General features: G+C 42.1%; 6 protein-coding genes across 8 annotated transcripts in view; 1 reads left to right on the top strand and 5 right to left on the bottom strand.

Annotated features, from left to right (window-relative positions):
* The window catches only part of impg2a (interphotoreceptor matrix proteoglycan 2a), a 14,232-nt gene extending 6,239 nt beyond the window's left edge, over positions 1–7,993 (bottom strand). The window contains exons 1-6 of the mRNA XM_030787525.1: positions 7,987–7,993; positions 7,467–7,595; positions 3,940–4,124; positions 2,823–2,987; positions 2,590–2,648; positions 1–28 (exon numbers count right to left, since the gene is read on the bottom strand). The exon at positions 1–28 is cut by the window's left edge and continues 166 nt beyond it. Coding sequence (XP_030643385.1) covers positions 1–28; positions 2,590–2,648; positions 2,823–2,987; positions 3,940–4,124; positions 7,467–7,595; positions 7,987–7,993 — 573 coding nt within the window. The remainder of the gene's footprint in view (positions 29–2,589; positions 2,649–2,822; positions 2,988–3,939; positions 4,125–7,466; positions 7,596–7,986) is intronic.
* A 2,520-nt stretch (positions 7,994–10,513) lies between these two features.
* LOC115822532 (sentrin-specific protease 7) lies at positions 10,514–31,894 on the bottom strand. Of its 3 annotated transcripts, none has more exons than XM_030786424.1 (21): positions 31,783–31,894; positions 31,127–31,252; positions 30,911–30,994; positions 30,677–30,771; positions 21,532–22,135; positions 20,576–20,984; positions 20,083–20,255; positions 18,879–18,986; positions 16,106–16,139; positions 15,528–15,734; positions 14,836–15,056; positions 14,490–14,614; positions 14,059–14,175; positions 13,169–13,288; positions 12,778–12,870; positions 12,308–12,483; positions 12,164–12,198; positions 11,903–11,946; positions 11,606–11,674; positions 11,149–11,299; positions 10,514–10,718 (listed from the first exon to the last, which is right to left on the bottom strand). In XM_030786424.1, exons 2-21 carry the CDS (start codon positions 31,241–31,243, stop codon positions 10,539–10,541), a joined length of 3,162 nt encoding a protein of 1,053 aa, XP_030642284.1. In that variant the 5' UTR covers positions 31,244–31,252; positions 31,783–31,894; the 3' UTR covers positions 10,514–10,538. The 3 variants fall into 3 exon arrangements, with proteins under 3 accessions (XP_030642284.1, XP_030642283.1, XP_030642285.1); XM_030786423.1 differs by having other exon boundaries at positions 31,127–31,249; XM_030786425.1 differs by lacking the exons at positions 30,677–30,771; positions 30,911–30,994; positions 31,127–31,252; positions 31,783–31,894 and adding an exon at positions 22,308–22,357.
* Positions 31,895–34,995: 3,101 nt separating this feature from the next.
* LOC115822555 (cyclic AMP receptor-like protein A) lies at positions 34,996–44,167 on the bottom strand. The gene is made up of 13 exons (XM_030786454.1): positions 44,076–44,167; positions 42,596–42,648; positions 42,418–42,472; positions 42,183–42,239; positions 41,981–42,041; positions 41,747–41,834; positions 41,503–41,592; positions 41,355–41,393; positions 39,858–39,936; positions 38,821–38,868; positions 38,414–38,496; positions 37,794–37,935; positions 34,996–35,196 (listed from the first exon to the last, which is right to left on the bottom strand). The coding sequence occupies exons 1-13, from the start codon at positions 44,154–44,156 to the stop codon at positions 35,050–35,052; spliced, it is 1,023 nt and encodes a 340-aa protein (XP_030642314.1). The 5' UTR covers positions 44,157–44,167; the 3' UTR covers positions 34,996–35,049.
* Positions 44,168–48,489: 4,322 nt separating this feature from the next.
* On the bottom strand, positions 48,490–48,951 carry mid1ip1a (MID1 interacting protein 1a). Its single transcript, XM_030786467.1, has one exon. The coding sequence runs from the start codon at positions 48,949–48,951 to the stop codon at positions 48,490–48,492; it is 462 nt and encodes a 153-aa protein (XP_030642327.1).
* A 3,568-nt stretch (positions 48,952–52,519) lies between these two features.
* Positions 52,520–57,233, bottom strand: otc (ornithine transcarbamylase). The gene is made up of 10 exons (XM_030786452.1): positions 57,129–57,233; positions 56,761–56,902; positions 56,519–56,600; positions 56,212–56,299; positions 55,698–55,851; positions 55,365–55,487; positions 55,178–55,231; positions 54,887–55,036; positions 54,442–54,579; positions 52,520–53,320 (listed from the first exon to the last, which is right to left on the bottom strand). Exons 1-10 carry the CDS (start codon positions 57,197–57,199, stop codon positions 53,264–53,266), a joined length of 1,059 nt encoding a protein of 352 aa, XP_030642312.1. The 5' UTR covers positions 57,200–57,233; the 3' UTR covers positions 52,520–53,263.
* Positions 57,234–57,894: 661 nt separating this feature from the next.
* rpgra (retinitis pigmentosa GTPase regulator a) lies at positions 57,895–70,528 on the top strand. Its single transcript, XM_030787524.1, has 15 exons — positions 57,895–57,925; positions 58,546–58,671; positions 58,842–58,934; positions 59,215–59,277; positions 60,359–60,517; positions 60,772–60,921; positions 61,884–62,039; positions 62,130–62,285; positions 62,376–62,500; positions 62,827–63,072; positions 63,652–63,847; positions 65,226–65,299; positions 69,146–69,392; positions 69,876–70,231; positions 70,346–70,528. The coding sequence occupies exons 1-15, from the start codon at positions 57,895–57,897 to the stop codon at positions 70,526–70,528; spliced, it is 2,361 nt and encodes a 786-aa protein (XP_030643384.1).
* Positions 70,529–71,019: the final 491 nt, after the last annotated feature.

The raw sequence follows: 71,019 nt of genomic DNA, 5'->3' as shown, positions 1-71,019 counted from the left end.
TACGAAACGCACCAACACTGCATCCACCCTGCACAGAAAAGGGGACTAGAGATGTTTAATCAGTCAGTTCATCGGCCCACTGTCATTAATCCATCCTTCCATCTATTCATGGACACAAAATCCTCCCCTCTGAAAGAGTGAGAGTTATAAAATATTTAAAAAATATTTCAAAACAACCATCTATCCATCGACCTGTCCATCTACAATATCAGTCGAACACATGCCCTGGAGAGAAAGCAAGAATATTTCTTTACAACATCCAAGACACCCACACTGCATCCATTCTCACCCATTTATCCATCCACCCAGGTGAATTAAAACATCTAAACTAGAAGGAGAGTATACATTTGATCATTCATGAGTTTATCCCCCTGTGAGAGGACATGTCAGGATTGTCCTAGTGATATGACTCTGAGGATAATCCAATCCCACCAGGCAGCACCAACACAACACACCTGCAAGTCCACTTACTCTGTCCTAACAGTAATTAACACACAGGCACAACTCTTGCCTAATTATCAGATCTGGAGAAAAACTTTATCCACAGGAAAATAGTCAGTTGGACACCAACTACTTATAGAAACATAGACAGATGGGTAGACAGACAGACACACAGGACAGACAGACAGACAGACAGACAGACAGACAGACAGACAGATAGACAGATAGACAGACAGACAGACAGACAGACAGACAGACAGACAGACAGATAGATAGATAGATAGATAGATAGATAGATAGATAGACAGACAGACAGACAGACAGACAGACAGACAGATAGATAGATAGATAGATAGATAGATAGATAGATAGATAGATAGATATATTCAAACGTACCCTGGGATGTCTCTTTGTGGCCTGTGTAGGAAAAGGGGGAAAAAATAGTTTATATGTGAATCCCTCTGATTGTGTTTGCATACTGCCCTCAAATGTACTGTTTTAAAATATAGGACGTAGACATATGGAAAATGATAAATGCACTTTGTCTAGGCTTGGGTGGTGCTGCTTTTTTCTTAAGGGGAAACAGGCCAGTAACCATGGATTGTGCGTTTGATTCTTGAGAAAGAGAGATCTCTGCTGATGCAAAGAAAGATCTCTGTTGATGCGCTCTTGAGTAAGACAGTCCTAGCTCCATACCCAAATTCTCAGACATATTCCTTTCTTGTAATACCTTGCACTATCAAGGAGCAGAGTGGCGCAGCGGAAGCGTGCTGGGCCCATAACCCAGAGGTCGATGGATCGAAACCATCCTCTGCTAACCCAGTTTTGACTCTTGTGTGTAGTGTGCTGCCAGGACGAATTCCTACACATTGATGCAGTTGTTCCCAACCTTTTTTGGCTGGTGACCCCACTTTGATGTCACAAAACTCTAGCAACCCCAATCATTCACAACATAGACATGTTTTGATTTGTATGGACTACTTACAAATACTATGAAATATTGCGTTACGAGTAAAAGTTCATTTTACACCTTTTATTCATCTTACCCTAGTTAATGAGACACACGGTTCTGCACATTGCGCTGCAACCTGTCAAAGTTCAGCCTCACACAAGTATGTGCTTCCAAAAGGAACCAAGACTTCTGACACACACAGTGCGATCTCTGGGTACTCCTCCCTCACTCCAAACCAGAATTCCTCCACAGCCACTATCAATCCCTGATGTGTTCTGTCACATGACAGTAACTTTCACGTTTGTTTGGTTTCATGCTCTCACTGGATAGTATGTATCCACATAGGAGGCATTTAGGCTATTCCTTGTTGTTTTCCATTACACTGGTAAGTCTGTGCTGCAGGAATGCTTCATCATATTTTCGCATTCTTTTTGATGGATGTTTCTCAGGTGCACTTACAGATGTCGTGAGGGGCGCAGCTGGGTGAAGAAACCTCTCCATTTTTACAATGTTTCCTAATTTATGTTCTAATTGATTTGATTTTCTGTCCTAATTCATTTGTTTTGCTAACTTTGTGCTCCCGCTTCGATTTGATTTGAACGTTATGTAGCTTGGGCAAGCATGGTTACATCAGTTAGACAGGCCGCCAAGGTCATTAACAAGTTTATTTTAAGTCAATTTTTATGCAGGAGGATACGATTAGTTGGTTAATTGCGCTTAACCTTATTTTAAAATTAATTGCATATATATATATATTTTTGTACGGATCAGTTGTAAGATATTTCAGGTGACCCCATCTGGGGTTGAGACCCCAAGGTTGGGAGATGCTGCATACCATTGCAATACTGTAGCCAAATCTTACTGCTGAATTCCTTTTTTATGTCTTAATATGCTTGCCCATGCATCAAATTCTGAAAACAACACATTTAAAAAAGGAAATGTATTCAGGTTGAAAGCCATGTGTAATGCAAGTATTTTGAGAGTGTTTAGATAAGGGATTGAAGAGTGAATGATCTTAATATAGAAGCTGATGTGTTTTTGTGATCATGATGCATAGGAAAAGATCCAATTATCCTGATCCAGGTTGCCATATGCAAAGTGTTTCACTAATCCATTGCTCTTCAATCGATGGCACGCAAGCAGGCTTATCACTATACACACTCAACCTCTGCTCTGTAAAGCACTCCCTTACTCACCTATATTCCAGCACAGACACACTCTTGAATTCTGTGAGCTTCTCTAGTGAGGCAGCAATCTGCAAACACCAGAAATACAAACATCAAAGTGTGTGCGTGTGTATGTGGGTGTGTGTGTACACATGCATATACTTAACATTCAGATTGTTTAGCAGAGGTAGACTGATAAGCGTGTTTGTGTGTGTGTTTGTGTTTGTGTTTGTGTGTGTGTGTGTGTGTGTGTGGTTACTTACCTTCTCTGTGAACTCCTGTGTGAGTATGTGATGTTGGCTGCTAGTTGGGTCTAAGAGCTCATTGCTCCAGCTTTCTCCTGTCAGTAACACACTAAGTTCGACCCTCTTCTCCACCACTGGCTGCATTGTTAGAGTGATTGCCTCCATCTCTATCTCATTAGTTATCTAAAATTAAATGGCATCACAAAAAATCAATGAAATAAAAAAATGAAAGCCAAGTTAAAACACACCATCCAATTACCACATTTATTACCACTTAATTCTACACTCTGTAGTTATTACTGACCCTGTTGTCTAATCCAGTTGCTGTGACATCAGTGGGTGTTTCCAAGGTAACCTTGGAAATACTTTCTGAAATGGTCAGGTCTGGGCTCACAGTGAGGACAGCTTTTGTCACGACCTCTGACACATCTAAGATCAGTGAATAGAAATGATGTGGTTACATTACTAAAGAGATGATTGTATGTGTCACTTAACAGCCTGCAGATATGAGGCATTCCAAAACTACCCACATCCCACATATATGCACAATACAAATGAACACAGTCACAAAGAGGTGTCACAGCTATGCTCAAAGCCAAACACACAGGCACAAACACACACGCACAGACAGAAATAAAGGACAAACCTGAAGGAACACTGCCCTGTGCTGTGGGTGTTGCATCGGTCTGAGAGCTATAGAAATATAACAGACAATAAGATTACTTGATTTTATCATAACTTTATCCGATCAGAGCACTCACATGAGCTTCCTCAAATACAGAGCTGTCCTTCACTCCCTTAAACACTGCTCTGTTAAAGTGTAAAAGAGGACAGGATGGATCGTACCTGCACACATGTCCCTTCGCTGGCTCACTGTAATGGAGGAGAGAGAGAATGAGCTTAGTAGTAGTAGTTATGACTGGCAGACTGACATAAGGTTATAGGATTGGTATGGGGGTGGGGTAGGTTGGAGGTAGCAGACATAGAATCATTACCTTCTGAAGCCAGTCTGTTCCAACCTCTAAATGTGAGAGAGAAAAAAAGAGGCTGGCATGAACATACACACTCACACTACACACAAGCCAGCACATGCATACCCTGTACAGTACAGTATGCATAACTAATTATCATATGCTTGTCTCTTTCTGCTTACTTTGTGAACGAGGGCAATGTGCTCTTCTGATTGGCTGAAGGTGGTGCCAATCTGCTGCATGCTGACAGTGCCACTCTGGCATTGGGTCATCCAGCTTTGGTACTCCTCTTGATCTGGGAGGCGATCCCAAAAAACTTTAAATGCCTCCCACACTGTCTCCTGACACACTGCAACGAAACACCAAAAATCACACTCAACACTAAAGTAATCCAAAGCAGTGCAAACACTAATTTAACCTAAATCAATACAAATACCACACAGACCCAAACAACATAAAACACTGGAGTGGAAGTGTTCAGCAGAACAGTGGACTGTCTCTTCTCCACATCAAAAGACTGTTTCATTAGCTGACATCATCATAGTCCCAGTCTGTCTTTTATCCCTTCGCCTTGTTGGAATGCAAGAATTTGGTGTTACGATCACTGTGTACACAGTTTTTCTTTTTTCAAACTTTTGCATTTTGCTGAATTCATTTGAAAGTTGCGTCTAACTTTTCAAAATGTTATATGTTTTAGTCAACTTTCCAACACACTACATGTATAGTCCGTTAATTAGTTATTACCCGCGTGATCATATCTAACTTTCAAGCACTCGATTATTTCTTTCTTGAAGTAAAAATAAATAGCTGCTTGGACATGGACTGTTCTTGTTTAGTTCTCTTGTTAAGGATTACAGTTAAAACGGTTTCATATAGCTATCTGAACTCTATGAGGAGCCTAATGCAGCTGTCACGAATTTGGCACTCCAGTATCCAGTAACTTCTCACATTAACTAAGACAATAATTTGCATAGTTGAAGTAAGTTATGCAAGATCCCTGCTTCAGCTGGCCCCTGTCTGCTCAGTGGAACAGCTGTGTGGAGAGCCAAGGACTGTGCCTTGGTTCACTTGGGCAGTGGAACGGGAGGCGTCTGGCCCAGGTCAGAACTGCTTTCCCATCAGTACCCTGCAGAACCTTACGTCACAGCTAATGATAATATTACATTTTTATCCATGCCACAAGTCTGATATCACTGAAACGATAAATTGAATTTTGTTATTTGGAGTCGGGTTGAATTTAGAAATTTTGCAGCAAGCTGAACCTTCAATCGCTCTCACTTTCAGATTTTGGTATGAGTTGGCAGAAAGTGGGTAAATTAGTAAAAACTCTACAACACTAAACTAAACCAAATCATGTTAAATATTAAACTTGCCTAAGTCAACACAAACACTACATAAACCCAAATTACAAACACTAACTCACATCACAAGGAATACTGAACCAAACCAACTCATTGCCGTAAATAGGCCTGTAACTAATAGCTGCTGTTTCCCATTATACTTGAATGACTGTACTGGCAGATCACTAGCCTACTAACAATATTTCAAGATATATTCAAATTTTTTCAATCAATTTTATAATCTGTCCAAAATTAAAAAGGCAACATCCTGACAAGGTTTAATTTAATTTATACTGAGCCCATCTTAAACTATTACAAAGTCAAGGGTGTCTGATCTCCATTTCCCATGGTTACAAGCAAAAATCCCAGTCTTGATGTCAGAAATATAAAACAGGAGAAGTTAAAATTGAATTCATCTTTGAACTTAAGGGTTTGTCTCAGCCGTTTTAAATGTTCCTTTTTTGTTGTCTCAACTACTTTGTGTCTGCAGGAGCAGAGAACATGAGATGAAAACCAGCTTTCATCCATAGCCCCATGATTCTCCGTCGGGTCTTCCCTGCACTGGATGTCACTGTTTCAGTTTGTTAATTCAGTTTTCTGGTGAGGGGCTGTATCAAGTGATTGTATCAGAACTTTTGTACAATATAATGATTTAATAAATCTGATTTCTAGAGGAACCTGTAATAAAAGCAGATAATCTAAAACACTGTCAGAGATCAAATTTATTGACTGATATTCTCAGAACTTTTTCTCTTATAGTGTAACATGTTATTAATAGTTTTTTTAATCATCTGTGTGGTGGTTTATTTTTAACTAATAGTAGTGTCATTTTAGTTTAAGTATAAAGTACCTTTAAGGACATGTACACTCCACGTGCTCACCTGTAAATGCCAACTCAGCTTACTTCACTGAGGGCTGTTCCAAGTCTACAAAGTGACTGAGGTGTGTGTGTGGAAGTGGCACTAGGAGAACCTAAGTAGTTGTCTTTGCTTTGTGTTTCCATGGCACGTTAGTGACAGAAGCCGTGTGTATAAACACTTACAAGTGAAAATACCCCCAAAAAAGCAAAAATTCACATGTGATGGACACACACAACTACAAGTAACTGATCAGGAACAAAACTATCAAGAGCCTGATTTTCTTTACGCGACTACACAATAGTTAGCTTGTGCTGTTAATCTTTTTTTCAATAACATAAGCAAATGTTAATCTAGAGTTTGCCACATAACGCATAGCCTTTGAAGTGTATCTAGCTACAATAAATATAAACATGTACATACCAAAATGAAATGTTTTCCAAGTAAAATTAAACCTGGCAATCGACGTCTTTAGCAACCTGCTCAGTTGTATCCACTTTAGTGGAAACCAGTTGTACCAATGCCAACTAGAAAGCAACACAAAGGCTCTGAAAGCCTCACACCCTTATCTATCTGTTGAATAAATCTGGGAGGCACCACCAAGAGCTTCAAACAATTATTAAACACTTAGTGGAAGTAAAGTGGAAATACTTTGGAGAACATTTAACTGCGGGAGACCTCCAATGTCTCTTGACATGCCATTATTTAATGCTTACATCTGCACAGTCATATCCATTTGTTATTATTTCTGACACTTTTCTTTCCCGAGCCAGAGTGTCATCAGACACAGTCAGCTACAGTTAAGGTAACTCTAAGCAGACATGCATGAGAGTGACAGTAATGTGTCACACTGCACAGGGATTCAGGAGTTAGGGGTTAAGGTCAAATCAGAAGGTTTTCAGATTATCTGCCTGGGGAAAGGAGTCAGGAACAGTCGAGCAAGAAACATATCTGAACAGTAACTGACTGTAAGGAGACAGTAGGCGTGTGTCGTCCAATGACTCTAGTATTTCATACTCTACACATCCAGCCCTGGCTAATCAGCTTTGACATGTCTTAAATACAGACACACAGCAGCTCCTGCAGTGTATGGCAACACGTTTATGTGCAGCTGAAAAACTGACATGTTTTTAGCTGTAACAGTCACTTCTGTCTGAACACTATGTAAGGGAATATGACTTATATATGCCACAGAATAATGAACACTTGACTGAAATATATGTAATAAAATTCCAATGTAGAATTCCAATGATCTGTTTGATTTTCGTGGATGATTTTATTTGTATTGGCGATATGTTGTTTTACCAAAGCAGATCTTAGGAGGTACCGGTTAGACATATTAAACAATATTAGGAGGTGTTTTGGATGCTTAGGAGGTGTTTGGAGGTTACGGGTGTGAGGAGGTATTTAGAGGTATTGGTGGGATTGAGGAAATATGAGAAGGTGGTAAGAGGCACTGATTGAGTCTGAGAGAGTAGAGGGAGATGCTGGTACCTCTGAGCTGGTAATATTTGAGGTGGTATTCGATGGCTTGTTGGACAGTCTCCTCTGTGCAGAGGCGTACTCCGCTGGCCAGCAGAACATTTCTTTTTCTCCGTGGAATCAGTCCATGGACGTCAGAGACTCCCCGCAAAGCCAAGGCCACAGGGGGCCATTCAGAGAAATTTCGCCCCCACAGATTACCCAAAGCTTGATGGGGTTTATCCAATCTGCTGTGAACTGCAGCTGAAACACGTACACACGCACACACACACACACACACACACAGACACAGACACAGAAACAGAATTTCACCCAGTTCTAAAAAGATACTAAATAATAATTACATTCGTGTATATAACCACTGCCCTGCTCTGCATGACCACATTCATCATTCTGACTTTAAATTGTGAATTCATCAAGGAAAATCATACCTGTACCACATACATGCTTAAACTCACTCTCAGCCTGAAATTGTGAATCAGCTACCTCTTATACTAGACATACTAAAACACACACACACACATGCACACACCTGCCATGTTATCCAAATGTCCAATGGCCAAAATCCAAGCCAAACACCAGAGGTAATTTGTCCATCTGTTACACTCCATCAGGGCTGCTGTCCTTTAGCGGGTGGCAGAGCATCAAAGAACGACTCGACAATGTCTTCTCTTCGTATGACTTGACAGCTGGGGCCTCGGACACCTGACCATAGCCCAAATATCTCCACTCAGTCTCCAATAATTACAGGTAACCTTATCAATTTATCAGTCCACAGCTGTGGTGAGAGCGTGTGTGTTTTCTTATGGTTAAGGAGGCACCAGAGCTCAGGCAGGCAGATGGATGTGGGATGAGTTTTTTACACTCAGTTAATCTTGTTTGGTAATCCTATAGAGCAGCTCGTCAAGAGGTAACTAGAGGCAGTGGAGCGAGAGAAAGGGGGGCAGAGAGAGAGAGAGAGAAGAGAGAGAGAGAGAGAGAGAGGGAGAGGGAGAGAGAGAGAGAGAGAGAGGGAGAGAGGGAGAGGGAGAGAGGGAGAGGGAGGGAGGGAGGGAAAGGGAGAGAGCCAAACAGAGAGTGCTCAGTTTACACTCTAGAATGATCTATGATTATTTTCCATGGTACACACACCTCTGGAGTTAGTAAAGGGGACATCAGTAGAGAGCCAGCATGCTCAAGAGTCAAACACACATGCCTGTGGTCTCCATGCTGCCTGCCTCATTTTAACATTCATGTTTGATCTGATGAATCAATTCTTTCATTCTGTCAGTGATAGTGAACAAGAGAAAGAGAAAGAGAGAGAGAGAGAGATGCATAGAATAACAGGTCTCTGAGACTCATTCAAATTTCCTCCCCCTCAAACACACATATGCACACACACACAGACATAATGCCAGCAAAAATGTGATGGATCAGAAGTAGGAGTAGATATTTACATTACACATGCCTTTGCAAAGCCCTTAGCTTCCTCATCATTAACAACCAAAAGACTGCGCTCCTTTCAAGGTGCCCTTCCTTATTTAAAGCCTATGGAACTTTTTCCCTAGCCACCGCACTCTCTGTTCTCACAGGGGGTATTAGGGCTCAGATTCTATAAGAGTAGTTTGTGATCATGTCTATGGTTAAAAGAACCACAAGTAAGCCTGACTAGAAATTTAAGCATGTTTTACACCACTGACTGAAGTTTTTGAGTTTGGGTTTAAGGTTACTTTTGAAGGCTGTGTCTATACGTTTAGTCCCTATCACTAATACTTTAATACTGTGAAAATCTTGCAAATTTGTACAGATACACTACCACACACTCAGGTATCTTAGGCCCCCTGTGAGAGGGACCAGTCCACTGCAGGTCAGGAGTGATGGGTTAATACAGGATAATGATGGGAAACTGAACTCACTAATGTACTTAGCAATTTGACCTGGTGCAGCAGGTGTGTGTATAGCGCAGGGAAACATGGCTCGTAACTACAGTCACTGTTCATTTATCCACAATCTCTAAATTAGGATGCAGGAGCTCAATGTCACCCACAGATTTCACATGCTCCCGCTGAGAATGCCGATTTGCTTTTTCACACACGCACAGACAACCCAAAAAAAAGGAGTGGAAATTATCCTTTGGTGGACTAATACTGTCTAAGTCTGGTGGACTAAGGCTGGAGTGGGTCTGCGTAATCTCAGTCTAATCCCAAACTAACTATATGATCAGACTTAATTAACACACAAACACATGGCATTTCTCCAGTCAGATTATCCCACCCGTTACGTCACTGAGGGATGGACACAAGACAATCAGATCAAAATCAACACCTCTAAAACACGTAAATATACACAATCAGGACACAACCATACTATCTACCACGCAACACCTACATACATTCACTCACTAACATATACAACATGCCCACATGTTGTATATATATACATATACACAACATGCCCACATGTTGTATATATATACATATACAACACACACACAAATGTAAGACTCAAACAAATCTGGACATAATCTATCTACTTCTGAGCATGGAATGGTCTCAGACAGACCCTTTTCACGAGTGTTCACACACACTCTCTCCACACTCTCTCTAATTCTCCACACACACTCTCACTCATTCTCCACTCTCTCTAATTCTCCACACACACTCTCACTCATTCTCCACTCTCTCTAATTCTCCACACACACTCTCTCTACACTCTCTCTCATTCTAAGCCAACTAGGTGATCTGTTTAAAATCCTCTTTTTTTCTAAACCATGTCACAAACTCAACTGTCTGGGCTATATATAGTCACAAAAAGGCTCACACACGTGTACACACTCATGTGCTCAGACGCGCATACCTCCCTCCCTCCCTCCCTCACCCCCTGCACGCACGTGTGCACGTACGCGCGCACACACACACACACACACGCGCGCAAACACACACACACACACACACAGAGAAGACAGAAACAAGAGTCATTCTACAAACTTTAATTACAATTAAATCATAGCTTTTGGCATCAGTACAAAAGCACGGAACTTATAAAAAGCCTGAGAGTTTGCGGGGGCTAGAACTGTTCATAAATACAGCTTTAAAATGTTTGCTGCTAAAGAACTACATTTCCTTCATCAGTGCTGTCCTCTTGGCCTTCATTTCCCAGAGTCCCTTGCTGGTGCCGGTATAGGTGCAGCACCAAGTCTCGAATCTCTTCACGCTTCCCACGAACCTGTTGCCGTGGGAACCAGCGCTCCAGCCTTAGTGGCAGGTCAAAATGCACCACTGGGTCCTGGAGGACAAAAGTCAAAGTCATGAGTGTGCACAGGTCTGTTTTAGGTGTTTTGCTTGAAGTTTTAGGAAAAGTGTTGTATTTGTGTGTGAGAGTAGTTTTGTGCGTGTATATGAGTGTGACTGTGTAAGATTCGCTATAAAAGGCAACAATTTATTTGAATTACCTTACCTAATTTATTTGAATTGCTTTGCCTTACCTAATTTATTTGAATTACCTTACCTTACCTAATTTATCTCAATTTACCTTCTAGCTCCCTGAGATTTTTCCACACACTGCCATGAGTGCTCTTTGTCATTATGACATACATTTGATGTAATTTACACTGAAGTTAGAAAAACGACAACGATGATAATTAAACTTGATTACATTTTTTGGCTACACACTGTACTGACATGTAAGTTCAGTGCTGAACTGACTGAGAAAGTACCTGGAGAAAGCTCTCAGCGTACTGCAGGAGGTAAAGGCCACAGTCACTGCTGTTGTCCTGCAGGGGGACCTTACAGTGAGAGCCCACCATCTGATCAGGACTGAAGTCACGCTGTCCCCCTCTCTTCACCTCCCACTCCACCTGCAAATACCTACACACACACACACACACACACACACACACACACAAACATCATTACTCTAACCATCTACTCTCACCAGTCATGGACAGGAACAAACAGATGCACTCCTGAGATATCACAGATGTCTCCTTTAAAACTTCTTTAATCCATCTGCACGAGGTCAGTGTTCTTGTTTTGGATCAAATTTCTTGTGTGCTACATGTTGACTACACGCTGTCCCTACTCTGTCCTCATTGCACCCTTAAAATTGAAGAGTGGTTCTCAACGAATATAAATACAGGTCAAATAAACGTAGCACCAGTCACTGTCACTTACTCTCGTAAGAGTTTGAAGATGCGTTCATGGACGGAAAGCTTCAGGGAGTCCATGATGAGAATACATGGTCTGACAGCAAAACCAAGGAAGACAGTTAAAACATCAGGACAGGAACCGTTGCTATAACATCACTTTACGTAACTACATAACGCTATTAATGATCATATAAAACAAAGTATTCTCACGAATAAATTTCACTTTTTTCGGTCATGTCAGGCTTTGACAGTGTCTTTCACAGCTGCCGTAGACCACCCAGACCCACGCCCTACTCAAACTTTAGCACAAAACTGAATGTACCTTCTCAATACAGTCCGTCGCCTACACGTCTGCCCTGTGCAGTCCTATGGAGAGAGAGAGAAAGTGAGGGAGAGAGAGAGAGAGAGAGAGAAAAGAGAGAGAGAGAGAGAGAGAGAGAGAGAAAGAGAGGGAGGGAGAGGGAAAGAGAAAGAGAGAGAGAGAGAGAGAGAGAGAGAGAGAGCATTATATGAGGTAAGAGTGGAACACTGGTTATATGTGGTATATAATTCTTTTGAGGTAAATTTTGCAGAGCTCAGTTACCAGAGGATTTGGGGACCAGCTGGACCTTGTATTCCCTTTTAAAAAAATGAAGAAAATTGTGAATTATATTGAAATGTAAATTAGACTTATTGCATTTGTCTACAACATGAATCATTCTACTTAACTTAGCATGATGCAATTTACCTGTGCTTATATCATCCGTTGGGTTGGGCCTGCAGGCCTCCTGGGCTTCAGGTTCAGCCTGGGACTCACCTGGGCTCTCTCCCCCATTACTCTGCACTAACTCTGGGCTCTCCCACTCCACAAACTGAGGCTTCTCTAGCCCAGGAAAACAGATAACCACCAGGTACCAGTGAGCTCTACAACACATACACACAGATAATCCTTCAGGCACAAGCAGCTGGTTGGAAACAGCATACATACATAACTGCCATTATCATTTATTCAAGGTTAGTCTGGATTCAATATTACATCACTCACACATCCAGACAAACACACTTACATATAGACACACACAGTAAAGTCCCTGCACACTCAAAACACACACCCTGTAAAATAATCTACACACTTTGGAAAATTAGCCTCACATACCAATCCATACCCGTCATGCATCAAAAACACCCAAAAAGACACACCCAGAGGGTTTGACTCACTCTTGATTGACAGGCACGAACAGGAAGTCTTTGCTGAAAATGTCAACGTGGCGTGTCCACGTCCTCACACGTTGATGTCTCCTGTGCTGAGCGCTGAGAACACACATACGCAAACTAATAAATGAAAAAATGTGAGATTTAAACACACTTGCAACACATGCGCACATACCCAAACACACTTATATAAACACAGAGTTGCACAACACTCATTTACAAACACGCAGTTATTCACACACACATAAACAGCCAAATATACAATGTACTGTCCATAAGCACAGAGTATCATCGACAAACACATATACTCACAAATACATGAATATCTGCACACACCCTTACACACCATTACATTTAATGTCATAAACACACACACAAACACTCTTCTCTCTCTTACGGGGTACTTGAGCAGTCCTCGTTGGCGTTGTCTCTGCGTGTCAGCTGCTTGTAGAAGAAGCTGCTGAAGATGTGAGACCTTTCCACACACTCACGAGGAGCTTTACACACCAACAAGTACCTGAAACCCACACGCGGAGACACAGTCATACTCATGTAATTTTTTTACAGCTCCAGACTGCAGTGTATATACGACATTTCTTTCAAGGACCGCAGTGTGAGGTTAAATATTTGAATGTGGGTAATGGACATTGTTAAACATAAAGATCACATATCTCATGCCCTAATGAAGCTCATCCACAGTCTGTATGTCTTTGTCACAATGAGTCATTTTGTCACACAACATGATGCGTGACACCCAAACACGATGTGCGTAAGAATGTGTGGTAGTGCTGACAAAACCTGACAGAGGCATTCACTCACATTGTCACTGTTTCCAAGGTGCCCAGTGACTTTCCAACTGCAGTTTATAATGGAATTCTACATTATTATGCAGCAGTTACAGTGTGTAATACTAGTGATGTTGATATCTGAAAAATGAGGGTGTGGGTAGCATTAAAACACTGAGCCTCTGTGCCAAAATAACATGCTAACAACAGGTTTCTCACGCCTGTCAACGGGAGTGAATGAGGTAGAGATCTACCTGTTTCAAACATTCAAACTTATTTTAATGGCCATTGATAGGCTCATTGTTAGTATGTTCAAACTCAACTATCACAGCAAGTGAGATTCATTAAAAGCCCAGATATGTGCTCACACACACATGATCATCCATATACATGCAGGGCTAGGGTCCTGCATGCAACTGTGTACTGCTGAATGTGTTGTGTGCTGTTATTTGCATGTGCATTGTGGAAGTGTTTTCAGTGTTGATGCATGTGGTTATTTTACTTGAGGTAGAAGTCAATGATGACATCATTTAGGAACTCTCCACTGTCCAAACACTCCAGGTCCTCAGATGTCACAGTAATGGCCCCTTTAGACGGTGGGGGCGGGAACTGGATTAATCTACACAGAGAGAGAGAGAAAAAGGGCGCTTCCTCAATTTTACTCTTCTCTTGTGCTTGGTTTGTGTGTGTGTGTGTGTGTGTGTGTGAAGCTGTGTACTGAGGTAGATATACGGTGTGCAGATGTGTAATGCAAAGATGTAACTGAGCTGTTCAGATGGGAACAGACATCCCTAGCAGATTTAATTTCCCTGTGGGTTTCTTTCCTACTTTACTATTACCCAGTACGAGAGACATGAGTATGACAGCTAGAATCTGCAGACAACAGTGTGTGTGTGTGCGCGCGCGCGTGTGTGTGTGTGTGTGTGTGTGTACCTGCGTGCTGGGCCTCTGTGGCGGTAGCGTGTCCAGTCAGCTTCGGGTCTGGTCACCATGGAGACAGAGTAAGAGCCCCTCATTAAACTGTGACAAAGTGTGTAACACGGCTGAACCTCAGATTCCTGTCAATACACACACACACACACACACATAGATTTATTCAGACACACTCATGTTTATGATTACAAACACACAATTTTATTTACATACACTTATACAGAGACAAATACTAATTTCGCTTTAAGCAGTCAATCCATATCAATTACTGAAACCTGAACCCAGATACACACAGATACACTCACACACACACACACATATGTACACAGACAGTGGAGGTTCTAACCTTGGAAGTGTGTGTACTGGCTGTGGGGCACAGTAGTTGTAGGAGGTTTGTATCCCGGTTGTCGTGGAGCTGCTGTAGACTGTCGCTGTGTGTGAGGGGGGACAGGAGCTCCGTGGTGCCATGTTTCAGACCCACAATGTCCATAATGGAGCCCAACAGAGCACGCTGAACACCGCACAGAGACTCACTCACACACAGCAACACACACACACTGCCCTCCGCTGTACACACACCGTTATTACCACCAAAAGCCACGTAAAGCATCATGCCACACGCAGGGAGCATGATAAACCACATAAACATGCATACAGTTTCACACCCCACACACACACACAAACACACACACACACACACAGCAGACAGTCAGTATCAGACCACACCATACATACACACAAACAGAGAATCGTTCCATAAACACACAGAATCAATACCAAAGAACACACAGACAGTGAGAGAGGGGGGAGGAAATAAGTACTCCATCTGATACAATGAGCAAGATTAAGTTAATCAAACACAGTGAATTCAGTTAATCAAACTGAGATTGAATCAAACAAATCAGCTTAAACTGAACTGACTAAAATGTATTAAACTCAGATGTAATTAATTGAGTGTAATGATTCAGACCACAAAATTCAGACTTTACTGAGACAAAAAAAAAACTGCCATTCAAATAACAGGATGAAGATGAAGACCTGGCTGTGTTCCTGGCTGAATGACTGACAGGTCGTTGTGTAGACGACGAGCTTGAGTTTCAGACACCCAGAGTAGGAGCACAGAGGCAGGCAGGGTTTCGTCCTGGCTGACCAATCCCGTGCCTTGCGCCAGTGACCCTTCCCATGCACTGTACTTCCGTACACTGGACATCAACAAAGAAACAGTGAGCACGGCACCTGTGGAGTCTGAGAGACACATAACAGAATTACAAACACGCAAACACACCATGCAACACTAATTCAACGCGCACACACACTCGACCTGTTACAGCACCCACATATACAAGATTCAGCAAAATAAATAACATGACAGACAACACAATACAATGCAAAGTAACACAAAACACTTATACCAGATGCAACGACTATGATATACCACCAGCACAAACAAACATCATGTAATGAGTACAGGGTCTATACACAGTGCTCTAGCACATGTATTTAGTAAATGTCTAGTGCATTTACACCTTCACTCTCTCTCACCTGTAAATACACGTTTACCTGATCATACATAACTTGACCACATGCAGCAGTGTGTGTGTTTGTGCAGTGTTTACCTTTTAGTGGAACAGACACCTTATCAACTGTGATCTGCAGGACAAAAAACATCAACTATTAAGTTACACATATTCAAACACACACACACACACACACACACACACACACCACACGCACACCACACACACACACCACACACACACACACACACACACACACACACAACACACACACACACAACACACACACACACACACACAACACACACACACACACCAGTCTTCTTTAAGATGAGCTCAAGTACAGCTGACAGCTGTTACATGCACCAATCAAAACCACATTCCTCCGGTTCCTCTGTTGTTATCATTAAACCATTTCCATCTCTTACAATTTCCTATACATAGCTACTACTAAAAACATGTGTCAAATAAGTATCTGAAACACAATTTTTCCTTGTAAATATCTGTTCTATGTTTTGACATCTGTTGCTTCTTGGGATCCAATTTCCAGATTGTCCAGATTTGACGTCAAACAAAGACTGTTCCTGAACTTTCATTTTTACATTAATGTCTTTTTCCTGTTTTGTTGCTAGGATTGTCAGTTTTCCTTACCTCATTGAGGAAACCCTGAAACCCAATTTGTTTTTCATACAGTTAGTAGTTTTTCACTCTAATCCCCTCATCAGTGTGTTATGCCCTGAGCACCAAACACACAGCAGTGTTCAGCCCAAACTCCAGCTGAACATGACACCATTAAACAACAAAAACAAAAAAAAGCCTTCAGAAAATGTGTGACCTGGGAGATGATGGTAATTTAACATACAGGACTGGTCAAAATTATTAAAATACCTGTTCAAACAAAACTTACATTTTGTACTTTATTTACACAAATGCTGGTTATACAATTAAGTAGTAGGCCATAACAAACAATTTGAAACTCTCAGAATATTATGATGTAAATCTTTTAGCAAGATCTCATTCAATATTTTGTGTGACCCCCCCTTTGCAGCAATTACAGCTTGACATCTCTATGGCATTGTGTCAGTGTACTTTTGAGTTATTTAAATGCTTAATTGGTTCCAGTACCTCTGAAGCACATCCAACAGCAACTCCTTGGATTTTACTTTCGATCTGTCAAATTTTTCCTCCATGAAGTCCCATATTTGTTCCATGGGATTTAAGTCTGGGCTCTGGGGTCACCACTCCATCATTTTCAACGTTCCGGATCCCTTTTTCTTGCGCAAGTAGTTTCTACAGAGTTTGGATGAGTGTTTTGGATCATTGTCTTCTTGATTCGTGAATCCTGGTCCTAGAAGGCACGTTCCTGATGGAATTCCATGCCTTACTAGCAGGTTGTGGTACACCTTCTTGCATTACATTCCCGCCACCATGCTTTAGACTCATCAGTCCAGAGTACCTTATACCAGTCCTCCTTGGTCCAGTCTTCATGTTTTTTGGTGAACTTCAGAAGTTTCTTTTGATTTATACTGTTGTCGCCAAAAAACACAAAGACTAGACCAAGGAGAACTGGTATAAGGCACTCTGGCATGATGAGTCTAAATTTTAACTGTTCAGAACTAAACGGAAGGTGTTTATAAGGAGATAGGTTGGTGAAAGGCTTCTTGATGAATGTCTCTGTCCTACTGTTAAGCACGGTGGGGGCAATATGGTGGGCAGCAAGGGTCTAGAGGTTAGAGAACCGGGCTTGTGACTGGAGGGTTGCCGGCTCGATTCCCAGTACCAACATCCACGGCTGTGTGCCCTTCAGCAAGGCACTTAACCCTAATGCTCCCCGGGCGCAAGAAATGCTGCCACTGCTCCTGTGTCTGGTGTGTGTGTTCACTACTGGTGTGTCGGATGGGTTAAAGGCAGAGGACAAATTCACTGTTCACAGTGAGTGTGTGCGATCACAGACACTTATTTATTTATTTATTTTATATAACGGTTTGGGGTGCTATTTGTTGTGCTTTTGACCTGGTCAAAATCAACAGAACAATGGACGAGAAGGTGTACCACAACCTGCTAGTAAGGCATGGAATTCCATCAGGAATGTGCCTTCTAGGACCAGGATTCACGAATGATCCAAATGATCCAAATGATCCAAAACACTCATCCAAACTCTGTAGAAACTACTTGCGCAAGAAAAAGGGATCCGGAACGTTGAAAATGATGGAGTGGTGACCCCAGAGCCCAGACTTAAATCCCATGGAACAAATATGGGACTTCATGGAGGAAAAATTTGACAGATCGAAAGTAAAATCCAAGGAGTTGCTGTAGGATGTGCTTCAGAAGTACTGGAACCAATTAAGCATTTGAAAAAACTCAGAGGTACATTGACACAATGCCAGAGAAATGTCAAGCTGTAATTGCTGCAAAAGGGGGTCACACAAAATATTGAACGAGATCTTGCTAAACAATTTACATCACAGTAGTCTGAGAGTTTCAAATTGTTTGTTATGGCCTACTACTTACTTGTATAACCAGCATTTGTGTAATCTAAGTACCAAATAGTACTAAACGTAAGTTTTGTTAATTTTGATTTTAATTTTGTTAATTTTGTTTTTAATAATTTTGACCAGTTCTGTACGTATTCTTATAACAGGCTATAAGAGACTTTCAAATGTTCTTGGATCTTTCAAAAATCCAGGCTATTCTTACAGGTCAGATATTAAGAAAAAAACCTTCCAGTTTCACTGGAGTGGGGTTCCACTTGCAATGTTTTCATACATATTCAAGCCCGTCCAATACCCAATCATCAATACAAGCCGTCATTGTTCTACAGATGGGATCTTGCTGGATGGCACAGCTGAAGAGAGCTAAAAGCTGAGCTTACCTTAATGTTACCAGAGGACTTGGCTTTGACTCCACCCATAAAGAGGGTGGAGAAAGGTAAATCCATTATGGGGGAACCTTCCAGGGCTGGGTCAACGAGACTAGAAACCTGGGTCAGGGAACATACACAAACACAGTTCAACAAACACATCATGACATGCATCAGTGATCCTTTGTGCAGCTGTGAAGCCCTTTCAATAATTGCCAGTTGGTTTCTCAACTGCTGATGTGTAAATGTTCAAACACACAGATACACTCTGCCCCATGAGAATCACCCTCCTCCACCTTTCCAAGAGGGCATATACTCTCTCTCTCTCTCTCACACACACACACACACACAAAACACACTCTATCTGAGGTCATAGCCTCACATAACCAAATAATCACACCTTTATCTCCCGTGAGCGTATGTTTGTATGTGTGTGTGCGTATATGTGGTGAGCAAGAGGATATGCCCATCCAAGTCCCTCTAAGTAATAGAGTTGGAAACTTAACCTGAGAGAGCTCACAGAATGTTGTTTTGGTGGAAAAATAAAAATCATGGTTACCACCTCTGACTGACACATCATAGTCACATTTGACTTGTAGGAACAAAACTGTTAATGACTGCTGACTGGCTGGCTGCTTTTAGTTTTCAGTAACACATTTTTTAACCATTTTCAGGGGTATGCTTATAAAGAGTTCTTAAACACTGTTCTTAAAGAGACTGTGCACACAGTGTGTGTGTGAATGTTATATCACAATCTTTGATGTCTGAAATTCAGAACTGATTTCTGAGTGGCAAATTCTGTGGATAATTAAAAAAAAATGTAAAAAGCTTTATGAGTATTCATATATTACCTCAAATTCCAGTGCAGATCCACAGTTTATATATTTAGACAAAAATAACACGAGGAAATTTGTCAATCATGAATTGGTATTGTGAGAGTTAGGTATGAGTAGCGATATGTTTAGTGAATGAGTTTATGATTGTATTTTCAATGGATAATATATTTTGTGGATCTCTGCATTGTGTCTGTTCGTGATCACATTGCCTACCATGTACTGTATATCTCTGTGGTGTGCGCATGTATGACTATATGGGCCATTTGAGCGTGCATCTCTGTGTGTGTGACTGTATGGCCCACCTGTGTTTGTGTGTCTATATTTGTGACTGTATTGCCCACCTGTGTGTGTATCTCTGTGTGTGTGACTGTATTGCCCACCTGTGTGTGCATCTCTGCATTATGTGTTTGAGTCCCCAGTAGGCTCTTTGTCTGACAGACATATGTGTGTGTGTGCAGTTCTGCCGTTGCTGTGTCTCTGATGCCCTCTTGTGTCTGAGGGTCTGACCTGCTCTCTTCTTCCTCCTCTTCCTCTTCACTGGAGAGAACAACAACTGAGAGGGGAAGAGAAAGAAAGAGAGAGAGACAGAGAGAGAGAGAAAGACAGAAAGAAAGACAGGTGTTGGGCTATGGAAGACATAGTGCAGCACAAAATCTTAAAGGTGTTTCCAGATATCAGCACGATGATATCAGCTTCTTTTTTGGCCTACTCTCCTTCTATACCAATAACAAACTCCCACACACAAACATGCATGCACATGCATGCGTGCGCACGTGACGCACGCACCCACACACACACACACACACACACACACACACACACACACACACACACACACACACACACACACACACACACCCTTAGACGACTCACTGGGTTCTTTGGAGCTTGTTGTGGACAAACGTCTGCTGAGGCCCGTGTTATGTGCGTTGTCTGAGGAATGGTCTGGGTGAGTGGTGTCGTGTGAGGAGAAAGCTGTGATAGAGCCTGTATTAGGAACACACTCATCAGCACAGTCCTGCTGCCGAGCGCGTTTGGGTGGAGTCTTTCCATCAGCTTCACCCATTTCCATCTGTAACTCAGTCCCTCCACTGGATAGCCGTAAAACACTCCCTCTGGTCCTCCTGATCTCCTCCAACACCTCTCCATTCCTGCATACACCTCCTGTCCTCTCGTTTCTCTCACTCTCCTCATTCCCCAGCTCTGGAAGTTCTTCCTCGTTATCTCTCTCCTCCACACACTTTGTCATGTCTCTTTTTCTTGGTGTTTTTCTGACGTCTACCTGCAGAAAAATCAAGTTGTTTATCTAATCCTGAATTTTGCCATGGCTCAAGCAGAGGTTTTTTCCGACAGTGGTGTGAATTTTATCACAAAAAATAAACATTATGAGAGCCCTCCTCAATGAAGGACTGTTCAGTTCAGTCAAGTTTAAAATTTAAATTCTGTTATCACTGTCAGACGTAAACTATGACATATCAACTGTAAACGAGGAAAGAATCTTGACAATCTGTGACTATGGATATGCCAACTACACATTATGTCAATACCAGTGCCAAATGTGACTCATTTTCAAAGAAATATACAAGTAAACTGAACTGAACTACAACATGACTCTAGCATACATACACCTAATTAGGTAAGTAAACAAACTATAACCAAACACATATATCAAGCATTTAGTAGTTCCAACAGACCCAAATACATAAAAAGCCTTCTAAAAAACACAAGGAACGATCTTCAGTTGCTGTGGTAAACAAAATTAATTTTTAGGCAAACTCTGAAAAAGAAAATGTACCTTTTGAAAGTACAGCTCTCTTTGGCAACCTTACCTCATACACTAAGTCTGCGTCCTCCACATCAGCGAGAAGAACCAGTTCAGGTTGCTCAGGAGTTGCTTTCTCTCTTCCAGAGAAATCTGTCTGGGTCTGTCTAAGGGAGGTTGTTTCACACGTATGCTGGTCTTTCTCCTCAAGGAAAAGTGGACATGAATCCCTGGCGGTCTGGCACTCCATTTGTTTGGGTTGAAAAGAGCTGATAGCTTTAGGTAGACATGATTGATTTTGTGAGTCTGAGCATGAAACTGTGGGTTTGACTACGTTAGGCTGCTTTGTCTTATCTGTTCCTTTAGAAATACATGATTTTGTTTCTTCAGAAAATACACGATCAGTTTGGCTCTCTGAGACAAGAACCATTTGTTTGTTTTGTGTCCATTTGAGGTCTTTAGATGGAAAGTGGACCGGTTTGGTCTGAGCTGGACTATTCCTTCTCCTGTCTCTGTGCTCCTTTGAGTACTTCTGTTTGCAGTGCTTGTCTGGGGTGCTGTCCCTGTGGTTTGATTTGTTCTTCCCCTGCCAATCATCTTCACATCGTCTCAAGTAATTCCGCCCCTCCTCAGTCTGCAGAATATCAGTCAGAATCACCCGTGGCTGATGCCTATACACAAACACAGGCAAATAATTTTTTTTAATTAATCCAAATACTTATATTAAACAATTTACATCAAAATACACCAATGCCTCAACATTTGCCATCTATGACAAAAAACACACAGTGATATCAAACCAATACACATAAATTTAACCACAATGTATAATACACACATTACCAAAGGATCCATAAAGCCCCTCTTAACACAGTTAGAAACAGTAAAATGAGTTTCAGTGTCCGTGAACTGAGGCTAGCCCTAGTTTATTTACTACTCTGATAAACCAGTGAAGAAAAAATAAGCTACCTCACAGCCAATCATCAATCATGTGTGAGTGTGAGCGTGAGTGTGTGTGTGTTCAAGGGAAGGGGCGAGGAGGAAGGGGAAAGCAGATGGGGTATGAGCGATAAGGAGAGAGCAGCGTGGTTAAGAGGGAGTGTGTGTGCGTCTGTGAGAGACACCACAGTAGTCTATGCGAGAGTTACTTTGCGTGTCTGAGCGCAATATGATTGGTGTGCATGCTACCAGTAAGGATGAATGAGTGTCGTACAGAGATAAGCAATGTAGCTTCTCCACAGTAATAAATTACTTATTCAGAATGATGTATGAAAATAAACTTGAGCAGCAGCACTAGTAGTTGTAGTAGCACTATGGGTAGAGACAGTAATAGTAATAGAAGTAGTAGTGTAATAGTAGTTGAATTGACAGAAGTTTATTAGTATAAGCAGACAGAGAGATAGAGAGATAGAGAGATATTTCATTGATCCCGAAGGAAATTTAGGTATCCCGTAGCTCCACACAATACAATTAAACACACAGTCAGGTTGAGCAATACACACAACAGAATAAAAATAAAAATACAACACAGTAAAATAAAATAAGATGAAGTTAACATGTATAAATAGCCTGTCCATACATAAACAAGGGATACTAAGGCTTGAGCTACAGGGTTCTGTATATATGGCGAGTGTTGATGCGGTAGATAAATAAATAAATAATGTAACAGTGCAAAAGAGTACAAGAGAATGTGCAATGGAAGTAAATAAAATGCCTTAGAGAACAGGGCTGGTATAGCCAGTGGAACAAAGCAAAAAACACAAAAAGCAAAAACAGAGAGAGCAAACAGAGCATCTGGCCTAGTACCCGAACTGTCTCCAGCAGCTGGAGCTTTTTCTTTCTTCTAATCTCTTTTATTCCCATCTCTTTCTTTATCTCTTCTTTAGTCTTCACTCCTTCTTTCAGCAGCTTTCTTACCTTCTCTTCAAACTCTTTCAAAGCAGACCCAACTCTTTGACACCACCCATTTATCTTTATCCACTGTTTTATGACAGGTTCTAAATTTTTTCTTGTCCTCATCAATTTCCTCTATCAGCAAGCTCTGTGGAGAGTGTGGAGAGAGTAGACATTTTAGCCTGCTCTAGTTCCTTCCATCCTCTCTTGAGCCTCCTTTCCTTCAGGGCTAGCTGCAGGGTGCAATGACAGAGGGGGCATTTGAGGTTTGCAAGGGGGCCAACGTTTTCTAAAGTTAGATTGGTCTGAGTTACCGTGATGCAGGCTTGTATGGACATAATAAAAAACAATGCAGCCAGAGATTGGAATTTCACTCACCCTAATGCCTTGTCCACTGACTCCCCCTACTTCCACAGGCTCCTCGCCTATCCTCACTCTCTGTCACTCTCTTACTTCTCCTGTACTGTCCTCAGCTCTCCCTGCTACTACCATTTAACTCTCTCTCACACACACACACACACACACACACACACACACACACACACACACATAGAGGGAGGGAGCATGAAGGCCTACAAAAATATAAGTAGAATAATCATGCACCCTATAGTTCTATTATCTTACATGTGAAACACACCAAGAATATGAAAGGGTTGGAGTTTGTCAAAAATTTACATCATCCTACCATTTAAGAAAAGCTGTAATCGCCTTGACTTTAAGTTGAACCTCTGAAATAACTTCGAATCTTGAAGTAAGATCCCACTCACATGCTAGCTGGTTCAACTGGGCTTTCCTCAGGCAGACATGTACAACCGAGTTCTCTCTAGCTGTCCAGCGTTCACTAACGTTGACACCTCGGTTCCTGTTGCACCATGTTTGGTTTTTTTCCTTCCAAAGAGTCATGCATTTTATATGCTCTTTGCCCTTCATCGCATACCACCAATTATTGTAGCCTGATAGCACAAAAGCTTTATCCGACCCAGAGCTAAATTTCAGCAGGGGAAGCAGATGGCTGCATTCAAAGACACTGAGTATTCTAACCGTTCCCTTCCTGACTACCACTGTTTATGAAATGATCGGTTCTTGCCACCAAAATTCGGCGGTGGATATTCGGTGAGGAGACTCTGTTCCAAGGTCATCCATGGGGACGTGCTGAGAGCTGGAGGAGGCGCTGCTAGCTGGGGCAACAGTGGCTGATGTTTACACTTCTTATGGCTCAACAGAGCGGTTTTTATTTGAGGAGTGCTGTCCGAAAAAGCAGCAACAGAGGTGTTTTGGCTCATTAAGCCATATTCTAACATCCACTGTAAGATTAGCTCGATAACTACGCTTTTCTCACTGGGCATCGGCACTGAGCATGCACTCAACAATAAGTTCAACAACACATCAATCCACTCCCTGAATAGTTATTTTACCCCTCGCCCTCCCCCGAAGAGACAACAAGACAAGTTTTTTCCACACACTAACCAAGCATTCACACAAGCAGGTAGTAGTCTGGCCACAATCATACACAGGTACAAAAGCAATGTTTTCATTATGATTTGGTTAGAGTTAAAACTGACGGAGCAAAAATCTTATCTTGACTTATACCAGCACAGTTAGGAGGACAAACGCGCCCCACTAGGACTGAACTGAATTTGAAAGGACAACAGAACTTGAGCCTTTAGGCAAGGCCACACTGACCCTATAAAGCCTTGTTGGTTTTCCTAAGGGTTGGACCATGTTGCTGCCGCCCAGGTCTCAGAGAGTGGTATTCCTCTAAGAGCAGACCATGATACAGAAAGGCTCCTGGTGTTGTGGCAAACAACACAATTTGGGAGAGAAGTACCTGTTGCTTTATATGCAAGAGATATGAATTCTGAAACCCAATGTGAAGGGCGCTGCTTAGACGCTGGTGCACCAATGGTGTGTCTCCCACGAAAAGCTGATCAAAATGCCATACAGATTTTGTCATGGCTACATAATGTAGAGTGTTGCTCATCAGTGTCATCTGCATAAGATGAAAGATCAACTGACAAAGAATGGGGACAGGACTTTCAGTAAAAAAGATGGATTTGGCCACAGTGACACCAGAGAAGTTTGACTTCCATCTCAAGCAGTTTGGGCTGATAGAAAGTGCATGTAACTCACTAAGTCACTTTGCAGAGACCACAGCCAATAAGAAAGCAGTTTTCAAAGAGACCAATTTCAAGTCTGCCTGAGCCAAGGGCTAAAAGTGTCCAGCACTCAGTGGAAGTCCCACTGGGGGCTGCAAGGGGCTCTGTATGGGTGAAGGCACTGTGCATTTCTAAGAAAACTACAGAGCAGACTGTGTGAACCGATAGTTGAACACTCCACTTTATCATGCCTGGCAGAAATAGCAGCCACATAAGGTGCGTTCGGACCAGAGGAACTTTTTCATAGTTTTTAGAACTGTTGGAGGAAATACCCCGCTCTTTGTGTGTCCACACAGCAGGAAATGAAGATGATTGTAGTTCTTAGAACACCTTTTAAGAGACTTTTTTAGCCCCTACTTCAGGACAAGTACACTCTCAGCACAAGTGGAACCACAAGTGACATAAGTGTACGGTGATTGCAATCCCATTTTTAAAAATCTGTGTAAAATGTTAGCCGTGTAAACAACATCTCTTGCATTAAAAAGTGGGAAGAAAAACGATATGGACTGACAGCGAAGTCCAGGTTTCATTCAGCCTATATGTGACAGAGGAGATACAACGCGATTTTGACATGTCTAAGCGAAATATAAAAATCTTCGCTAGCATTTCCTCTCAACTTGCTACATTACACATCCATCACACAGTGAAGCAATGTAGAGAGAAAATCAAGAAGCTGAAACAGGACAACAAGAAAATAAAAGACCACGACAACTAAAGCATCGCTACACCAACCATCAGCCAGTTTACGTCACTTCAGGGTTCCCACTGGCGGTGGGAAATACAAACAGAAAAAAAGCCCTTGAAGGTGTGTATTTCTCAGGGGAGCTCCCCAGTGGGTAGGTTCAATCACCTATACACTTTCACAGTAGAGGGGGATTTACTTTCAGCTGCTGAAGAGACCTCAGTATTAAAGGCACCAAACAGTGTGTTGGTGAAGTGCCTGAAGCATCACACCAGTTAGCAAAGACTTTCCATCAGTTTGCGTACAGCAATCTCGTTGAAGGAGTCCTTGAATTTCCAACTGTATTTTTAACTGCAGAGTTGCAGACTAATATAAGTTTGCAGGACCCAGAGGCCACACCCATAGCTGGAGGCATTCTGGGCAAGGGTGCCACACCTTGCCCTCCATCTGATAGGGTAGATTTGCTCTCGGAGGTAACTGCCATGGAGTTCCCTGCAACAGTGAATAAAGTAGTGCAAATCATGGCCTCGCTGGCCATCATGGAGCTACTAATGTCGCTTTTCCACTGCATGGTACTGGCTCGACTCTACTTGCCTTTTTTGGGTTTCCATTAGGCAAATCTAGTACCCGTTACTATTTTTCATACCTACTCCATCATGGTTACAAGCAAGCTGAGTAGGTACCAGAACGTGACGTGAAAACACTGCAGACTACTGACTGGTCAGAGAGAATTGTCACCTGCCATTTTTAAAAATGCCAAGCTACTATAGCGACCACAAATTTTCTATCCACTGATCGATTCTCGATTCAGTAAACTATTACAATGGCAGTCTACAAAACCATGCCGTGGTCAATTGAAGAGGTACAGATGTTCCTTAGATTGGCGGCCGACAAAAAAATCCAGTGAGAGCTGCATGGGGCAACACAGAACGAGAAGACATATGCTGACATGTCTGAACACGTCACGACAGTTTCTTGCTGCGTCACCAGGGGGTAGTAACTGCAATGGAAAACAAACCAGGTACCAGGTACCAAAAAGCAAGTAGAGTTGAGTCAAGCCGGTATCATGCAGTGGAAAAGCGGCATAAGACAACTTGATGATTGCACTGGCAGACTTGAAGTAGCACTTCTAACAGAGGGGGAATTGGAGGAAAGGCATACAGTAGGCAGTTCAGCCAATCATGTGCTAGAGCATCCAAGCTCATTGCTCTGTCCTCGGCTGTGCGATGGAATCACATGCAACAGTAGGTGGACTCCTTACTAGAAAACAGGTCTATAAATGCCTTGCATAATAGATCTGTTGCACAACCTGCGGGTAAACCACTACTCCCCCGGGTTAGGACGTTGCCTGGGTAATGAGTCTGCTACTGAGTTAAGCACCCCTGGCAGTTGAACTGCCTTGAGTGAAGCTAGCCTGGGGAACACTCATTTCAACAGGCAATGTGTCGAGCGTAAACCAGGCAGGGAACGTGTTCCCCCAATGACTGATGTTGTACGCTGTAGTCATACTGTCTGAGCGGACGAGCACATGCCGGCCCCAAAGCACGGCAAGAAATGTCCGAGAGCTAAACACACTGCTCCCAGCTCTAAAAGATTTACGTGCTCTTTCATCTGCTGTCGGCTCCATGAGCCTCGGATTGCTCTGAGTTGCCATACTGCACCCAAGCCTGTGAGAGAGGCATCTGTGGTAACCACCCTTCTGCGCATGGGCGTTCAGCCCAGCAGAACACCAGATGTCAGAAATGTCCACTGTCGCCAAACACGAAGTGCAGACATGCACTCTTGGTTGATGGGTACCAGTGTATTCTTGTCTTGAACTAGGTCGAGGTCAAGTTGAGCTAACCACACCTGCAGAGGCCACAGCTCTAACAGGTCCAATGGTACAATCTGGGCCACTGCTGTAAGCATGCCCTGAGGGCGTAACAGCAGCTTGAAATGTAGTTGGCACCCCCTGACAAATTTGTGCAACTAAAGTCATGATGTCCATCACGTGCCATGGTGATAAGGTGGCTGTCATGTTTTGTGAGTTCAACACCATGCCTATGAATTGAATTGTCTGGTTTGGAACAAGTGAGCTCTTTTCCAGTCTCGTGACATGCTGCTATAGGGCAGCTATGTCTGCGAGCCTGTGTTCCTGTGTTAGGGAGCAGACAAGCCAATCGTCCAGGTAGGGGAGGATTTTCATGCCCGCCTCCATCAGAGAGGGGACAGTGCTGCCTGCATGCATCTCAAAAACACTTCTGGAGCCAGAAACAGGCCGAACAGTAGGACTCTGAACTGGTAAAGACAGCCCTGGAAGCCAAAACGGAGAAAGCAACGATGGGCCTGGGTGATGGGGACATGGAATTACGCATCTTTTAAGTTGAGACTTGTGAACCACTCTTTTGGGGAGATTACTCTCAGGACATCAGTGGTGTGTAACATTTTAAACAGCAGTCTTTTCAAGTAATAATTTAGTCAATCGTAGGCCTGAGGCAGGCCCCTGGGGGAGGCTGATGTTTCAACTGTCGCCCATAACCGTTTGACATTGTCATATGAACCCATGGGTCTCAGGTTATTTCGGCCCATGCAGCCAGTTGGGATACTGAATACAGTCCAACCATCGTCCCCTGGCCCTCAGCAGAGGGCACAGGTGGGTTTTGCGTTAGTGTTAGTGGAGGGGGCGCATTTGGGGTGGCTGGGAAGGAAAAGGGGCTTAGTCCCTGGGAGTGTGTCTGTGTGGCCTGTGCACAGGGGGTGTAGCACTTTATGGCAAAGGACGCTCTCGCCATGGTGTAGGATATTGCGGTGTTTGGAAATGCACTGTCTGTGACATGTGTCCCTGCTGCCTTCATGACTCAGACACAAGAGCCCAATGTTTCTAACGCATCTAACGCACCAAATCGCTGGGTACAAAGGGAAGCTCCCACGGTGTAGCTCTGCGTGCATCTGGCAATAGGGTTTGGAAGAGCCAGACCTGGCAGCGAGCACACACCAGAGCCGCCACGAGACGACCCAGGTCCTGGGTAATGAAGCCCAGTCCATGGAGTGCTGCCTCAACTGCCTCCCTCACAGCTGGATCTGCACCTACCTGTTGTAGGGATGACTCTACTGCTAACAGGAAGTTAGAGATAGTACTGTCAATTCGACCAATACGTGCTGCATGGTTACAGACTCTGACAATGTCATCATCTGCGCACCTGCATGCCTAGCTTGGGCAACGTATCTGGGGGGGGCGCACTGATTCATCTGGGGAAACAACCCGGGAAGCAACACAGGTATTCACTGAGGGCATCTGATCCAGCCCAAACTGAGTAGCATCAGCTATACTTCCCATGGTGCATGCCATCGAAGTGGGGTGGGAGCGGGCGGCCTTGAAAGCAGATTCAGCCAGAAACTCCTAAACGATTGCATTAGAGGTGCAACAGTACGCAAGAGTCACGATTTGGTACATACCTTGCCTTTAAAGTCACGGTTTGGTACGTTTTCGGTACAGTGAAAAAAAGACATGCAAAACATAATTTCCTTTCATTTATTATGAATTTAATTGTAAACTTATGAACTTGTAAAAACTTGTAAACAGTGTCAAACTGGCCATAATTTCCAGTTTGCACTCGATCTGTTTTTTCCTTGTACCAGTGATATTCACATTTGGGTGATGCCGTTTCAAATGAGTAATCATGCTCGACGTACTGCCAGCAACATACCTGATCTCAGCTGACCAATGCCGGCACGCTGCCTTCGACTTATCCACTTGTCTTTGTCCATTGCTACTGTAGCTCACTGGAAAACTGAAATGTTCCCAAACAGGAGACCTGAAGGATACAGGAGGGTCCTCAAGCTCTGGCTTTGCGGTCCCCCTTTTTTTTTTTGTGGCTGCATCACTGAACAAGTGCTAATTCAGTTGCTAAGTTACGGTTCCATTATGGAATCAGAGACAACACTGAGTTTTTAATTTTAGTTCCGCACACAGAAAGGTAGAAGAGAGGGCACACTGTATCTTGTCAAGTATCACTTTATTTGCTAACGTTTCGGTCGACTGACAATCAGATCACAAAAAAGTTATGCATGTAACGTGCGGGGTTAAAGCTAGACTATATTCACTCAGATCACAACGCGTACCGAACCAAACGTCCTGCAACGAACAGTACGGTACAAATACATGTACCGTTACAACCCTAATTTTACGAAATGTACAGCTTGCCAAAACTTTAAATGGAACAATAAATTCGGAATTTACATGTGTTATAGTGTTTATTTTGAAATGGAAAATGAGTTTTGTTACATTAGTAACATAATGAGAGCTCAACAAGCTGCACCTGCAGTGGTGGGGTTGGGGTTGGAGTTTGGGTTGAGGGGGTGGGGGGGTGTCGTGGTTCTGTCTTCCAGAACGTGGACGTTTGTATCGCGGTTTCGGTCGCAATTTCAGAACCGTTCCACCCTTTTATATATATACATACACGCACACACACGCGTGTGTGTAAAGAGGTAAAGAGTAGTACCTGTTGAGCTGATCGTAGGTGGATAGACGGATTCCATTACTGTGCTGATGGTGCTTAACAGTTTCTGTGTTTGAGGCCAACTGAGTCCAGTGAATCTAAGAGACATACACAAACAAACAAACAAACAGTGAGTTTTGATCAGTAAAAGTTCATTCATTGCAGCAATGGGAGTACCGGTACAAAGTAGAGTATTTTAGCCATTAAACACAAGTTTTCTCTCACTCCCACTCTCACCTTTGCGCATCTCTTTCTCTGACGGCTAGGTGATTCACGCTCCACAGAGTGAATACTCTTGGGGATTTTGAAAGGACTACCAGTCTGACAATAAGAAACATATACACACACATTTGTAAATCAGTCACATAACTACATGGTCATGCTGTGCTGTTTATATTGCTTTGTTGCTGGATGAATGGATTGAAGGATTGATGAACTTATAGTAATGTGTACCCGTCTATTATCAAGCAGTTCGGTCGAGGGGGAGATGGTTAGAGCTCTTTTCCGGTCTATAGCCATCCCTCCATGACACTCTGGCAGCACAGATATCCCACCATTCCCCTGCTCCATCACTGCCTACTGACAGAGACAGATGTAAGGACGACTCATGCAGTATTACTGTGCTAGTTCACGGTTCTAAGTCGCCAAAGACAGCATAGTCTAAGAAGCGCAAAAGATTCCGTTTTTCCCGTTTTTAACTCTTTGTTTTAACTCCTTTTAATTTTGTCGTTGAAGAAGAAAGTCCCACCGCTTTGACTTGTGGCGGCTGCATTGTTTCAGAACGCTGCAATACAAATGCAGTTCTAACCAAATCAGAGCAACAAAGTCAGTAAAGCTCACAAAAAAATCCACAACGGACATAACTTTATCAGCACAGTTTGGTGCATATTGAGTTCTCTTGGCTGCCGGTACATACACCATGGACACAATGTGAATTAGCGCTACAGGCTGCAAAGCTATGATTTTATGATGAGAACTTGAGCAAAATAACAATTTGTAGCAGCGTCGCATGATCAGTTTCACGCCAAAACAAACAGTTCCGTTCATGTACATGACTGCTCACAAATAATTGTTTAGACCCGTTACCATTCCCTTAGTTTAATACTCACACTTAACACCAAGGCACTATCGGAAATCCGTGAACATGACAGATGCAGGTGGTTAATAAAATGGATGAAACAAAAGAACAGAATTAAAATAAATAAAATCCAGAGCTGTCAGAATTCGTTGGGAATGCACATGAATGTTTGTATAAATTTCCTTACTGTCAACTTCCTCTGTAAAACGGAAATGACTCTCTTCCACGCGCACCCGTTGTAGACGTCTTAATTATAAAATCAATGGCGCCGCCGAGAGGAACGTTTTAGTAAGTACATTTACTTACACAAACTCTCTCCCATACACTCGTACCCTGTTCCTGACTGTTGCTGTAAAATTGTTTTTAGGGCGTCTTAGCTGCGTGTAAAACCGCTGATCTCATAACAACGGTTTTAATGAAATTTTCAGTGACTGAATGAGAGCACTGCGATGGACTAGCGACCTATCCAGGGTGTTTCCCTGTCTTTAGCCCAATGAATGCTGGGATAGGCTCCAGCACCCACCCCGACCCTAATAAAGATAAGCGGCTTATATAATCAGCGAGTGAGTGAGTGAATAAAAGTACGTGGCCATGTTCAGTCACACAATATAAGAAATCGAATATACCTGCAGAGTCTCGCTCTCTCTTACACACAGACACACACACACTAAGAAAAGTGTTTCAAAAGCAAAAGTTGTTACAACAGTTCACATTTTATTGGAAACATTCTGTGAACATTTGTCAGTTATTTTGTGCAAGTGTTTAAAGATACAACTTGAATCTGGCAGTAGTCAGAGTGTGTTTGGAATGTGTGCATATGAGTCTTTGTGCATGCATGTATAACAGTTTGGTAGAAGAGGACATTTCAGCTGCAATTACATCAAGTCTGAACAGCCCCTGATACAGAGGTTGATGAACAAACTATCACAAACTGCACCTGACAGAGGGGGAGTAGAAAGAGAGAATGGAAGCACCTAATATGTCACAGTCACACTGAGCAGACCTCGGTTAAAAATTCACAGTCATCATCACATCATCACTTTTTTGTTCTTTCTCTTCATCCTCAGGTAGTCAGGGATGTCTTACTACCCGTGACCAAGGTCCTGCAGCAGTGTGATCTTTAACCTCAGGATCCACACTTCTGAACCATCTGTGTGGATGGAGCTGACCCAGTTGCATCATCAGGATCAAGGTTCAACCTTGATTCTGGCTCTGATCCAGAGTGCTCCTTCTTAGTGTCTGACACAAACACATACATATACACAGAAGTGATATTTACTCCTACATACATGAAGCACACAATATACATATGCACGCACAACTTGAGAGGGCTGTGTAAGAATATGGTACATACAATAAATATCTAAAATATCATTCATTCTCTGCACGGATAAACAACGACGAAAAAGTTTTTCAGGGTTTGTGTCTGTTGGGGCACACACGCACGCTATTTAACTGATGGAACATATCTTACCTTGAGCCAGACTACATGGTGTGAAGACAGGCTGCTCGGATGCTTCTCCTTCTTTAATGGAAGCAGCTATCTTCTTCACCACATAGATACTGGCTATGTGTGAGCGTGTGGGTGTGAGGGAGGGAGAGAGAGAGAGAATGGTTTTCTTCATGTTGGTCGAAGAAAGAGAAAGAATGGTTGCGGACACTTCACCACACATATTTTATTTAATTCCGTCATGACAGCATCGCAAAGTAGACCCTTGATTCTCCCTCAGGGATGCGCTTACTTTCTACGAACGGAACTGACGATTATTAAATCAGTCGTACAACTATGAAATACGCATTTAGGTAAACCAGAGCGGACTTCTACAATATTTTACAAAACAGTAAGAGCCGTGCATTAACTCCGACACACACTCACCCTGCTTGCGTCTTTCTGTCTGTATGGAACGACGGAAATACCGTTTGGTTAAAATGACCAAATCAAAGCTAAAACATTTTTCCCTTTAGCGAGAGAAAAGAATCTTACCTTTTATCATAAGTCACACCATTTCGTAATGGATCCCCTACTGTGATGCCTCGCACCACAGCAAACTGACCGTTATACTGTCTAACAATAGCAGAAGGCAGTTCTTGAGATATATACACGTATGTTATTTCTGACCGTCTCAGGCTGTTCTGTCCCGTATTACCGTAACATTTATGAAACAGAGCAGCGCCTGTTACGTATCCAACGGATTATGCACCGCACACTGACATAACGCTGTTCTCCACACTACGCGCACTGCACAGTGGCTGGCTGAATTTAAGCTGGGGTATTTCAGTCAGCCAATCAGAGTTATGTGGTATTTACAACGGCTGATTATAAAAGTATTTTAATTTTCTTGTTGAACTAAGCATCTCCACTTCACGCGAAGACAGTTAGTTTGGTTTTTGTCTGATTTTTGTCTGCACCGTTGGCTAAATTGTACATTTAAAGTACTCAGGAAAGAAGAGCATTCACATTTAACTTGTATACATTCTTCAATGTCAAATGTGTCCACTGTGTGGAAGTATCACACTGTGTCTCTGGTATGGGCGTGTCGCCATACTATGACTGACGGATTGGAGATGAAGTAGGCTAGGAAGAAAAATCATAATTTTTGTGAAAATCGTTTAAAACAGCTGCACAGATGAGAGTGAATGTGTTCCATGGACTGTGGGAGCAGTGATTCAACATGCTAACAACAGCCTCCTTAGTTTGCGCACAGGTGGTGTATAAATCCGGACGGAATACGGCTAACATTAACTCAGTGACTCATGGTAGTTAATGTGATCAGCTTACATTGGGAGTCCAGATGTTTCAGAAAACTTTGAAGTGCAAGATGATTTAGGAGCACTTTGATCCCGGCAGTATTTCATACTCTCTCTCTCACACACACACACAAAGAAACACACAATCAGTGGGAAATAACTTGGTAAATCCATGTTAAAGTGATCATACAAAAATATAAAGCACATTTTGTACAAAGGTTCCATAAATAAACATAATATTTAATACAACATGCTGAAATCTGAAAAATTCAAGTCGGAAATTTCCAGTTGAATTTAATACAAAATACTTTTTTTTTTTTTTAAAAAAAGGCATTCAGATAAACCAATAATAAACGAATAAACTTTGTTGAAATCTGAATCAAAACTGCTGATATGAGGAGAGAGGAGCTGTTTAAACAGCCCCTTATATATCTTTCATCATCCCTCTCTCTTTTTCTCTCTCTCTCTGTTCATGGACTCTCCCTTTCTTCTTCTCTGCCTCTCTCTGTCGTTCCCTGTCCCTGTGTCTCTCCACCTCCCTTCCTCTCTTTCAGGGTCCATTTGGGCTGTAAAAGAGGACGTTGCTGTCCTCATCATCTGAATCAGAGTGTGTGTCAAGCATGTGTGTGTATCGCACTCTTGCTGGGTGGTATTCTCCGATACGGGTAGTGTCACACAGTCGAGACTGAAGCGCTAGCTGGAAACACAAAATGACACAGATGAAGTGTGTATGAGTTTCATATTCAGTCTGTGTGAGAGTGTGTTGGCTGTGCGCGTGGAGTTTTTGGAAAATCGTATGTTTTTACCGTGTGCATGTGAGTGTGCGTGCACCTGTTCTCCTCGAATACTGAGCTCTATGTGTGTGAGTGTGTGTCTGTAATACCTGCGTCATTGAGCTCTATGTATGTGAGTGTGTGTCTGTAATACCTGCGTCATTGAGCTCTATGTGTGTGAGTGTGTGTCTGTAATACCTGCGTCATTGAGCTCTATGTATGTGAGTGTGTGTCTGTAATACCTGCTTCATTGAGCTCTATGTATGTGAGTGTGTGTCTGTAATACCTGCGTCATTGAGCTCTATGTGTGTGAGTGTGTGTCTGTAATACCTGCTTCATTGAGCTCTATGTGTGTGAGTGTGTGTCTGTAATACCTGCGTCATTGAGCTCTATGTGTGTGAGTGTGTGTCTGTAATACCTGCGTCACTGAGCTCTATGTGTGTGAGTGTGTGTCTGTAATACCTGCGTCATTGAGCTCTATGTATGTGAGTGTGTGTCTGTAATACCTGCGTCATTGAGCTCTATGTGTGTGAGTGTGTGTCTGTAATACCTGCGTCATTGAGCTCTATGTGTGTGAGTGTGTGTCTGTAATACCTGCTTCATTGAGCTCTATGTGTGTGAGTGTGTGTCTGTAATACCTGCTTCATTGAGCTCTATGTATGTGAGTGTGTGTCTGTAATACCTGCTTCATTGAGCTCTATGTGTGTGAGTGTGTGTCTGTAATACCTGCGTCATTGAGCTCTATGTGTGTGAGTGTGTGTCTGTAAAACCTGCGTCATTGAGCTCTATGTGTGTGAGTGTGTGTCTGTAATACCTGCTTCATTGAGCTCTATGTGTGTGAGTGTGTGTCTGTAATACCTGCGTCACTGAGCTCTATGTGTGTGAGTGTGTGTCTGTAAAACCTGCGTCATTGAGCTCTATGTGTGTGAGTGTGTGTCTGTAATACCTGCGTCATTGAGCTCTATGTGTGTGAGTGTGTGTCTGTAATACCTGCGTCATTGAGCTCTATGTATGTGAGTGTGTGTCTGTAATACCTGCGTCATTGAGCTCTATGTATGTGAGTGTGTGTCTGTAATACCTGCGTCATTGAGCTCTATGTGTGTGAGTGTGTGTCTGTAATACCTGCGTCATTGAGCTCTATGTATGTGAGTGTGTGTCTGTAATACCTGCTTCATTGAGCTCTATGTGTGTGAGTGTGTGTCTGTAATACCTGCGTCATTGAGCTCTATGTGTGTGAGTGTGTGTCTGTAATACCTGCTTCATTGAGCTCTATGTGTGTGAGTGTGTGTCTGTAATACCTGTGTCATTGAGCTCTATGTGTGTGAGTGTGTGTCTGTAATACCTGCTTCATTGAGCTCTATGTGTGTGAGTGTGTGTCTGTAATACCTGCGTCATTGAGCTCTATGTGTGTGAGTGTGTGTCTGTAATACCTGCGTCATTGAGCTCTATGTGTGTGAGTGTGTGTCTGTAATACCTGCGTCATTGAGCTCTATGTGTGTGAGTGTGTGTCTGTAATACCTGCGTCATTGAGCTCTATGTATGTGAGTGTGTGTCTGTAATACCTGCTTCATTGAGCTCTATGTGTGTGAGTGTGTGTCTGTAATACCTGCGTCATTGAGCTCTATGTGTGTGAGTGTGTGTCTGTAATACCTGCTTCATTGAGCTCTATGTGTGTGAGTGTGTGTCTGTAATACCTGTGTCATTGAGCTCTATGTGTGTGAGTGTGTGTCTGTAATACCTGCTTCATTGAGCTCTATGTGTGTGAGTGTGTGTCTGTAATACCTGCGTCATTGAGCTCTATGTGTGTGAGTGTGTGTCTGTAATACCTGCGTCATTGAGCTCTATGTGTGTGAGTGTGTGTCTGTAAAACCTGCGTCATTGAGCTCTATGTGTGTGAGTGTGTGTCTGTAATACCTGCTTCATTGAGCTCTATGTATGTGAGTGTGTGTCTGTAATACCTGCGTCATTGAGCTCTATGTGTGTGAGTGTGTGTCTGTAATACCTGCTTCATTGAGCTCTATGTGTGTGAGTGTGTGTCTGTAATACCTGCGTCATTGAGCTCTATGTGTGTGAGTGTGTGTCTGTAATACCTGCGTCACTGAGCTCTATGTGTGTGAGTGTGTGTCTGTAATACCTGCGTCATTGAGCTCTATGTATGTGAGTGTGTGTCTGTAATACCTGCGTCATTGAGCTCTATGTGTGTGAGTGTGTGTCTGTAATACCTGCTTCATTGAGCTCTATGTGTGTGAGTGTGTGTCTGTAATACCTGCGTCATTGAGCTCTATGTGTGTGAGTGTGTGTCTGTAATACCTGCGTCATTGAGCTCTATGTGTGTAAGTGAGTATGCATGCGTGCATATGTGTCTGTGTCTGCCTGTATTCCTAAGCTACTGAGGCGTGTGTGTGTGGAACTGGGTTCATCTGTACATGTATTCCTGTTGTCCTTAGCTGTGTGTGTCTGTGTCAGAGTGTGCTTGTGCTCCTGTGTGGACCTCTGTGTGTGAGTATGTGTCTGTGTATACCTGTATTCCTGTTGTACTGAGCTGACTCCATGAGTCCAGACCAAAGACAAATGCATTGGCCAGACCATGCAGCGGTGCACTGAGCACATGCAGAAGTGTCAGAGAGAATACAGGATCCCTTGGATACACTGCATTATGGAGCCTAGTAAACACACACACACACACACACACACAGCCCATTTATATATTTCAAATAGATCCACATACACAGGACCCTCACTAATACATCCATCTTCATCAGTTAAATACACACATCTCAGTCTGCTCCAAAGAACCACTTTCACTTACTCTGATTAATTTTACAACAGAAAACATTTCATTTTACCCTTAGATTCTCAGAATGAGTCATATTTTACCCCCTACCCCAAGCTACAGTTCCCTTAAGACTCACTCCTACTCTCTTACACACAGACTGTTTTTGAATTTATGTTGTCTTCAACACAACACTGTTGCCTGTGCTATGAATATACAGATATTAGGTTGGAGTTTTGACACATACACACACACCCATACAGTTTATCCGTTTTTAATGCTATTGACAATCTATGGTATCCTTGAAAATTACTGAACTGAAATGACTTGGTTGCCTCTCCTGGGTTTGGGTTTGTTTGTATGTTTACCTGTTAATGAGGGGGAAGAGAGAGACCAGCAGATAGACAAAAGGATACCACTTTAGTGGTCTGATCTCCTCAGCCAGAGAAACCTAGTGAAAGAGAGAGAGACAGGAGAAAAGGACTCTGTGGGTGGCACACATCTACTTATGAAATACAAATACACGCAAGAGATTCACATAAACATTTTGTTTTACAAAAAGGCATGATAACTGTGGCTGTTTTAAATGTTCTTTTGTTGTAAATGTTGTTACTGATATAAAAACTGCCTTGTGGTCAGAGTTTATAGGTACTTGTTTTTGCTGCTGCTGTAATCAGTACAGTGATAAATGGAGAGCACCACTTACTAAAGCCAGACAGACACAGACACAGACACACACACGCACGCACACACACACAATGACACATCCCCTTACCTTTCTCCGTTCCCTTTCTGGGTTAAAAGTACCAAACCATGACTGCATCTAAAACACAAGCAAGACACACACACACACACAATGAGACACTCAGATTTCCGTACTAACAATACTGTTGCTGTCATCATGCTGTCATCTTGTCCTGTTGGTAACTTGTACTTTAGCTTTAACTAAAGCTTTAAGTCAGTAGAAATATGAGAAAGCTTAAAATCAAGACATAACCACCTATAAAACTTGCAAATGTCAATATGAGATTATTCTAAGAGAATGACAGCAATTTAGAACTTGTGGAATCTGGAATGGTGACCTCCAGTGTTTTCAGTTTGAGAGAAAAGGAAAGGAGGAAGTTAGTAAGTGTGTACTATTTTTAAGATGCCATTAACAGGATGAGAACTTGCTTACTGATTATGATGATATAAAAATAGATTGTATTTGAATACAACTATGAAACTGTTTGTAAAACTGTCTAAAAATGATATAAATGTCAAACTGAAAAGCTGAAAATGTGTGTGGTGTCAATGTGTCACATAAAAGACCTGCATTCACTAAGTACTTATCAAATCCACACCATGTAATACCACACTCACAACTACACAGAGCCACCCACAACCTTACCCAGGTCACTCCAGTACTGTAATCTGACTAGTGCTAATCTCTGCTTTGTGTAACATCACAGATTTCCTATCATCCACACACAGACTCTCTCCTCACTCCTCTTTCTTTCCTTCTAAAAGTAATAATAACATCATTATTCCTATTCTTGTGCTCTGACTTCTCTGATATGTAACTCTAAAGGGAAATATACATGTGTCGCTGTAAATGTTAAAAAAAAAAAAACAGTGTAACTGCTAACGTAGCAGTAACTGTCCTTATACTTGTATGAAACTTAAACAGCAAGTAATTATGATTTTTGGGATTATAAAAGTAATTAAAGGGAACAAGTCTGACCTCCCTCAAGCTGCAACCGGGTGTGAGAGCAGTGTTCAGATTCTTTCCTTTATGATTAAGTTAATGAAGTGTTTTCTCATTTTTCTTACCCTTTGATTGGCTACACAGATGATGTGGGCATAACAGCAGATCATGAGGAAGATGAGGACGAAGAGCGGGAGGTACCATCTGTAGGAGAGATACACACATTAACACTATAGGTGTCCATCCATGAGTGAGAGACACACGCACATAGACACAAAGAACACAGTTCAGAGACATATCTACAGGGGAAAACAGGAAGACATATAAGAAATACCACAGAGATGCTCAAACACATACCCATGTGACAAACACATGAACACCCCTACAGCAGAGATCATAAAACTGATTTTAAAAAACATCATACTTACAAACACATACACAGTTAAGCCTCACAAATCAAACTCTCACATACACACTATGTACGTCAACAAACTTACAAATGCATACCGTTCAAGCTCAAAAACATGAATCAAACACAGACCCACTAACACACATACTTAACATACACACATAAATCTGCGAGGTTGCATGTTTGTGTGTCTGTGTATGAGACTTCAGTAGACTAATAAGGTCACAAAGGATAAAGTAAAGAACAGTCTCAAACACTATCATCTTCACAGATTTCATCAGCTGAGAGCTACACTGATAATGGATCTTGTTTATGCTTTAGCTGCGTGACAACGCAGGTACCACGGTCTGATTAACTTTCCTCTAAATGTAAAATACCTTTGACCGCCACACACACAGCCGACAGGTTGCACTGTAAGCCATTCCAAGCCATGAGTAACACGGAGGCCTTAACTGTCTGCAGTACAGTGAGTCTAGTTCACTCAAAATTCAAATCCTAACAATGCAGTTTTATAAAAGTGGTCCTCAGCAAAACTATACACAGATCTCCAGGATGGTGAGTATTGGAGATAAAATCTGGAGTTGGAGGGATTTTGATTGATATTGGAATCAAGGGTACAGATTTTCTTTTTGTTTTTGAATAAAAACCTACGGATTGCGAGCTTCTTCTTGATAGTACAGACTCATCTGTTTTGCCAAAATGATTGTTTTTTCATTTATGTCCACAATGTAATCTCCTAAAAAAGCAATCTACGCCTGAAATAATCATACATTACACCCAACCATGTATCTGTCGAACCATTACACTGCCAGAGTGCACACATACAAATTTATAAGCCTTAGAGCCCAGGAGCACTTTAACACAGCTGCACATGGAATCTAATCACACACTGCACACATGCAGACACTCACATACACACACAGTCTTCGGTGTGACAGGGGCCATCAGTCACTAAATAACAAGCTAACAGAGTCACGTATGAAAACATTCCGTAACCATTTCACGACCTCTGACCGAGAAAAAAATAACAGGAGGAGGCAGGCAGGAGAGAGAAGGAATTCCTGAGATTCCTGTGATTACCGAAATTTTTTAGAATTCTGTCATGTTCTTCTCAGACTATGATGGGTGATGTAACTCCACAGTTTCACTGCTTACATACATACATACATACATACATAAACAGAATACCCAAAGTTACCATCCCCACACATACATGCCAAATCTCCAAGCCACATGCTCATCTGTGATCCAACTAGAGAGAGAGAGAGAGTGAGAGAGAGAGGGAAAGATGTTCATGGTAGTCAAACATCAGTAATATGAGATAATTATATTTAATGTTAATAAAAGTGTAAATGGCTCACCACCAGGCTCCAGCAGGGCCGTACAGACCCTTAAACAGAGGTACACTAGACATGACCAGAGGGACTCCCCAAGCCGCACAGTGGTACGCCCTACATACAAACATACACACAGGTATTATGCACACATACAACCATCATACACACACATCATGAAAAGAGAGCAGGTATGATTGTTTGTTGGGGGGGTTGTGTGTGTGTGTGTTACAGCGTGCGCATGTGTGTTGGAGTGTGTTTGTGTACTCACACATGGAAGCGCTCCGTTCTGATTTCTCTGACCAGGTTGAGGTACAGATTCAGAGTGATGAGACAAACCCAGGCTAGGGCACTCCAGTCTGGAACACAAACAGTCCATATGCCAGAGAAGACTGGTTAATCAGCCTTTATGTAACAGCTTAGCTCTTTTTCCTTTCAACTCACTGTGACCTCTCAGAGTTTTCTTGGTCTTTGTGTCCGTGCGTAGTTTTGTGTCGAAACTCACCGAAAAATGTCAACCACCAAGCCTGGAAATCACACAGAGAATCCACCAAATGAGACTCCCCCTACAGAGAGACAAGACAGAAAGAAAGAAAGAAAGAAAGAAAGAAAGAAAGAAAGAAAGAAAGAACTCCTTATTCCTTTACTCATCTTCTATATATATCCTTCCTTTTTCTCCTTCTAAGGTATGGAAGAATATGACTTACCATCACATAGGCCACACTGTCAAAGAATGCAGCCACTGTCAGGTTAACAATCATCTTCTACAGAGCGAAACAGAGCGAGAGACAAGGACAGCAAATATGAAAGAAACTGTCATAAATGTCACAAATATAAAAAGCTGTGTGTTATTGTTTGGTGTCATTGTCTATTTAAGAATAGACTCTCAACAGACCATTCAGAACACACACACACACACATACAAAAACAGACAAAGGCTACCTGAGCCAGTGAGTTGTATCTTCGCTGAAGCCATATCACAAACAGCATGAAGAGACTACAGAGAGAGAGGGATAATTACTGCATTAAACATAACATATCTCCAGCCAGAGTGCAACAAGAAAACCCATAATCTAGTTGATGACCAGTTAGATGATCAATGAGTTGATCATTTTCTCACCATCCAATCAAAGAGAAGGTCCCGGTAGCCCTCTTCACAGCCAGAATAACGTCCTATTTATGAAAAAACAAACAAACCATATCACACACACGCACACCAATAGTGGTTTTACATTTTAATCGCACAAAATCTCCAGTTGAGTTGTACCCTATGTTCAAAAGCGAAATGACCCTGTGAAAAATGGCTGTGTTCACTTTTCAGAGGAGAGGAAAATGACAGGATACTTCAAACTAAATGTTTGGGAGAAATTGGCTCTCCAACAGCCTAAAGCTGTATGAGTGGACTTGTGTGTCTTTAACATTCCTAAAATAACTGACCCTTACTATGATTAGTATACTTGACACTGTACTGTCACCCCACTCACACAGGGTACTCACATTCATAAATCCACAAACATTTTGTGACCTTCCTTACTCACTCCATCACAGCAGATATTTGATCAGAATGTGTAAGAGACATGACTGACCATTAGGCCTGAGAGTTTGGTTAGCTCACAGTCATAGAGAACCCAGTTACTAACTTGTGTCCCATCCCTTGAGTCATTTTGCTCTAAAGGTGAAGGTAAAGCCCTGCAGCAGGTGAGTGCTGGAATGGCAGAGCTTGGCCTGTGGCTCTTTGTCTTAACTTAAAGAGATCTGTGTCTGTACATCACATTGTTATTCAGCATAAGGCACCAAACAGGTTCTCTCATGTCCATTCTTTAATTTTCTTTGCCCTACAACAAGGAGTGGCTCCTTTCCCATAGAGAGACACAGAGAGAGAGAGAGAGAGAGAGAGAGAGAGAGAGAGAGAGAGAGAGGGAGAGGGAGGGAGGGAGAGGGAGAGAGAGAGAGAGAGAGAGAGATGAACTGGGCTTGCAGATCACTCCTATCATTAAAAATGTTGACTGACAAGTTCAATGGGAGTGTGAGCACAAAAAGGACGACTAGCTGAAGCTTATCTCCTTCCAGGGCACCGCCCATGGTACACGTCTGGAAGTTTCTGGGGTGTTTCCGCGATCAGTGGTCAGAATGTCATCATGACTCATATCGGATTACGAAAACACGCCGACGAGAGATGTGAATACTTACTTCATTCAAAACCATTGAGAGTGTTGGTTTATAACTGAGAATACACGCATAACGTTTATATGACGACGTGAAAACGTGTCAGTTGAAGTAGAAGTTACAGTATTGTTCTAACGAGTCCCAACTTCGCGAAAAGAGAGATGGAGATGCTCCGAGTTGTGTTATAATGTACCAAATGCTGAATTTACTATACAAATTATGCTGAATATAACGACCTTAACCCACGATAACTGATTAAAAAAGACATTTTAGAACTGGCGCGGTGTCATAGTATCTCGCTATTAAATAGTCTGACACTAAAGTGTCTCATCACCCGGTCAGTCTTCCGCTCAGTCAATTCGCTTGTTAGCTCTGTATGCTAACTCTCCACAGGGTTTATACTGTGGCTTAGTTTACCATAGACTTGCACTTACACATCGATGTGAGTCTGAGTCTGTGCAGAAGAAGCCGTAGCGTGTAGACGTGTTGCCGTGAGGAGAGGGCCCATTTTCCATAGCGACTGACTCCTTTTCTGTATTGTTTTGGTGTTGATCACGCGCATTACGTGAGATCAGCAGCCACATTGACAGATATGGTATACACAGAGGGTCAAACAGGACCAAACACCAAAATCAAATCCACGCCCCCTGTGGATCTTAGAACTATTTACGTTATCTCTATATCCATCAAATGAATAGGGACATTAAATCACAATGCCTCATGATACTGAGAAACAAAAGCGTGTTAACGATATAAGGCGCTGCGTTTTGTTCTCAATATGAGAGAATGATTTACTTTTTACAGTTATTTAAATCCATAATTTCTTTAACAAAACTGTATCATTCGTCTTTTAAACAGTCCAGGATTAATTCTTCCCTCTGTATTAAACAGCTAAATTTGTACTAAATAGCTGTCTTAAGTAGCCGGTTTTTATTTTTAGAGCCTTCATGTACTAATTGTAATCTGGAGGATGGATCTGTTAGAAGTGTGCTGTTTACAAACTTTCAGTTTTGCATTTTACAGGACATGACAGCAGGATTATTTGTGAATGAATCAATCAGTGCAATCTCAGATGTTTACAGAGAAAAGTATGACATTATCTCACTGAGAGCATGCCACACATAACCGTAATAACTGAGCTTTTTCTCTCTATTCCTGTAAGCTTCAGAATCAGATCAGAAAGAGAGAGAGAGAGGGAGAGAGCAGATTGGAATGTGTTTTTTGTTTTTGTTTGGGTTTTTTTTCAATACAGGATGTTCTCATCGTTTAGCTTAAGAACACTGAGAGCAAGCAAGTGCACAAGACAAAGGTTTCCACTATACCTTTGGAAAACCTAACTGAGACAAGGTGACAAGAAGACATTTCGGGAACTCCTCTTGTGTTTCATTCGTAATAAATCTTTCATCACACAGTAGACATGTTTAGACTTTGTGATTTATGCAAAAGCTCCACTGGAAGTAATGGAATCATGGAAAAGCTAAGTAGAATCACATAAGACCACAACTTACCACAGAAACAAACGCTGTCACCTCAAACGTAACCCTTCATCCATGTGTTTTTCAAAGGAAGGTTTAAAGTGACCCGCAGTAAGGGATAGTTTGGGAACCTTTCCATGTGTTGTGAGGAACACTTAATGATTTTACTCCTAGCAAGTTCTCTACCTGTACTCTTATACTCTTATTTTTAATATTCTTTCAATCAAAAGTGAAAAAAAACCCTAAAATTGACAATTAGCTTACATTTTACATAATAGCATTTGCTATTGTCTCCGTTAATAATGGACATTTTCAGTTGGTGAGTTGTGTGATATGTAGATTAGACTATTACCATTAGATTGTTCTTAACACTCCAAAACAAGTAGAGGAAACTCAAGGTTTCTGTTCACAGAGGGAGAGAGGGCACAGTACTGATGCAACAGTATGCTCCTCTAGTTTCAAATTAAATATTAGATTGAGGTAAATGGTAAACCACAGCATAACATTAACTCTTCACCTCTACTGCCGATAGGACCTGATCTAGACTCTCTCTCTCTATCTTTCTTTTTTTTTCTCTCTCTCTCTCTCTCTCTCTCTCTCTCTCTGTTTCTTTCGCTCTCTCTCTCTCTTGCTCTCACTCTCGCTCTCTCCTCTCCTATATCAGCGTGTTGAAATATTTATGTGAATCATTGAGTTGAGTGATACATGTACTGCAATGTGGAACTAACTGAGCTGGCATTAAAAAACAAATTATTCTTCCAAATAGTTCTTTTATTGAGTCATAGTGCTATATATTCCTCCTCCTACAGTTTCCCTGCTAGATACATAAAATTCAGATTGTAGGTCCAGGCCAAACTGAAGCTGGTTGCTATTTTCTAAGCAAAACTTTTAGCTGTTTTTGTATATCAAATGATTTTCCAATTGGAAAATCATACTGCCTTCAAGTACAAAATGCTACAGGGCACTGAGAGCTCCACTCTGGCATTGTCCAATAGTTACCATTATAATAATGACCAATGGCTATTCTTTCCATAGTGTATTACACACATGCACACCCTAACCACAAAACTGAAAACTACACACACCGCAGTGGCTCCATCAACAGCACTCAACACAGAAGTTAAACAAATACCTCAAATATCCAGTAAATGTGCATACACAATACCTCATTGTTCCATTCTGTAACGTTGCCACAGTAACATTTCAGCAATAGCTTGTTCTACAATAGCCTATCAAATGACTGGCACTCTCCTCTGATAAAGCTAACACAAACATACAAACATTAAATATATCACCCATGACACAACACAAACTTTACACACATTTCATACACATGAAACACACTATACCCTCAGAATTACTTCAGTAACCCCCCCCCCCCCCCTTTCTCTCGCTCTCACATCTGACATCTCACAAACACATGCACACATGGTAACCATTCAGAAATACCTAGGCTGTCAAAAGACCAAATCTCTCAACTGTCATATGTGTAAAATTATTTTCACACTCTTCTACACATACATGCACAGATACACAAGAACACATAGTGACGTAGTGGCATCTGCCCCCCCCCCCCCCCCACACACACACACACACAAACACAATCGTATCAAACCTCCATTACAAAACTCTGACACAGTAAGCATTCAGCCTTGCACAAGCTGTCAAATGACTGTATCACTCCATTGCTATGAATCTGTCATAGTCAGCAAAAAATGCAGTTGTACTAAGCACATCACAATCTGGGTAAACAATGTCCTAAAAACTACCAATATGATCATTTTCACAATTACTCTGTGTGGCTTTTCCTATTACCAATACTATTAACAGTGTCTCTATGAAACCTTCAAGCTTCACTATCTGTGCTTATTCATCTCACTTCAAATGTCTTCCCATTCTATTCAGTGTACTTGTTCTGTTTACTACTAAACTTTTACCATGCCTTATTTTCCATGCTTCACTGACGTATTCTTTTTAGTTGCTTTTACTATAGTTTTACTATACTATAATCTTTTAGCTACGTAGATAACCTATTATTCTATTTTTCCTATTCTATTCATGTCTTCATGCCTTGGTCCAGCCCATCTTGGTTATTTAATTTTCCATCCTTCCAAACCTTCTGGAACTACTTCATTTAAACTAGTATACAATGAAAGTTTAACATATCGTCCTACATGGTACTATAATGATATTTGGACACATGCAAATCTAGGCATGTGCAAATACACATAACTATGCTAATCTATGCTGTCTGCTTCACAAATGCTATTTAATATTCATTGATATTCATTTATAGTAATTTTCAAGTAATAAACAGAATTACTACTTTAGTTCTTAGAATTAAAAGGCCTCAGTATTGTTACTTATAACTACCACAAAATATTTCTACCTATTATGACTTCATTATTTCTACAAATTGCGCCTTTACTACTATGTGGGCCTGAAAAACTCTCGTAGTTTCTATAGTCTTGCCTTTTTCAAGCCAACCTAAGATGTGGGATCAAACTCCACATTCAAACTGTGCCTTTACTCCTGACACATGTATTCATATTCAAGAAGAGGCAAGGAACATGAGGTTCAATACATTAACAAAACTTTTATTTAGTAGAAAATTGTTTACAGTACAGTAAAAACACACGCACACACAGAATTAGACACAAAGTGAGATTGTACAGTGGTGATCAGTCTCATGGAGCTTCTCTTTGGATACACACTCAATGAACTCCTCAAAGCTCCATGTCATTGACTCAAAGGCAGATTCAGATTCACTGGCAAGGGAAGTCCCTCTAAGCCTTCTTTGTAAAACATGCCACACGCACATGAACACACTCACAAACATGCACATACACATTACATACATAGACAAACACAGGTGTAGAAGTGTTCCATGGTGGGCTGTGTACACACAACCTGCGTTAAGAGTGTGTACATAGTGCTTCAGCATCAATGGACACTTTCTGTCCTCTACACACACTGCCCACACAGGAACACTGACGGACAGAACATTATAGAGCTCTCAAATATGCATAACACAAGAATATGTATAAATATCATCAGTGAGCTGAGGCACTGTGGCCTTTGAAACGGAGAACTATAAAACGGAATCAGTGTCAAAACACTGACTTTGAGATATGCCAGCTGTATTCAACCTGACAGCAACAACTGGTTAAGATCGCAATCATTCTCAAAAGTAACAGAGTGGAAAAGTTTTCACAGTGTCTCTCTCTCTTTCTTCTCCCCTCTCTTTTCATCATAGTAGCAGAGCTAAATCATCAGCCCCGCAAAGTCCGACTCTTTTTCTGCGGAACGAACAGAATCAGTCATGGTCGTGAATGGAGAGAGGTCTTGGAAGAATGAAAGTATGTAGGTGTCTTCACTGGCCCCAGCCAGCGATGCCAATCTCCTGCTTGTAGCGGTCGGTGAGCTCGTTGGCTTGGTGGGTGAGTCTGGACAGAACCCCTTGTAGCCCTCTCAGGTGGAACCGGAAGAGCTGCTCCAAATCGGCCGCTTCTTCCTCTCCTTCCATCTGTGGCACCTCCACCTCCTTCTCCTTATTCCTGCGCTGTTCCTCTGCCCTCAGCACGCCCCATTGGATGTCGTTACGGATGGCTTTGAGCTGGGTGTAGTAGCTGAACATGTCAGCCTCTGCGTCACGCAGGTAGCTCCCGGGTTCGTGACTGAGGGTGTGCAGGTCTTTCTCCTGCTCCAGCGGGACATCACGCAGCAGGCTGGGAACCATCACCGTCTGGTCCATGTTGTTGACTGCGCCGATGAATCGGTTCATGGCTGTGAACAGAGAGTTCTTCTGGCTGTGAGAGTCAGACATCTGCATCATTTTGACTGGAGGTTGGATTTGATGAAGTTGTGAAAGGAGAAATAATTTAAATATAAATAAGAGTTGTGAGTTCAAGCTGATATATCTGAGACTAGTTCTTCACTCCCTGTGAGCGGAGCTGTGCGTGTCTCTGTTGTCGTTTCTAGTTTCTACTGAATCATCATTCGTTTACCAGTATTTATAGGAAGCCGGTATAGTGTGAGAGGGCGTGACCAGTTGAACCAGTTTGGCCGGATGCGTGTGTGTGAATGTGTGTGTTTCGTCTGCGGGTAGAACTGGATTCCAGAAGGCCTACAACAGAACATTCAGAGAATTAGCTCAGAGGTTCATTTCCTAAAAAAATGCTGACTTCACATGTCGTGTCCCAGTCATTAAACATTGATTCAATTTGGTTCAAATGAATTCAAACTACATGTTTTGAAACAGACATTACAATGAAACAGCTTCACAGAGACCCAGCCCTGAGACCACGGTGACAAATATAAATTCTTTTTGCCTCAGCCCACTGACCCTTAACTTTATGATGCATAATTACAGCAGCACCACCACAGTGTTACTGTATGCACCCACTGGCCAAACACATCACAGCACAGCACAGCACACCTCATATGATTATTATTGGCATTTGGTACTATTGGTACTACATGTTATTGTTACAGTAAAGCATTTTGTTGGGAGTGTGAAGCGTTATGTTCGTGTTTCACGTTCAAAGCTTTTATGAATTGTTGTAGCCTCATCCATGTACAGATTGCTGTAACACTGAGATTACTGTAACATGCTGGTTCAGGGAAATTATTTTAAGTCACTCATGCTCATTTATTAACGTTAAGAAAATTACTTTTTTAGCCAGTGTCAGAGCTAAACTTTTCACAATCAAAGTCAACATCAGCTCTTTATCATTTCATATTTAACCATAAATTTTTCAGTACTGGGTTGTGACATCACCAATACAGACATTCTTTTTTTCAATCGTAATGCATAATCTGTGCGAACAGGTCATTGGGAACACGTTACACGGGCGGTGTCCGTCTTTGAGTATCAATCAGACGAATCATCGAATGACATTGGATCCACCTATTTCAGAGGCAGGTCTAGGAAGTTTTTGCAGCTATTTGTTTCCGGATAGTTCTATGGAGAGCGCTGTACGCGAGTAACCCCGCTGGGTGTGTGGCAGCCTATTGCTCTCAAACACTTATTTTAAAAGAGTTTCAAATTGCATAATATCGTAGTTATTGCTTGGAAGTTTTTGGTTTGTCTTTATTATTCTATTTAACCTCATACTTAATCTTTATCATTGGAAAATTGCCAACATTGGCAACTCATTGTGGATTATTCTTATTTCCTCAATTCTCTAACACGAGAGGAATTTTGTTCTAAAACTTAGATCATTTAATGAGCTCATACTTTGCGATCAGAATTTCACTGTCATCACAATTTTGGCACAAAAGCGTCTTTGACAAGTTCATAGGTTGACACTTGCCTTTTTGTGTAAGGCTGATAATGTCCGAGAAACAACATTATCTACAACTACGTGGAAGGACTAACCATTAAATTCAGCCTCTGGGCCAAAGCCAGTAAAGAACATCAGTGGTCATTTGTTTGGTTGAATCTGTGTAAAAGCTCTACTGTGTAAACTCTGGCAATAACAGTACATACCCCCTGTGCCCCCTCTCTCTCTCTCTCTCTCTCTCTCTCTCTCTCATATTCACTTTCACTCACAAAGTCCAAGTGCTGTGAATAACTGACAGTGTGACAACTTCTGTTTTATAAGAGTCTATCTAAGAAGGTAAAAGAGCAAAACAGTAACCAAGGGTTGGAAACTTGTACAATAAGAAAGAGAGAGGAAGAAGACAAGAAACAAGAAGGTTCTGGAATGGGCACAAAGAACAAAAAAACCAGTTTGGTTTCTTTACCTCTCACCTCCTCCTTTCTCTCTCTCTCTCTCTCTCACAGACACCCCCCCCCCCTCTCTCTCTCTCACACACACTCACACACACACACACACACACGCGCACACCCATACACACACACACAAACACACATACAAGCACGCGCACACACACACACACACACACTCTCTCTCTCTCTACACAGCAAATTTGTCTCTCCAAAGGTGATCAGATAACCGAAGCAGTTAAAGATTAAGGTTTGACGGAAAATAACAAACACAAACATCAGCAACAAATACACCAGTCAGTCAGATCACCTTTAAAATAAATTAATACGTATTATTTGTTAACGTAATTCCATTTGAATGCTAGGATGAAATGTACTTCCTTCTGTATTGGCCAAATATGAATTACTTAGAGACATGTATTTTATTGAATAAGAAGTGATAAATCAACAATTTCCTCTTCTCTTCAGAGGGCTAAATATCTAACAGTCTAACATAAATTAAGAATATGTGGGTGAGAAAGAAGAACTGATTCCAACACTTATTATCTTATGTCTTTTCTATTGTTGATACATATTGTTTGGTATGTCAGTTTGCTTTTTTGATTGAATTGTAATTTTAAATGTAATGTAATTCTCCTTTTTTACTATCTCTTTTCACAGTCATAACTTCTTTTTCTTTTTACCATTTTCAATATCTTAATTAATCTTTATAAAGTCTTTTATATACTTGTATTATCTGGAAATATAGATTAATGGTGTTATACACTATTTTGGCAAAACTATATAACACCAATAAACACATGTTCCTTGAGGCACCCGTGGTGTGTCTCACACCAATACTCATTCACACAGGGTACACAGTACGGTTTACTCGCAGTTTCCCCCATCTTAACTTTTGTTTGGTTGAAATCATCAACACTTTCATTGACTGACAGCACCAACATAGCTGGTACCAACTCTGACAGACTGTCTGATGCCTGACTGCCCTCTGATGGTTAAGAATGGGTATGACAATGGGTACAAGTGAGTTTTTATGAATTTGCCTGTCATTAATGCTGGTGAAATAGAAGTGTATTGTAAGCTCCATATTCATTACTGTGCTGGAGAATATGATGAATTACAGCATAACAGAAATTTTGGTCATATGAGGGAAAAGACGCCAGTAGCTGTCTGTACTCAAATTCCGTACACTTTAAATCAAATAAATTCCTTTTTTCCACGGCCCTGTTTCTATTTATTCATGTTTATCAATATCTTTAATATTTGTCAATATCTTTCATATTTATCTATCATGAAATATTGCCAAGATGAAATTGCACACATTGTTTGTTTTTTTGTTGAGTGAGAAGTTTCATCATAATAAATAAAGGGGTTTTGGGCTGTAAGACAGGCATTCAGCTGTCTGTGACTGAAGGTTAACTTGGTAATAGACACAGCAGACAGTCATTACTGTTTCACCAAACTTGCTTTGTAACAGAAGGATGAGAGCTAGGAAAGAGGTAAAGAGTGTGATGTGGAGTGATTCCTGATCATTTCACCACGTAGGAGGAGTGAGGGAAAAAATAAAAAAAACGTAAGTCTTAGTACAGTCATGATCTTTACTGACAATGTTACTATATCATAACACAATCAAACTGAGACTCCTTAAAGCAATCCAACATTTTATTTTTGTTTTCTTGTTAGTGTCAGAATACACTGAAAAACAATTTAGAATTAAACACGTGGTCCTGCAGGTGTATGCAAAAGAACTTTTCACAGAACACAGTAATGTGAATGTGAATGTAAACCAAGAGTATTTGAAAAAAAACCCCAAAAAAACAAAACTAAGGCACTTGCCTGTCTCATGCCGGGATTGTCTCTGTGATCTCACCTCAGGAGAACTGCACTGGGAGAAGCCAGGTTAACTATAAAGCCCTATGATGTCCTCTAAAGTTTTACAATAGTTCCTCTGTTTCTTGGGGTTTTATAACAATCTATAACAGTCTTAACAGTCTACATATATTAATATTCTAAGCACATTAGCAAACATTAAAAATTTTAAATCTTCAAGTTAGGCATAATAATTCCCCTTGTGGTAGAAACATGACAAAAGATCTTTAATTCTAAGCCTGAACTGGAGTACAGGTCTAAACACAGATGTGTATGAACTGAGGCTGGTGTATGGGAAGTGTGGAATAAACATGCCCATCAAAACATCTAAATTTTATTGATCTAAACCAGTCCTTTAACGTCAGCCCTCTGGCACTGTGATGGCATCACCAGTCATGGATTTTTAGGAGTTTTGAAGAAGTTCTATAACAAGTGTTTGTAGAAGTCTACAGGTTCTTCTGAGGAATGAAGCTTGTTGGAGTTCTGACACGTATTCCAGAGAGGGCCTTAAAGTCTTGTGAGGGAACCCAGGTTCTGTTCTGCTGCTTTAGAAATTCAATCTGATCTGAGAACTGTAGTCAGTCAACAGACACACCATCAAACCCTGTAGATTAATACACATACACAATCTGTCAATTACATACACACACTCTCACATACCTCATCAAACCCGATAGATCATGTGTCTTAATTTGCCAATTACTCACAAATCCCAAACTCTGTAGATTAAAATACACTGTTGGTCAATCATACATACACAACTATAAACAAAACACACACGCACATAAAATCAGTCAGTTAACTCACACACATATATTCAATGGCCAGTTTGTTAGGTATACCACCATGAAGATGGATCACTCCTACAGACAGTCTCATGACCGTGGGTCTCCATATAAAGCGTATGGGGATCTTAAAGAATCCAGTGTCTGAAATGATCACCCCTCTGGGCTTTACACATGCACCAGTGCCCTGAGTTTACAGAGAGGATGTGGCACCAGTGAGCAGATAACTGCCAAGACTGGAAAGCTGCGTGGAGGTTTGACAAATCCTGGTTCCTGCTGTTTTACGCTAATGGCAGAGTCAGGATTTGGTGGAAGCGTGAGTCCACCGTGTCATCTTGCACAGCAGCAGTGGTACAGGGTGGAGGTAGTGGTGTAATGTTGGACAGAATGTTTTCCTGTCACACCCAGCTGAGCAATTTTTGAACACCACAGTTTATCTGAACACTGTAGTAACAGCCTTGATACCACAACTGTCACAGATCAGATGGCTCCCGTCACAGTTACAGTTTAGACTTCATCACATGGACACTTCAAGCAGGATAATTCACCATGTCACAAAGCGTGTGCTGTCTCAGAATAATTCCAGGAACATGACGGGTAGTTCACTTTATTTGAGTGATCTGTGCAGTCCCCAGACCTCAACCTAATAAAGAGTATATGGGATGAAATGTAATGGACTGTTCACAGCATGAATGCAACACTGTCCAGTCTGCATGATATCATAACATGCATGAACCAACACCCCATCACGTAAGCAATGAGGGGTCCAACATCATACTAGACAGCTGTATCTAATAAACTGGCCACTGGGTGCACACATACACATGGAGGCATACACTTCATTCAGTACATCACAAACAAAAAACACATACTCAGACGGTACACGCACACACACAGGCACGCACGCACACGCACATGAATATGCACACACACAGTTTACCATTATTGTCCACTTGCGGTTTTCTGCCTCTGTAAACACAAGTGAGCGTGGCGAGTAAAAAACCTCATCATCTACTTCCTCCGGTTTGCGTGGCAGACAGTGCAGGAACGTCCAGTCTGGAGCCGCCACACTCCCTGTCTGAGAGCCATTCACAGATCAGAACCAGGGTAGAATAAAGACAAATCAGTTCACTGAAAATGAGTGTGTGTTTGTGAATTATTGCATTAACCAAGACAACAACAGAAGTCAGAAAATACCTCAGGATCTAATCATCACTTTTTATCTGTACTTCTTGTAAAAGTGACCCTGTAACAACAGTGAGCTGATGCACACAGGTACTGCGTGAAATATCTGGTGGTCTGATATCCATGGGAATCTGGTAATCATGATGATCTGATCATCGATCTAGAACTTGTGGTGGTTTGGTAACCGTGGAGATCTGTACCTGCATGGTGATTTGATAACCATGGAAATCCTGTAACCTCTTCTTCTTCTCCTCCTCTTGGCCCATGCTCACCCAGGTGTCAGTCACAAGAACATTACTGCCTCGCGCTGCCTCCACAGGATCAGAGGAGAACTGCAGCTCTGTACCAAACTAGATGTGCAAACATACACACACACACACACTAGATTTGCTCACATTATTTTTAAAGGTTGCACACACACACGGACAAAACACTCTACTCTAATGTTCTATTGCCCATGTGACTGAAATAAAAACTCTGGGTTTCTGTACCTGTTTGGCCAGACGCTCTGCTTCCTTTACCACATCAGCAACTGGCTCATATCCCTACGTTAGACAAAGGTCAAAGGTTAACTAACATAAAAAACAAATATATAACAACATAATAAGCTTATTTAGTGTACTGTTTTGCTACTTTGGTTTAGTTTATTTTAATCAATGGTTCCAATAAGTGGTGGACCTTGGGTGTTGCAACTCTTAGATTGATGCCTAATTTGGCCAATGACATCATGAGGGAGTGGAGCACGTTGTTCCCATCACCAATCCAAGTCACAGTGAGGCCATTCAAAGAGCCATAGTGTTCCTACAATGACAACAGCACCACACACACACACACACACACAAAGTCAGAACAGGTTTATATTGATGCTGCTGAATGTTCAATCCACCACTCATGGCAATGATTTTAGCAATAAGCCAGAACAGGTCTGAAGAGGGTGTTTTTGTAATGTTTTGTGATGCTGGGAGTCAGGAATGCTAATGACTCGGTGTGTGTGTGTGTGTGTGTGTATACCTGTAGAGTGAGCAGGTCTGCCAGTATCTGTATAGGATGGTAAAGTTCTGAAAGACCATTGATGATGGGAACAGATGCTTCTTGATCCAGTTGCTCCAGAGTGGAGTGATGGTATACACGTGCCAACACTATATCAACCAATCCAGACAGCACCCTGTAACACACACACACACGCACATACAATATCAACTATTCCAAACAACCTTCTGTAATGAACATGCACAGGAACACATTATCAACTAACTTTAACAACACAACCTCACATGCAAACACACATTCATACACAAAAGATCAACTAATCCAGACAATACCTTGTACCACACAAACCCCTCTTTATCTCTAATAACACCCACAGTCAACTAGTCCACAGTGCAAGCTATCACACAGATCTATAAATATCATCAATACTAGAGAAAATCATACTGCACCTTACATGGTATCAGCTAATTTAGACACTCAATATACATGCACACAGCAAACCACGGGTATGTGTGTGTATGTGTGTGTTTCAGACCTGGCTGTGTCTCTTGTGCTCTCATTCACTCCCAGGTGAATATCCTGAGGGGTGAGGAAACACGGATGACCCCCCAAAAGAGAGAAACCTACAGAAAGGGGGAAGGGAGTCAATGTTGCAGATGTTGCTAATCTTTTGTGAATCAGTCCACATGCATTCATTCTGTTCACTCATCCTAAAACAACTGCAAATCTCTCTCTCTCTCTCTCTCTCTCACACACACACACACACACACAGAAAAAGAGGGGAGAGGGAGAGGGAGAGGGAGAGGGAGAGAGAGAGAGAGAAAGAGGGAGAGGGAGAGCACCTGTCTCTGTGGACAGGCGGGTCCTCGTGCTCCTCTTCTCAAATATCATGCCAATGGATTTCCCTTGGAGGAGTGGGAGATACTGAGAATACAAAGCAGAGATCAGCACAAGCACCGATCAACCCTTCACATTCACTCTGCTCTGGGTCTCAGAGTTCGGAGTTTTTCAGTGGAATGGAATATGGGGACATGTGTTTGTCCCGTTATGTGTTTTCCGTTATACGTGTGATGTGATGTGATACCTGTCCCTCATGTTTGATTCGCTGTTTGAGATCTGCGGAGACACACATAATGTGTTTGATCTCATCTGGGTTGAAATCCCTCAACGTTAAAAAGCTTCGACCTTTCAAAGTAACAGGTCTCAGAGCCGCTTTACCAGCGTTACTAGTCAGGAGAAAAACATGAATGTTACGCTTTTCTGTTTAAACAAATGCTTAATGCAATTTGGAAAAAAATCAATTCTACAAATAAGCCTTTGAATTACGTTAGTGAGTTAGGTGTGGATTTAACGTGAGACTTGACGTGGATCCCTCAAATTTGGGAATCTCATACACAATTTTGCTTCTGTGCAGCAAATGAGACATGCAAGTCCAGAGAGATTTACCCTTACCTTAAATTCCTCTCCTGGTTGTATCGGAAAGCTGCTAGGGAGCAGCGTAAGACTTTGCTAACAGTTAACATTGGACTTGTTAAATTTGCTGTACAACGGAAACCATACAACTCTCAACTCCGCGTGGACTGACCTGACTTCATCCCGATGTGTGATGTCATCATCCCAGCTAAATGGGCGGTAACATGTCTGACAGCTCAGGCTTGCCTGACATTTAAGCCGCTTTCAAACTCCACCCCTGATTCTGCCTGAAGCAAAATCGTGATACCAGAGTAAAGTAAATTAATACTTGGTCTATAAATCTGGATGCACAGTCCTACACGTAATCCTTCATTTACTTGACCATCATGACTGGAGACGCGATCATAACGGGTTATGCTGCATTCGATAACATCTAAATTACATACTGAGTGTAAAGATCGTACTGAACGCCACGAGAGTGCGTGGGTGTGCTCTAAAACCGATTAATCATAAATACTCTTGAGGTATACTGTGCATCTACATGCAATATATTTTCCAAACGGATGAACAATATATTTTCCAAACGGATGAACACATGTCAGAAGAGCAACATCGGCTCTAATGTTGATTTTGTTTTAGAAGTGTCTTGTTGATTCACCTGCTGTCACCATGGGGTTCACAGAATTTTACAAGTGACGTGAGGTGTCGTCCTGTTCAGCCTTCTTAAAAGTATGTATTTCTGAGCATAATTTCTGCTTAAACACCAGCACAATGCCGGTAGTGCGTGGAGGAGTACTGCGAGGTGATGAATGGGGAGACAAAGAATGATATACCGGGTAAGAAGAATGAGTGAGTGAGTGGAGACAGAGAACTCCAGTGGAGTGTAGACTACAAAATCATGCTCTTTAAGTCGTAATGAGAGATGAGAAAAAACATGTTTGACTTTCGTGTGACAGATAAAAGTGTTACAGAGAGAGATTGCCCTCGTAACGCTGCCGTTAAATCTCTCCTTTCATTACCTAGGAAAACTATTTTGAGCAGCCGGTGGCTATATGAGGATTTGTTTCTCTCACGGTACTGCCAAGACGTACGCGCACATATGTGTGTATGGGCAGGGGTGCATAAAGCAAAAATAGAAATGCTCCTCCTTAAAAAAAGAAAAGAAAAAAGAAGTACTCTAAATAAAGTTAAAAAATCCCTCCTGAAGTAAGAGCTCTTAAGTGAGAGTAAAATAGTCGCTCATTTACAATTTTTTTTAGCAGGAGTACTTCTGCTTTTACTTTATTCACCCAGGTGTGTATGGATGTATAAGTCTGAGTGTGTGTCAGAGAGCGGGGGAGAGAGAGAGAGATGTGCGTGGAGTTGAGTCAGTCCTGTCAGTCATGGGCTGAGAGCCAAGCTAATTCTATGTGTCTGTGCATGTATGTATGTGTGCGTGTGTGTGTATCTTCTGCAGACTCAGGTGCAGTGTTCTGCTTTGGAAAGAGTGTGACTGTGGAGGAGGGTCCCGCAAGATTCTGGCTGAAAAATGACAGAATCGTTCAGCTGTCCTGTGGTCACACACACACTGCGTTCATAACAGGTTACAGATATAATCAAATTTATGCACCACCATGTGCTCTCTCCTCCCCCTTTTCCCCTCCCTCCCTCTCTGTCTCTCTCTCTCTCTCTCCATCCTTCTATTGTATGTGTGTATATGTATATATATGTGTGTATATATGTATATATGTATGTGTTTATGTGTGTGTGTAGATCGTGGTCATCTGTTTGTGTTTGGGGATAACAGCAGTGGCCAGCTCGGTCTGAGGCATCACAAAAACATCAGCAAACCTGTCTGTGTGAAAGGTATGGCTGAAACAGCTTCTTATGCGCACACACACACACACACACACACACACACACACACACACACACACACACACACACACACATATATATATATATGTAGATAGGTAGCTATAGATATATTTACATACAGATGCATACTCGTACACCTAAACACAAATATACATAAACACACACACACACAAGATCAAGTAATACACATATAGACCCATATGCACATTGTGAGATTTTACTGATGATGAATTGATGAAATGATGAATTGTTGGCTCTGTGATTTCAGCCTTGAAATCAGAAACTCTGACACACACTGCATGTGGGACTAACCACACACTTGTCAGCACCTGTGAGTCCCCTCCACCCCCCACCCCCCAAACACACGCTCACTGACTCACTTACACACACACATACGCACGCACACACGCACACACATAGACTCAATCCTACAGCCACACAGACTGTACACCACCTACAAATGACTACATCTGCTATTTAAACTCACAGAACTGACAAATCTTCTGACATTCTCCCTGAGACAGGCAGGTCAGTACTCGTGCTGCAGACACAAAGTCTCCTGAGAGAAACGGAGAGAGGGAAAGAGAGCATAAGAGAAAGTCGATAAGGAGAAAGAGTGAGAGGGGTGGACACAGAGAAAGAGACAGAGACATTGTGTGTACACTAATCAAAATTCACAAAGAACGTGGACCAGTTTACATTATCAATTTGCTCAAGTTTAATCCAGTTCTAATTTTGATTGGTATAAAGGTTCAAACAGAACAAATGGTTGCAGAGTACCTCGTGAGTGTGAAAAAAGACAACAAACTACCATATCAGTGAACACAACTTCAAGATCGACATTAAGCAGATGAATCCCCACTGCCAACTTGCTGATGTGAAATATTTTCTTTTGTGATTTTCTAATGAGCGATGTCATTTCATCATGTTCAGTGAAGAAATAGGTAGCACTTGGTACATAATCAAACCTGATAAATCAACAAATCCCAACGTGCCCTTTTTCTTCCTCTGCTCTATAGCCTCTGGGATTTATTATTTTGTATGTTCTGTTTAGTTCCTGTAGATGCTTATTTTATTTATAAAGGTTTGCTTTAGCAATGAAACTATTATTTCATGCTTGTGATGTCTCTTTACATCTGAATTTGAATTTTAGTGAGAGACACACAAACACACAAAGCAGCTACACAAATATATTAGTACGTCAGTAAACCTGTGCACCAGTATACCAGTTGCAGCTTTATACCAGCTATTTACTGTGAGCTGGGAGAAACATCCTTCTCTTTTTGAAATATAAACATCAGAGACAGAGAGAAAGTGAGTAAGAGAGGAATGGAAAGGGAGAGAGACTGAGTGAGATAGATGGTTAATGGAAGAGAGAGAGAAAATGAGGCAGTTTTTGGGTGTGTCCTCAGCACTCGGAGAGGTTCTTGCAGCCGGAGGAAACAGCTATGGACAACTTGGTCTGGGTCACTGTGACAACAACGCTTCCTTTCAACGGCTCCGTCCACTCTGTGACAATGCATCAATCAGAATGCTCTCTGCTGGTTGTAACACCTCAGCTGCCTTAACAGGTACAAGTTACATGTTAACATGTTAGCAAGTTAACATGTTACAAGAAATCATCTGTATAAAGGTACACTTGTCCTGCAGAAGGTGCCACCTTTGAGTTCACCAAGTTGAAAGTTTGTGTGTGTGTGTTTGTTTCTTACAGTGACTGTGTGTTTGTGTGTGTTAGATGATGGCATTTGTGTGGATATGTAAATGTGTTATATTTAAATATGTAATTTTGCGTGTGTGTGTGTGTGTGTGTGTGTGCACGTTTTAGATGATGGTAGACTGTTTGTCTGGGGAGATAACTCTGTTGGTCAGCTCGGTTTAGGGGAAGAGAACCATGTTTCGTTTCCACAAGAACTGAAAATGGACCAGACTGTCACTGCAATATCCTGTGGATCCAGTCACTCAGCTCTCCTAACTGGTACAGTATCAACTCCCATCAAAACATACCCACTTAAACAACTTAAGCCATTCAAAACACAGACCATACCTTCTCTGACCACACCCACCAAGACCATGCAGTCTTAAACCACACCCACCAAGACCATGCATTCTTAAACCACACCTGCCAAGACCATGTATTCTTAAACCACACCTGCTGAGACCGTGCATTCTTAAACCACACCCACCGAGACCATGTCTTATCAGACCACACCCCTAAGACCCCATCTCAAACCATGCCCACTTAAAAATGCCGTACCCGACAGAGACCATACCTCAGTCAGACCACATCCACTTAGACCTCAGACCACACCCCACTCAAACTTTAAGATTTTGTCAAGCCAAAGCACACCCTCTGAAAAGATGCATTTGAACCACATCCTTGTAAAGCAAGTTTACCCTGAAACCAAAACTACACCCTTTATAATAACCCTCATTCAAATCAGGCCTTTGAAGCCAAATCTCTACATCACAACTTTATCACAGTAGAGCTGTGCATTTTTACTCACCTTCTAAATATGCGATTATGGGTATTTTTACTGTTTGGGGGAAATGTAGTGGATTTACAAATAATAAGCATGTTAGGTGTGTACATTTGAACACAGCCTAAATCTACCGAAAATATTGAATGTGTTCCAGGATTTGGGTCAGTTTTGAGTTGAATTGAAAAGTGATGGGTAATTCCTGTTCACTTATTGGAATTTGAATTGGAGTTGGGATTGACATAAGCCTGGAGGATGTAGAACTGGAATTGAATTGAAATTACACTAAGCAGAAATCCATGCAGTAAAATTCTACAATGAAAACAAGTGTTAACTGCATGTAGTAAAGACACAGATTAACCATTAGGCCATCAGGGAGGTTTGTTAAGAATATGTATATTTTTTGTTTTATATTGTAGGACTGTATTTGACTGTATATGAATGTGTGTGTGTGTTTTAGATACAGGGAATGTGTTTACCTTTGGGGCATGTGCTAATGGGAGACTGGGACTCTCAGCAGAGCAACTAGCCAATCACAGAATACCACAGTGTGTCAGCATTCCCAAACCTGTGCTACAGGTGGCATGCGGTGGTGGGCATACCTTAGCACTCACAGGTACATAATGTAAAGACAGACACACACAACACACACACACGCACACACACGTATAAATAATGATGTACTCTCTGTTCTCCCCTCTCACAGACACTACCGTGTATTCGTTTGGCAGGGGGGAGTTCGGCCAGCTGGGTTTGGGCACATTTGTGTTTCAGGCTCATTTGCCAACTGCGGTCCGAATCTTCAGTAAACACAAAATACGACATGTAACCTGTGGAGAGACCCATAGTGCAATTATTACAGGTGATCAATATACACATGCACACAAACTCAATCAGAGACACATGTATGCACTGTACAAACACTCAACCACTCAGATGTTGTTTATTGTAGAGAATGGTCTGCTGTATACATGCGGAGATGGTCGCCATGGGAAGTTGGGCCTCGGCGATGAGAATTTCACCAATCAGTTCAGTCCCACAGTGTGCCCACGCCTTTACAACTACAACGTACAGTCTGTAAGTCACCTGAGTTACCTCTCCACCTCTCTATGCACACACAGCCTGGGGATGTGTGTGTGTGAATATAAGAGCTCTGTGTGTGATGGGTGATGTATTTGTGTGGCTGTTTTCTTTTCATATTAAAGTGCTTATGTGAGTATTAGTTGAATTAAAGTCTGTGAGAGCTGAATAAAATGTCTGTGTGTGAGATGAATTCAGGGTTTTTATTTTGCAAATGGCAAATGGAGGGAATCAAGAAAAGTATCTAGGTGATTACTTTAATATGTGTCTGAAGTGAATTAACTGTGTGTGTGTGTGTGTGTGTGTGTGTGTGTGTGTGGTAGGTGTCGTGTGGAAGCAATCACATGATGGTGTTTGCTGGTCTGAGGAGGGAAGAGGTGTGTGCAGAGGACAGCAGTATCTCACACGTTCGACTGGAGAAAAGTTTTGCCTCCCTCTTACTTGGGCAACCATCTGAACACGACCGCTGCCTGTCCCCCATTCCGGTTTCACGTCCTGACTCCATGCCCACTGCTCATCCCAGCTCTCACTACAGGAGCCAGTCTCCACGCTCCAGGAGGCGAGAGAGAGTGAGCTTCCAATTTATTCACAGCATTTGCAAAAATATGATGAATATATCAGACCACACCACAGTTCAGACACTGATGAGTGACCCACTTAGACCTGTGATTTTGATAACTGTTAAAAGTGCCTTTTGAGTCAGGAATTGGTAAACATGAGAAATTTCACAAGACTTGAATGTGCTATGATGCAAAGCCGTAGGACATAGGTATTCAGTTCTGGCCCCTAAATATGAATTTGGTCCTGCTTTTTTAAACAGCGGCAATTAATTGAGCAATGAGTGCAACTGATTGGTGACAGTGTCACACCTGACTGCTAGGTAAAGGCAGAGTGGAATATTTTTCAGACCGAAGCCTTTAAGGCTTTTGAGTAGCTCTGATAAAAGATAAATTGACAGCTTGATTGTTAGAACTTAAACTCTGAACCTATTGATGGTTCATTGTGAAGGTTAAGTTCAGTTTTCCTGCATCTGTGAGGAAGACACGTGTTCGCATAGTGTTTGTGCAATGCGTGTGTCTGCATGCATGTATGTATGTATGTGTGTGTGTGTGTGTGTGTGTGTGTGTTTGTTTCTGTGTTTTTTTCAGGAAGGCTCACGTGATCACTTTGGCATTAAGCTCCTCCCTCTCCCTCCAGCTGGGGACACTTTTACCTCACGGCCCATCACCAGTAGCATCACAGCCACCGTGAAGCCCCCTAAAACACCCCCTGCTGATCCTATCCTCACCCCAACCAACCACACCATCAGTCTCTGTAAACCAAGCCCTGCTGAAACAGAAACAGGTATAATGATTTTAATGAGAATTTTCAGTCTTTCTACCAAGTGGGGCATAGTTTGGCCTGAGATAAATGTCTGGGAAATCATCTCCAAACCCTGAAATGACTATCTCAATTTCCTAAGTCTCTGTTGTGAAAGTTGGTACATGACATATAACAAATTCTGTTGGAGCCTTGGTTTCAAAATGTACCACTTTGAGATGTAACTGAATTATACATATTGACTAGTTTCAGTGATATGCAATAACATTTTTATGCCCTTTTTAAAAAACAAAAAAATGTTCCTGGTAATTTTAAATTGACTTAATTTTCCTATCCAATCTGATATAACACAATCCTGTCTTAAGTTACATAAGTATTTCATATTATGTTTGAGATTAATAACAAACATGTTTCTGCCACGAGAGAAGAGGGTATCTCAGTAATAGCAAAATTGCAAAATCATTTATTGTTTCATGGAGAATGGTGTCAAAAGTCATAGAGGCCTACACCAGACAAGCACATGCTGCATTGGGAGAGAGAAACAGGACCCAGAAATCAAGGCTCACCACCTCAAACAGACAAAAATACAAAACTACAGACTTAAACATCACCACGAAGCTTCACCTACACCTCTCTGACCCAGTCTAAAAAAAGCTTCATAAAGTTCACATTTGTGGTCAAAGCCTTGGAATTTGACCGTGTGGTACATTTTTGGCAAGCAACAGTACGATGATGGTGGCAATAAATCCGGTAGGACTGGATTTGGTGACATTTTGTATCAAAGACTAGCGTCTAGCAATGTATGACTTGTTGGAATGAACAGAAATCCGTGGCTCGTGAGCTGTGGAAAGAAGTAATGTAGTTTAATGAGTCACCTTTTAGTGTTCCTCTTTTATCTAGATAGGTTTTCATTTTGAGCAAGCCAGACTAATAAAGATGGTGCTGGATCTGTTATAGTCTACACAGCTGTCTTGCTGCAAGGTTTGATTATGAAATTGTTTTGGCAGAATTATAGCTGAGTAATGAAAAATGGTTTAGCCTACTTGGCACAACCCATGGCGTAACCCATGCTCCACTATTCCAGGACAAATATTCTTGCCAACGATGCTTAGCGGGCTAAAAAACAATTTCATGAACACCAGGATGATGGTAAACATCACTGAACCTTTCCCAAAGTAGGGAAGGCTGTCCTTCTTGAAGAATGCTCCAGAATCCCATAAGGCACAGTTATGAACTTTGTATAACAGTAATTGAAGAATGAACGAAGCTGCTCTAAAGGCAAAGGGTGCCCTCAAATCTTAATTAGTCACTAGGTACTCATGTATTCCTGAATGTCTCCACTGATTCGTCTTCCCTCTCAAAATGTACCATCTGATTTGCTTTATGTTTCCCTCTACTGCAGGTGAAGTGGCTACTAAGAATAAGAAGGAAAGCCAGGAAACAAAGGCTTACCATGGCAGTAGCCTGTCAGTCACGGTGAGTCATCACTTTAATCCAGTGCCATAGCTAGACATTTGAACAAAATGCTTGGCATTATATCCCGTGGTTTCAAACTGTAATTATTAGAATCTTGCCAGAATCCTGACTTTCAGTATAATTGCTAATGGAACACATCAGACTCCAAACTACAGGGTCTTGTTTTAAGAAAGAAACATAATGGTGAAAAGAGAAATTTGGTGAACCCCCATTAAAGCTCCGCCTTCAGATATTAGCCTTGAGACAATCTTATTTCAAGAGAATGATAAGAAATTCTGTCCCTGTAAATTTTGACCTTGTGATTGGTAAACTTTGACCTTGGAACTTTTCATTGATTAACTCTTCCTTCAAGGCATAACTTTATAGAACACATTTAATGTTTAGGCATGATAATAGATTCATTCTCTCTCTCTGACTTTACAGAGACAAACAAAGGAAGAGAGAAAAGGGAGAAATGCAAGACATGGCCTTCATCAGCCACTGCCCACTGAACTTCTCCTGGGCACCAGTACCCACCAATCACAAGCAGAGGCCCTGCCCACCCATAGCCAATCATGGCAGCTGCCTCAGACACACAGTGGCACAGAGATTGCTACCCTGGTAACTGAAGAAACACCTGCTACATCCTACTCAAAGAGCAAAATGTCTGCTCATATGCAACTAAAAACTTCAGTTAGGCGAGTCAAAGGTCAAACTAAGAGGTTTGATGGTCGGCCAACACAGGTAAATGATCCTTCAGGAGCAGATCAAGCAGTAAAAATGAACTCTGAAGACATAATGGCTAGGAAGAGGTCAACAAGAGACAGCAAACCTGTCCAAATTCAAGAAGTCCAATCCTCTAAAACCAGGGGTCAAGGAACCAGATCCAGTAAAGTAGAAAATCAAGAGGGAATGTCAGCTTCACGGTCAAAAATAAAAAAGGAGGTCCGATCTAGTCCAGTCAGAGGTCAAGAGATCAAATCTGCTCATAATGTCAGAGTTCAAAAAGAGACTAAATCCATGTCAGTCACCACTCTGGAAATGATAGAAGACAAGTCCTCTCCAGCTAGAGAGCATGGTGAGTCTCCGCGTGAGGGCAAAATTCTCATAGAAAATGATGGCAACTCCACGGAAGTGACAGGCGGCCCTGTGAGAGTCAGAGGAAAGGTGAATGAGACAAAGAGGATATCAGATGAAACAAAAGGAAGAGAGAAGGAGAGAGATATGGAAGCAGATGAAAGAGAGGCGGGAAAGACAAACAAACAAAAAACACCAGAGACGGAAAAAACAACCTCTTCAACACGGACTCTATCCACAGGCGCTGCACACACATACCAAGTGGAAAAAGAGGTTGGAAAGTCCAAAATAACGTCTGGACAAATAAAAGGCAGAGTGTCGGAGATTGACAGCGAGTCTTCACAGATAGAGGACGAACTCAGAGAGACAGGTAGAGACCGCACAGAGTTCAAGAGTAGAAGAAACTTTCAGGATGGGCTCACACTACCCAGTGCTTTGACGGTTCAAACTAGTAACCAGTCAGCACCCAGTTTACGGGCAACCTCTGAAAACACCCCGTCAAGGAGAAGTAAAATATCAGCCCCAACAAACAAGAAATCACTGCTCAGTCAAACATCAAGCCCTGCTGAGAGACAATCAATATCCAGTAATGTGTCATCTCCTGCAAAGAGCCAAGCCTCTAACATACCTCCAAGTCAATCAGTGTCGAGTGAAACATCTGCCACATCTAAAAGCCAAACAGCTTCCAATGTGTGTTCATCTCTAGCAACCAATCAGTTTATCCCCTTTGCAGCTAAAGCTATTCATTCTGCTACTATGCTTAAAGAGATTCCACCTACAACAAACAATTTGTCCTCAAAGACTGAAAGACTGGGCATTAATAGTTCAGTGAATGCTTCAGAACTCAATGAGCCACTAATTGTAACTGGGACTCCAAACACAGATTGGAAATTAGAAGTGGAGCATAGCAGACAGAAATTAAAAGACCACAGAAAGAGAGAGGCAGAAAGAGGGAGAGCTCAAGAGGATTATAAGTCAGAGAGGTGCAGTCAGGAAGTAAGAGATGACAGTAAAGGAGTGAGAGATAGAACTGCAGACAAACGCAAAAAGGTACAAAGGAGTGAAAGGAAAAGAGAGGAAGAGCAGAGTCTAACAGAGGAGAATGGAGAAATTGAGGGAGCAGTGGGGATGGAGAATAAGAGAGAGAGTGAGGGAGATACTGAAAGAGAAGAAAAGATTGAGGGAGATGGAAAGATGCAAAATGATGTAGAGGAGAGTGAAAAAGGAGAGGGGGAGGAAGAAATGAGTGGTGGAGAAGAGAGCAGAGATGGAGAGAATGAGGGAGATGAGGAAAAAGAGGAAGGGGAGAGTGGAAATGGAGAGAATGAGGGAGAAGAGGAGGAAGGGGAGGGTGAAGATGGAGAGAATGACACAGAGGAAAAGGAGACAGGGGATGGTGAATATGGAGAGAGTGAGGCAAAAGAGGAAGGAGAAAGTGGAGATGGAGAGAACGAGAGAGAGGAGAAGGAGGAAGGGGAGAGTGGAGATGGAGAGAGTGAGGGAGAAAAGAGACATGAAGGGGAGGGTGAAAATGAAGAGAGTGAGGGAGAGGAGAGGGAGACAGAGGCAAGTGAAGATGGAGAGAGAGAGGCAGAGGAAATGGAGGAAGGAGAGAGTGGAGACAGAGAGAGTGAGGGAGAGGAGAAAGAGGAAGTAGAAAGTGGAGATGGAGAGAGTGAGGGAGAGAAGGAGGAAGGAGAAAGTGGAGATGGAGAGAGTGAGGGAGAGGAGAGGGAGGAAGTAGAAAGTGGAGATGGAGAGAGTGGAGGAGAGGAGAAGGAGGAAGTCGAAAGTGGAGATGGAGAGAGTGGAGGAGAGGAGAGGGAGGAAGGAGAGAGTGGAGATGGAGAGAGTGAGGGACAGGAGAAAGAGGAAGTCGAAAGTGGAGATGGAGAGAGTGAGGGAGAGGAGAAGGAGGAAGGAGAAAGTGGCGATGGAGAGAGTGATGGAGAGGAGAAAGAGGAAGTAGAAAGTGGAGATGGAGAGAGTGAGGGACAGGAGAAGGAGGAAGGAGAAAGTGGAGATGGAGAGAGTGGAGGAGAGGAGAGGGAGGAAGGAGAAAGTGGAGATGGAGAGAGTGGAGGAGAGGAGAGGGAGGAAGGAGAAAGTGGAGATGGAGAGAGTAGAGGAGAGGAGAGGGAGGAAGGAGAAAGTGGCGATGGAGAGAGTGAGGGAGAGGAGGAGGAGGAAGTAGAAAGTGGAGATGGAGAGAGTGAGGGAGAGGAGAAGGAGGAAGGAGAAAGTGGAGATGGAGAGAGTGGAGGAGAGGAGAAAGAGGGAGTAGAAAGTGGAGATGGAGAGAGTGAGGGAGAGGAGAAGGAGGAAGGAGAAAGTGGCGATGGAGAGAGTGATGGAGAGGAGAAAGAGGAAGTAGAAAGTGGAGATGGAGGGAGTGGAGGAGAGGAGAAAAAGGGAGTAGAAAGTGGAGATGGAGAGAGTGAGGGAGAGGAGAAGGAGGAAGGGGAGAGTGGAGGTGGAGAGAGTTGGGGAGAGGAGAAAGAGGAAGGAGAAAGTGGAGATGGAGAGAGCGAGGGAGAGGAGAAGGAGAAAGTGGAGAGCGGCAGTGGAGAAAGCGGGGGAGAGGAGGAGGAGATAGGGGAGAGTGGAGATGGAGAGAGCGAGGGAGAGGAGAAAGAGGAAGGGGAGAGTGGGAATCATGAGAGTGAGGGAGAGGAGGAGGAAGGGGAGAGTGGAGAGGGAGAGAGCGAGGCAGAGGAAGAGGAGAGTGGAGATGGAGAGAGCGGGGGAGAGGAGAAAGAGGAAGAGGAGAGTGGAGATGGTGAGAGTGAGGAAGAGGAGAAGGAGGAAGGGGAGAGCGGAGATGGGGAGGAAGAGGGACAGGAAGGAGAGGGTGAAGGAGAAGAGCAGGCAGAAGAAAGTGAGGAAGGGATAGCTGAATATAAGAAAAAAAGTGGAGTTGAGATGGGTGGAGAGAAAGATGTGACGGACAAAGCCCAGGACATGGAGGAGAGGAACGAAGAAGAGGATATTGAAGAGGGAGAGACAGATGAGGAAGAGGAGGAAGAACAGGAAGAGAGTGAGGAAGAGACAGATGATGGTGGAGAAGTGGAGGAGGAAAAAGACAATGGAAAATATGACGAACAGGAAAACGAAACAGGTGGAGAAAAAAGAGAGAAGAAAGAGAGTGGGGAAGACAAGGATGCCGACAAAGAAAAAGAGGACAGAAATGTGATGGAGAAAGCAGATGAAAAAAGTGATGAGGAGCGAGAGGAGGAGAGGGATAAAATGGAGGGAACTGTAGAGGTCAGAGAAGGTAACAGAGAGGGAACATTTGATGAAAAAGATGAGAGAGAACAGGGAGCAAATGAAGGAGGAACGTTGGAGAGTGACGAGGACGAGGACGAGGACGAGGACGAGGACGAGGACGAGGAACATCTGAGTGAGAAAAATGACAAGGGGGGAGAGAATGGAGAAGGAGATGAACCTGGAGACATGAATAAAAAAGATGAGAGAGAGGAACAAGTAGTGGATGATGAACAGAGTAAGTGGCAGAGTACAGAGAAAGAGGAAGAACAAGAAGAGGGGGAGAATCAAAAAGAGAAAACGAATCAGGAGGAAGAAGAAGGGGAATATTACAGTGAAGAAGAAGAAGAAGAAGAAGAAGAAGAAGAAGAAGAAGAGGAGGAGTGGGAGGGGGCAGAAAAGAAGAAGGAAAATGTGTCTGTGAGGGGGGGAAAGGGAAATAAAAATGATGTTAAAAAAGATGAGGAGGAGGAAGATAAATTGGAAGAGGAGGAGGAAGATGAAGAGGAAGAAGAGCAGGAGGATGAAGAGGAAGAAGAGCAGGAGGATGAAGAGGAAGAGGATGAGGAGAATGATGAGGAAGAAGAAAATAAGAAAGGGCGTAAAAAGCAGGTGGCAGAGGAAAGAGAAGATAACTTAAAGGAAAAGGAAAAAGGAAAAAGTAAACAACAAACTGTTGGAAAAGGACACAAAAAGGACAAAGTAGCAGAAGCAGAGGAGGAGGAGGAGGAAGAGGATGAAGAAGAAGAAGAAGAAGAAGAAGAAGAAGAAGAGGAGGAGGAGGAAGAGGACGAAGAGGAGGAGGAGGATGAAGATGAGGAAGAGGAAGAGGAAGAAAGAGCAGGACAAAAAACAGGCAGGGCAAAGACAAAAGCTGAATCAAAAGCAGTGCCTTTGGTCACAAAGTGAGACAGACAGACAGACAGACATAAATAATGGCAGGGAAATAAAAAGAAAAAGCGATAAACATAGATACAGACAGAGACAGATAGACAGAAATGGGCAGGCTTGAAGAAAGAGAGAAGGAGAGATAGAGAGAGAGAAACTGATACAAACAGGCAATCAGAGAGAGGAGGGGATAATTTTGACAAATTAACCAAAAGAAAGAGAAATCAAACAAAAGGTCTGAAAAATGAGAATATCATAATGAAAAACAAAACAAAACAAATGTATCACTTAATGAATGATCCTGAGAAAGCCATCCAAACCCACCTCAAACAGTCATAGCCACTCTGCTTATGCATGTAGCCACCCTCCCTGTTTGCAAACAGTTTTCAGACCTAAGGATAGTAAGGCTCTGAAGACTAAGACTGCATCAGTTGACCTATTCCCTTTGACAGCCATACAGCCAAATTCACCTAAATAAATCACTTAACAGAACATACAGGCTACATTTGTTT

Source organism: Chanos chanos, chromosome 10 (genome assembly GCF_902362185.1).
Source record: "Chanos chanos chromosome 10, fChaCha1.1, whole genome shotgun sequence".
Taxonomy (NCBI): Eukaryota; Metazoa; Chordata; class Actinopteri; order Gonorynchiformes; family Chanidae; genus Chanos; species Chanos chanos.
The sequence above is the reverse complement of the archived record's forward strand: the minus strand, read 5'-3'. Positions and strand labels throughout refer to the sequence as shown.

Excerpts from the sequence above, each read along its gene's own strand:
- otc (XM_030786452.1), bottom strand. The coding sequence starts at position 57,199 with ATGTTAACTGTTAGCAAAGTCTTACGCTGCTCCCTAGCAGCTTTCCGA. Across the intron at positions 56,903-57,128 it reads AACCAGGAGAGGAATTTAAG|TAACGCTGGTAAAGCGGCTC; the intron begins GTAAGGGTAAAT and ends TCTCCTGACTAG. Across the intron at positions 56,601-56,760 it reads GAATCAAACATGAGGGACAG|TATCTCCCACTCCTCCAAGG; the intron begins GTATCACATCAC and ends TTGTATTCTCAG.
- rpgra (XM_030787524.1), top strand. The coding sequence starts at position 57,895 with ATGAATGGGGAGACAAAGAATGATATACCGG. Across the intron at positions 60,518-60,771 it reads CACCTCAGCTGCCTTAACAG|ATGATGGTAGACTGTTTGTC; the intron begins GTACAAGTTACA and ends TGCACGTTTTAG. Across the intron at positions 62,286-62,375 it reads CCATAGTGCAATTATTACAG|AGAATGGTCTGCTGTATACA; the intron begins GTGATCAATATA and ends TGTTTATTGTAG.
- LOC115822532 (XM_030786424.1), bottom strand. The coding sequence starts at position 31,243 with ATGGAGCAGGGGAATGGTGGGATATCTGTGCTGCCAGAGTGTCATGGA. Across the intron at positions 22,136-30,676 it reads ACCTACGATCAGCTCAACAG|GCATCAGCCACGGGTGATTC; the intron begins GTACTACTCTTT and ends GTTTGTGTATAG. Across the intron at positions 11,947-12,163 it reads GCTGGTCCCCAAATCCTCTG|GACTGCACAGGGCAGACGTG; the intron begins GTAACTGAGCTC and ends CTCTCTCCATAG.
- mid1ip1a (XM_030786467.1), bottom strand. The coding sequence starts at position 48,951 with ATGATGCAGATGTCTGACTCTCACAGCCAGAAGAACTCTCTGTTCACA.
- LOC115822555 (XM_030786454.1), bottom strand. The coding sequence starts at position 44,156 with ATGGAAAATGGGCCCTCTCCTCACGGCAACACGTCTACACGCTACGGC. Across the intron at positions 42,649-44,075 it reads ACTCAGACTCACATCGATGT|GACGTTATTCTGGCTGTGAA; the intron begins GTAAGTGCAAGT and ends TTTCATAAATAG. Across the intron at positions 42,473-42,595 it reads ACCTTCTCTTTGATTGGATG|TCTCTTCATGCTGTTTGTGA; the intron begins GTGAGAAAATGA and ends CTCTCTCTGTAG.